The 72,089-nt window shown below is 48.3% G+C and overlaps 1 protein-coding gene across 2 annotated transcripts; it reads right to left on the bottom strand.

The window, feature by feature from the left end:
• Positions 1-29,054: 29,054 nt before the first annotated feature.
• On the bottom strand, positions 29,055-69,823 carry LOC146190071 (suppressor of cytokine signaling 2-like). 2 transcript variants are annotated; one of them, XM_084604810.1, is made up of 2 exons: positions 69,262-69,823; positions 29,055-30,829 (listed from the first exon to the last, which is right to left on the bottom strand). In XM_084604810.1, exon 2 carries the CDS (start codon positions 30,827-30,829, stop codon positions 29,756-29,758), a length of 1,074 nt encoding a protein of 357 aa, XP_084460936.1. In that variant the 5' UTR covers positions 69,262-69,823; the 3' UTR covers positions 29,055-29,755. The 2 variants fall into 2 exon arrangements, with proteins under 2 accessions (XP_084460936.1, XP_084460935.1); XM_084604809.1 differs by lacking the exon at positions 69,262-69,823 and adding an exon at positions 36,635-37,206.
• Between the last annotated feature and the right edge of the window lie 2,266 nt (positions 69,824-72,089).

Below are 72,089 nucleotides of genomic sequence, written 5' to 3'. Positions count from 1 at the left end.
CCGTCCGTCCATCCATCCGTCCGTCCGTCCATCCATCCATCCATCCATCCATCCATCCATCCATCCATCCATCCATCCATCCATCCATCCATCCATCCATCCATCCATCCATCCATCCATCCATCCATCCATCCATCCCTGCACAAATTTTGTAATCTAAAATGTCTGACTGACTCTGCTGACCACACCTAGATTTGTCGTCTTCAGGAATCTATTCGGCTGCCATCGAGCAAACTGTTGGTTATTCGTTGTCCTCATAACGTGTCCTGCTCGTGTCCATGAGCTACCCAAGTTGCAAGTACTGTAATATACACTCAAGCAGACTCGGCTTAAAAGCCTCGTTCAAAGTTAGGCCATCGAAAGTCTGACCGAGCGGATTGAGCTAGAGGGGGAAGGCTGTCTATTCACAGATAGTCTTTATGCGATCGACATCTCGTGCCAAAAGAGTGCGGCTTACTGGAGGATCACGAATGGAACCACTCTACTTATTTTCTCGCTGTTAAACTTGCTTAACTGCAAGCTACTGTCCTGCGAAGCTTGCAAGGCTACCAGCTGCGTTTGCATGACGAGTGAAGGGACACCCGCACTATAATTGAAGGGCACTGCAGTACGTGGTTCGTGCGTCCTCCTATAGAGGCGCCGAGATCGCTATACCTGGTTGACATGACAGAAAAACGCTTAGCCCGGGAGAAACTTCCAGAGTCTGCAAACCACTCTATACGGGCCTCCACCCTGTGGACGCTGCCGTCCCAATATATTCAGGGGTGAAACGAAAAGGCGGGGCTTTCGCTGTTCCCATCACCTCCCGCCCTCCACGTGCTCCGCCCATACCTTCTTGTCTCCTTCGAGATCGACGCAACCGCGCCACGGGGCCCTTATCGGTGCTAACAGATTCGAGTGAAGGGTGACAGACGAGTTATCACGTCCGAGACAAAATGCTTGAAACCGAGCCCGGGCAGATTGGCGCACTTCTCTGCGCCAGTCCTATTTACACGATAGCATGCCTCGACACACAAGGCCTCCTTCGGGCGTATCCTGGAACTCGGTTGTGAAGGGGTGCTCCTGTGCCCACCGCCTTAGGGACATCTACGTCACTTTTTCATGCGCAAAAATTTGGTAGATGGCTTCGACGCCGATGTCATCGCTGCGGCGTGAATGTGCAGGACAACACAATGACCATGCTGTGTGCTTTATTTCATACAAAATAGTTTTGGCCTAAAAAAAAGAATTTGAAAAGTTATAATGGGATATACAGTGACCAATAATTATTTTGAGATATACTCCACTATGCTATCCGCCAATCCGAATAACCCAATCCCAAAGGCTAAGTTGTGTACTTTTTGTATAAAAACCTGAATAATAATAATAATAATAATAATAATAATAATAATAATAATAATAATAATAATAATAATAATAATAATAATAATAATAATAATAATAATAATAATAATAAAACTGAGCACCGTTCTTTGCTATATAATAAGAAGAGCAACTTGTTAAGGTGGCGATATTTTTTGCTCTGTAAGCGCTGCTATTATAAAATACTGATTTTGCCCGTTGAATTATAATAAAAGCTTTGGCATTCGCACCACCGGAGGTTTTGAAATTTTGGTGCCCCCGAATGGCTTCCGCAGGCCGAAGAATAGATGTTTCCGCCCTGTGTTGTAATTGAGGCCCATCGCAGTGACATAACGCTGTCGCCACCTAGCGGACAATTTACGGCACTATTCGCGTGCCCGTGATACTGGGCAACGACAGCACCTAGGCCCACATAATTACATGAGTTCTCACTGAATCTTGCTTAGAAATCACGCGAGCGCATGTCATATTGGAAAATGACTTGCGGAATTTTGTCAAAATAAGCTCGGAAATAAGAGGCGTTATCTCCTTGCACGCTGCTGTAATTCTTGGGGGCACGACCTATTCTGCGAAATGGGAAGGGGGTGGGTAGCGAGCCAATTAAGGCTTCCTTTAATGTATTAAGTACGGTAGGATAGAATAGGATAGGATAGGATAGGATAGGATAGGATAGGATAGGATAGGATAGGATAGGATAGGATAGGATAGGATAGGATAGGATAGGATAGGATAGGATAGGATAGGAAATACGTTAATTTCTCTAGGAAGGTCTTGTGCTAGTAGAAGAAGAGGTCCATCTTCCTTCTTCTCACAGAGTCGATGCCCCTATTCCAGGGCTCCGCTGAGCTTCGCTGCTCGCTGGACGTGCTGGATCAGACCTGGTTGGCAACCCAGATCGCCGCTGGAGAGCCGGCTCTCCCACTGTTCCGCACTCGGGTCTACGAAAGCTATCGTTATTTCTACATATCCACGTGATGTGGCATAACGAAAGTTGACGGACGGAGAATACTTAAGCTTGCTGCGGTCATTACATGCTGCTGTGATTCTAAGGATAAGTGGCTCCCCTGTCCCCAACCATTTGTAAAAACAGCTTTCCTCAGTGTTCATTGTGGCTTGCATAGTATGGCAATAATCCACTCTATTTCTATTCATTTCTGGACTCCGCATTTCAGGCAGTGAAAGCGGACGCACGTAGTATATAATATATCCAGGTGTCCGCTAATTAACGCTCACTGACGCCAATTAATGATCACTCCAGTGCGTGGTAATCGTCTCGAGAGGCATCGATGTAATGGGCATACCTTCAGGCTTTACTAGACGCATTTCTTGAGCAGTGATATCAATTAAAGGTTCCCCACTTGATTTGATACAAATTTCAGCACACATAATTTCAGCCCAGCAAACCTAATCACGAGGAAATAAATTTAATTCGAGTGCGAGCAGTTAATACAAGCGCCAACGTGTTTAATTTAAACGCAGACTTGAATGGCACAAATGGTAATTAGTTTATTCCGAGCACCAATGTACTATTAATACAGGCACTATGCGGTTTATTAACGTGCCAGAATACTTTTATGTCTAGACGAAAAATCCCTACAATAAGATGAAGTTGCGATAATGCTTGAGACCGCAGCGACACCGCAGCTCAATATAATATTTCGCTTCCATCAAAGTTTAGCTATTTCTTGTCGTAATTGAGAGTCGCGAGAAACTTCCATACCCAAGCATTTGACAGAACTGCCCCGTCTTTCGGCTTAAATGCAAATCCAATTAAATAAGATCCCCGGGGACACTCAAGCTGATAATGCGAAAGCATTGACGTCCCGTCATGAGGTACATTGGTGATTGGTTGGTGATGGTTTGTGCGTGGTTATCAGCAAATTGATATCAGTTATCAGTGATTAGAAATATGTTAGTGATCGGTTGGTACGTGTTTGGCGGTTCGCTGGGTATTGGGAATTGGTGGCCGGTGATGTCGAAACAGAAGGCCCCTTATTCGGCACCACTTTTTTGGGGACGCCTGGTTGCGTTCCGATGGGACATCAAATGCTTAAGTATTAATATATATGAGTGTCGAATTCCGATCGCTTAGCTGACCACTGCTCGTGGGGATAGTTAAAGGCATCAAATCTCCATGCAGATGCTAAGTAGGTCTTCATTCAGCTTGAATTTTCGTTTAAGCCTGTTTGTCAGAATGCATAATAATAAGAGGCAGCGCGAACAGACAAAGGCGAGCACAAGACAACAGGACTGGCGCTGAACTACCAATAGTTCATTGAAAGCAGGGAGCAGCATTTATACGCAGTCCACAACTCACGTGACACCTAGAAACCAGAAGTGACGTAACTTATAGTTTTCAAACAGGCCGTCATCCATCTATTGCCGACAAAACTCATTAACCTTTATCTACAAAATTTGAAAGCATCGCACGGCCAATTGTACCCGGAGCAGAAAAACAGCAGGAAGCAAAGAATTCTTCAAAGCAAAGCAAAGAAAGAAATTCTTTACTTCCTTCTGTTCTTCGGCTCCGGGCACGGTTGGCTGTGCGATGCTTTCAAATTCTTGTGGACTCAGGTTGATGAGCTTTGTCGACAATCGATGTATGACGGCCTGTTTGAAAATTATAAGTTATGTCACTTCTGGGTTCTTGATGTCACATGAGTTGTCGGCTGCGTATAAATGCTGTACCCTGTTTTCAATAAGCTATTGGTAGTTCAGCACTATTGTGTTGTGTTCTTCCTTGTCTGTTCTCTGCCTCTTTTTATTATGTCTTCATCCAGCACGCGACTATTTTAATGTAGTGGTAACCGACGTGTCATTCGATTGAAGCGTAACTGAGACTCGACACACCCAAATAGACGATCAAGACAAGAGTGCATATAATGCAATGTGACGTTGAATCAGGCGACGTGACTCGTGGAACCGGAGCAATCATTCCTCAGACCTTTCACCATTAAATCAGCGTGTAGGCAGCGCATTGCGCTCATTTGATTGATTTCAGTTATTGCACTGAGTCCACTGATTTTTAAGTGAGTATGCTAATTTTTTCCTCCCGTTTTCCTGGAATAGTTTAGGTTAGTCAGCCACTGAAGAGCTGTGCTATTTTATAATGTTAAAATTTGAGTTTTTTTTAAAAGACGAACATGCGCCAAAGACAGCTTTGAATGTCAAGAAAGGGAAACATTGCATGCGCTCGAGTCTCTCAGGCAGCACATGGTATTAGTCATCCGTGTCTATTTTCTGCATGTAGATTAAATAGGTTGACATCTGGATAAAAGCACTGTAACTAATTGCATTCGCAGCGCTGGTACTCGGATGGAACTGCTTAATACACGTGTTAGCGCTCGAATTTAATACGCTCGCGCTTGAATTAAGTATCATCATCATCATCATCATCATCATCATCATCATCAGCCTGACTATACCCACTGCAGGGCGAAGGCCTCTCCCATATTTCTCCACTTAACCCGGTTCTGTGCTAGCTGCATGAATTAAGTAATTTGCACCGAACTAAAGTTACCTAACGTGCAGAGTATAATCACTGCCACTCAGATTGTTCCTTCCGATGCATGAATTAAATTGAGTGGGAAACTGTGTTTACATCCATCCACGCCGTTTGCTTACCACGGGCTTTCTGCCATGTATACACACGCTAAGGCCCGTATTCCGAGTTTGCGTCGTGTTCAGAAGTGTCGCTATATCACGTGACCTCGTTTCATCTGATTGGTGAAAACGCCGGAACATGATGTTGCCGCCTCCTCCGGTATCGTAGTGGCAACACCCAGTTCCGGCGTTTCGACCAATCAGAACCCGAGGTCAAGTGAGATAGCGACACTTCGATAACGGCGCAAACTCGGAATACGGGCCTAAGTTCCTCAACGTTTAACAGACGCATATGACTGTCTGCTGTCCTCGTGAAAACGGACTCATATAAACCGCCCACGGCTTATTTCCATTTTCGTAGAGAATTCTAAGTCAGTGCTTGACGCTGCCTCTTCCTCTAGTTTCTGCCGGCGAGTTGCCTTCCAATTAGCGCGACATAAGACCCGGAGACGTCAGTCACGTGGCTTGTATACATTTCTCCACGTTGGTGAAACAATGCACCTGCAGCATTGCAATGATGTAGAGCGTAAACTCGACTTCTCCTACGACAAACTTCAAGGTCATCTGGCTCCAAACATTCGACCTCCAAGCGGCCCAGTGAAGATGTGTCTGTGACGTCATACCACGTGACTCGCCGCGCCTTCCTGCTGCAGGTGCAACGTGCTGAACTGGCGGCGCTCGCTCGCCTCGCGGTACTTAAATGTGCAGTAAAGTTTGAATCAAGCTAAATAACTCAGCCGAGTTGAACCACAGCTAACTTTTTTGGCTGCGATGTGGATGGGCTGTTACGACCAAGCATCCGCATTTGCGCGCTCTATTGTTCGCCTGTGGGCATGGATAAGTTTTGTGAATATGTGGTGATGGTCCAATGGCTCTAAGTGAGCCTGTTTCCAGGAATCCTGTTTTGTAAGCATGTTTTGCTTTGTGGACAACCTGCAAATGCCAAATTGACCCTGTCAAGAGAACGTCTGGAAAAACACAAAGAAACGTCCCCCTGAGGGAAATAGCAGGAAGTGCTTTTCTTCTTTTGTTCACCCTTCCAGTCGAGAAGTGCTATCCTCCAGTGATGAATGCCTCCTATCCAAAGAAGACGACAGAGTGACATGTCCGCTGACGTGCAGGACAAGAAAGGAGCATGACTCATACGGCCATTAAGTGATTTCCCGGGAATGCAGGAAAGATTTGCAATTGTCGAAAAGGGACCATGTTGGGAGCCCTATGCGGCGCCACGTGCACTCGGGTTTCTGAGAAGTAAAACCCCTTGTCAGAACCAGCCTGTGGTTTCTTTGCTGAAGAATAGAAATGTACCTCCTCTCCTCGCCGTTCCCAAGCTTTTCCCGCCAACAAGTGATCACGCCCAACGAATGAATGCCGGACCAGTCAGTGCTTCAGACCATCAGTGCAGTGATGTGTTCGATTGGATGCCGATACCTGAGGGGCGTGCCCTGGATTTGGTTGGTCAGCATCTTCAGAGAGGGGCTGGACATAGGGGGTTTTTAAGGACGCTGCAGAGCACGAAATGTCGCTCTGGGCCCTGGGTAAACGGCTCATCCAGTCGCTTCTCGCTATGAACTCTTAACGCTTGTCATTTTGCTGATGTACCCTTCTTCTTCATGTAAATATTCTTGTAAATACGTTTTCTCAAAGTGCCAGTAAACCTGCTTGTACATATTTCACCAACTTCGAAGATTCAATCCTACTTCAACCCCGAGTCTCTGCACGCTACCAAGTGAAGGCCGGGTCGACGTAGCCCCAGCGTCACGACAACTGGTGGCAGCGGCGGGATAAAGCCCCAACACTGGTGCCCAGCGTTGGGATCTGAATCTACAAGCCACAACATCTGGTGATTGGAGGTGGGGTCTGAATCTACAAGCCCCAACACTGGTGACCAGCGTTGGGATCTGAATCTACAAGCCACAACATCTGATGACTGGAGGTGGGATCTGGATCTACAAGCTACAACATCTGGTGATTCGAGGTGGATCAGAATCTACAAGCCACATCTTGTGATCGGAGGTGGCATCTCAAGCAACAAGCAGGCGCAACAATCGGCCAACAAGAGAGCAGCTCGGAACATCGATCGCATGTGTGGGTGAGTGCTTGGCTTTTCTTCTGATGTGGACCAGGTTCTAGAACAGGGTTAGATTTTAGAACTGGTAAAAAGTGTTGAAACGCCTTTAGGTTTGGTAGTTTGCACTGTTGTTTTGGAAGTAGCCGACACTCGGAGCGATCATGGACCTACAAAAGCTGCAGAAACCGGAACTGTTGCAATTGTGTGAGGAATTGGGAATTGATACAAGAGGTTTGGCACGAAAACCTTTGATTATAAAGGCAATCACAGATTTGGGAGCCGATGATGAGGAGCTCAGTGAAGCATGGAACCTCATCGCCCAAAAAAAGGAGGAGCAGCTCAGACAGCAGGAAGAGCGGGAAAAAGAGGAAAAGAGGCGTGAGCGTGAACTTGAGAGGGAAAAAGAGGAAAGGGAGCGCGAACGTCAGAGGGAAAAAGAGGAAAGGGAGCGTGAACTTGAGAGGGAAAAAGAGGAAAGGGAGCACGAACGTGAGAAGCTTGAAAGAGAAGCAAAAAAGCTGGACCAAGAAATTGAGCTCCGGAAATTAGAACTAGAGTTGAGCAAGAGGTCGGGCGATTGTCCCCAGCTAGCGGTACCTCGTCTCAACAAGGAGGCAGATTTCAAGATGTCAAAGTACATGCAGCCATATGTGATATCAGGGGATATCGGTCTGTATCTGGCTAACTTTGAGCGAACCTGCGAAAAACTGTCCTTCCAGCGAGACACTTGGTCTCAGAGATTATTGACGGTTCTGCCCAGCGAGGCAGCGGAGGTTGTCGCGCGGCTAAGCAAGGAGGACGCGGACAACTACGAGAAGGTCAAAGCTTGCCTTCTGAGAAAGTATAGGCTTAGCGCCGAGGCGTTCAGACAACGTTTTCGGAACGCTACTAAGTCCAGGGACGAGAGTTACCCTGAATTCCTGTACAATTTAAGAGTAAATTTGGGCGAGTGGCTAAAGAGCACAGATTCCTACAGTGATAGGGACGCTGTAGTCGAGCGAATTCTTTTGGAGCAGTTTTATAACTGCCTCCCAGAAAAAGAAAGAAATTGGTTACAGGACAGAGGCGAAATTAAGTCGGCAACTGAAGCTGCCGAACTTATTGAGGAGTATGCTTCGCGCCGACAATTCAGCAACCCAGCAGTGGATAGGCCCCGCAATCCCAAGTTCAGTGTGAAAAACCGTCAGGAAAGGCACTTTGCTAGAGTTGGAAACGAAGAAATGAAGGTTTCTTCAGGCAAATTCCCTAGAAAGGACGGCAGTGAGAAAAGTGGGGAAGTGACCAACGTGCAGAACACAAAGAATAAGCTTGAGGCTAGGAAGCCGCTCACATGCTTTAGGTGTAATGAGCAGGGTCACATTGCCGTCAACTGCCGGAAAGAAAAGATTGCTTTCTCGTATGTCAGGGACTGCGATGAAAATATGCAGCTTTTAGAACCCTACCTGCATGACCTAGTAGTCAACGGGAAGCCTTGCAAGGTACTGCGCGATTCGGCCGCAACGATGGATGTTGTCCATCCGGCGTATGTATCGCCCTCCGACTATACAGGACAGTGTGCATGGATCCGACAGGTAGTTGAGGAACAGAGTGTGTGCTTGCCGATCGCGAACGTGGTCATCGAGGGCCCTTTCGGCGAATTAACAACCGAGGCTGCCGTTTCAGGAAAGCTTCCTAAGTGCTATCCGTATTTGTTCTCCAACAAATCGGACATGCTACTGCGAAAGAGGGGCATCCTGTTCGGAGACAGAGTTGTGCAAGCCTTAACACGTTCAAGGGCGCGAGAACTAGCTACACTGCTCATACCAGAAAATTCCACAGCGGAAGAAACGGCAGTTAAAACAGTGGTCGATGTGGAAAATAGCGGGCCAGAAAACTTTGAGAGCGAGGCATCTCAGATAAGTCAACATGAAAGTGAGCTTGATAAGACGCGGAATGAGGACGTTCTTGAGAGTAACCTCTTGCCGCCAGTGTCTAGTAATCTCACGAGACTTTTAAGTGGAACCCGAGAGGACTTAGCTATAGAGCAAGCCAATGATCCCAAGATACAGGAGATAAGGGAGCGCCACCGCGCCACTAAGACAGCAAACAATATTTCTTTCGAGATGAGAAAGGGAGTGCTGTATCGCTTATTCAAGGATAAGCGCGGAGTAGAGCGGGACCAATTAGTTGTTCCCCAAAAGTACCGCGGAGACTTACTGCGACTTTCCCATGGCAGCTCGTGGTCATGTCACCTTGGAATAAAGAAAACAAAGCAGAGGCTGTTGCAAGAATACTATTGGCCTGGATGTTTTAAGGACACGGAAAATTTTGTACGATCATGCGACACGTGCCAGCGGGTTGGAAAGGCGCAAGATAAGTGGAAAGCTCCGATGGTGTTAGTACCAATCATTACCGAGCCGTTTCACCGGTTAGTAATAGATGTAGTTGGGCCACTTCCTGTGACAGAGTCAGGGTACCGTTATATCCTCACTATGTTATGCCCAGCCACAAAGTTTCCAGAGGCTGTTCCGCTGCGCGAGGTGACGTCCGAGAGTGTAGTGGATTCGCTGCTGTCAGTGTTTGCACGAGTTGGATTCCCTTCCGAGGTCCAAAGTGATCAGGGTAGCGTTTTCACGAGTGTCCTCACCACCTCATTTCTCGAGCGATGCGGCATTAAGGTAGTGCATAGCTCGATCCATCATCCGCAGAGCAACAGCGTAGAAAGATGGCACTCTGTTCTCAAACGAGTCCTGAGGGGACTGTGCTATGAAAACAAGCGCGAATGGGATACCTGCCTGCCTGCAGCGCTTTTCGCTTTGCGGTCAGTGCCGCACGAATCCACTGGATTTAGCCCAGCCGAGTTGGTGTACGGAAGGTCACTGCGCTCACCTTTGCGAATGGTGCGCGAAGCCTGGGAGGGGCGCGGAGAAGACCCAACAGTAGTAGAATTCATTCTGAACCTCTTGAATCGCTTACATAACACTAAGGAACTCGTTGAGGCCAGCATGAAGTCAGCCCAGGCTCGTTCCAAGGTGTACTATGATAAGACAGCCCGTCAAAGGACGTTTTGTATCGGGGACCAGGTGATGTTGCTGAGAAGTTCAAGGCAGAATAAGCTCGAAGTACAGTGGGAAGGACCGGCTGAAGTCGTTGCAAAGCTTTCTAACACTAACTACGCAGTGAAAATTCCCGGTAGGCGTAAAGAAGTGCGCATTTATCATTGCAATCTTATGAAGCCTTATGTGCAGAGGGAAGCCGTGGTAAATCTAACGTTAAACCTTCCCGAGGAGATGGGGGACAACTTGATTTGCCTCAGCGGAAAGGGAAGCACCGCTCAGGAGCTTCTCAAAAAGACGGAGCAGAGAGGAGAACTAAAGAAATCCCAGCTGTCCGATCTGGGCGAGATAATAACAGAGTTTGAGGCCTGCTTCGTGGACAGGCCAGGCAGAACTGATTTGACTGAGCACGATATTGAGCTGACTTCAGACGTGCCAGTGCGATCAAGGTGCTACCGATTTTCTCCAAGGCAAAGAGAAATTCTGGATAGGGAAGTAACTCGCATGCTGGAATTAGGAGTAATAAAACCCTCGGAAAGCGATTATGCTTCGCCTATGATCTTAGTAGAAGCTCCAGGTAAAGACCCTAGGCCTGTGGTAGACTACCGAAAGCTAAATTCTCTCACCAGGGATCAAGTGTATCCTATTCCGAATATTGAGGAGAGAGTAGAACAGGTCAGTAGAGCGGCATATGTGACTACGCTGGACCTTACTCGAGGATACTGGCAAGTACCGCTCACTGAACGCGCCAGCAGATACGCGGCTTTCGTCACTCCGACGGGCAGCTACCAGCCAACAATGATGAGTTTCGGGCTCAAAAATGCTCCATTTTGTTTTTCCCGACTCATGGATAGGGTTTTAAATGGGTGTGAAACATTCGCGGTGCCTTATTTAGATGACATTGCGGTTTTTTCCGACTCATGGGCGGACCATATGGTACATCTAAGAGCTGTACTGAGCCTTTTGCGTCAAGCTGGACTAACCGTAAAGGCCGAGAAATGTTGCCTGGCAAGGGCGACCGTGGACTACTTGGGTCACAATGTAGGTCAAGGTTTCAGGAAACCCAGCGAGATTAAGATTTCTGCGGTAGCAGACTACCCGCGGCCGAGCACGAAGACGGAAATTCGAGCATTCCTAGGTCTGACTGGATACTACAATCACTACATCCCTAACTATTCAGCTTTGGCCAGCCCTCTGACCGACGCTCTCCGCAAGACAGAACCGACAAATGTAGTCTGGGACGAACAAAAGGAAGCCTCCTTCGTAAACCTGAAGGCTGTGCTGATTAGCCGTCCGGTATTGCGAGCTCCAGACTATGACCGAGAATTCACGGTCCAGTGTGATGCCAGTGATCGAGGGTTAGGTGCTGTTCTCTGCCAGAGAGATGACGACGGTAATGAGCACCCCGTGCTCTACCTGAGCAGAAAACTGAGTTCTAGAGAGAGAGCTTATTGCGCGTCAGAGAAAGAGTGCGCTTGCATTGTATGGGCCATTCAAAAATTGCAGTGCTATCTTGGAGGGGCCAAATTCACCGTAGAGACGGACCATTGTCCCCTGGCTTGGCTGCAAACTGCGACATCGAAGAACAGTCGCCTTCTTAGGTGGAGCTTGATTTTACAGCAGTACAATTTTGAAATAAGATACAAAAAGGGGAAGTTAAATGGGAATGCGGACGCGCTTAGCCGCTCTTTCTAAGCGGTCCGAGATGTTCCTCACCATGTATCCAAATTGATAATCAGGTTTTTTTTTTTTTTCCGTGCGCTTGTATATGTGTGACTATGTAAAGCAGCACGTTTGGTTTTCTAGGCATACGTGGGTCCTGAACGTCTTGAGAGTGGGCTTTTCTCGAACAACAATGGCAGTTTTCTTTTGACCTGGTCTCTTCGGACGGGAGCCGAGTGCTTGTTTAGACATGTGGTTGAGTTTCAGACAGCTCGAGCAATTTGGCCTACAACAATCAAGACAACGCGACAAGCAACAGCGAGCTTCAAGCGTTCACGTGCAGGCCATTAAGTCGTCTCTTCATGCAGCAGCGGCGACTGCTGCCCTCCGTGACTCTTCTGGCGGGGGAGGAGGCTGTTACGACCAAGCATCCGCATTTGCGCGCTCTATTGTTCGCCTGTGGGCATGGATAAGTTTTGTGAATATGTGGTGATGGTCCAATGGCTCTAAGTGAGCCTGTTTCCAGGAATCCTGTTTTGTAAGCATGTTTTGCTTTGTGGACAACCTGCAAATGCCAAATTGACCCTGTCAAGAGAACGTCTGGAAAAACACAAAGAAACGTCCCCCTGAGGGAAATAGCAGGAAGTGCTTTTCTTCTTTTGTTCACCCTTCCAGTCGAGAAGTGCTATCCTCCAGTGATGAATGCCTCCTATCCAAAGGAGACGACAGAGTGACATGTCCGCTGACGTGCAGGACAAGAAAGGAGCATGACTCATACGGCCATTAAGTGATTTCCCGGGAATGCAGGAAAGATTTGCAATTGTCGAAAAGGGACCATGTTGGGAGCCCTATGCGGCGCCACGTGCACTCGGGTTTCTGAGAAGTAAAACCCCTTGTCAGAACCAGCCTGTGGTTTCTTTGCTGAAGAATAGAAATATACCTCCTCTCCTCGCCGTTCCCAAGCTTTTCCCGCCAACAAGTGATCACGCCCAACGAATGAATGCCGGACCAGTCAGTGCTTCAGACCATCAGTGCAGTGATGTGTTCGATTGGATGCCGATACCTGAGGGGCGTGCCCTGGATTTGGTTGGTCAGCATCTTCAGAGAGGGGCTGGACATAGGGGGTTTTTAAGGACGCTGCAGAGCACGAAATGTCGCTCTGGGCCCTGGGTAAACGGCTCATCCAGTCGCTTCTCGCTATGAACTCTTAACGCTTGTCATTTTGCTGATGTACCCTTCTTCTTCATGTAAATATTCTTGTAAATACGTTTTCTCAAAGTGCCAGTAAACCTGCTTGTACATATTTCACCAACTTCGAAGATTCAATCCTACTTCAACCCCGAGTCTCTGCACGCTACCAAGTGAAGGCCGGGTCGACGTAGCCCCAGCGTCACGACAGGGCTTAGAACCCACGGACAGCCTTGTGTAGCTCTGCAGAGAAGACTACGAAGAGGCCTTTGTTTCTGTGCCATGAGGAGCCTCTAGGGTGTGCGTTGTTCGGTTTGAGGGGCGAAAGAGGAAGTTGTAAGGGGGGTGCAGGCTCGCTAGTGCTATAGGTTAAATTATGCTGAGGTAGGCTGCTCCTTACGGAACAAGCGCAGACGCCCATCTCCCTCCCTTTCCTGCGTAGCCTTGGCAATTGCCTAATCGACAAGAGGATAGATGGCGGACGGACGAGGAGGGGAGGAATTTCCAAAAGCACCATGCATTAAAGGACTCCCCTGCGATTCTTCAGTAGATGATTCCTTATTAAGGAGAAGGCAGAAGGGGGGGGGGGGGGGGGGGGGGAGCAGGTGGTCACTACTTCGACCGCACCTTGAATGTACACCCTTTGTCAAAAGCTTAGAGCCCAAGGGGTATGTTCCTAATCCGTCTAGTGGCGCCTCTTTAGCATTCGTGGAAGTCGTTCACATTGGAGAGAGTATAGGACAAAAATTTTCCTTACCTTCATTAAAGTTGGAACTCTGAGAATGCATTACGAACCGCACGGTATGGCTAAGAAGCCCACTGTGCTCTACACTTTTGACAAATACTGTACGTCAGTGTGGCCCATTACAGAAATACTTATATATCTTCACATGTGTATTTGTCAGGTGATACGCGTCTTTAGGTAACGCTGTATGTTCCCTGAATGTACACAACGCGTGAATGAATAGCTCAATTTGGTCCGTTTGTCCACCTGATCTTGAATCGCCACTACTTGATATGCATTTCCGCAATCGCCAGTTGATACTGTGTAACCGCACGGCCCACAGAGGTGCCGTGTGTTGTCTCCTCGGAGTGATAGCGGAGCTTCGCTGTTGCCGACGCTATCAGCTGCCAAGAGGTCTTTCTGAAAAAACGAAAGAACGAGATATAAGTTTGTGGAAACGAATGGAGTAGAAGACAATCGTAAAATAAAACAAAAAAGTTAAGTCGTAAGATGATAAACCGTTCCCGGGCCAGCATCGCCTACGGAGAAAAAAAAAAAAAAAAAAAAAGAACATTTGTAAGATATCTTTCGAGTGCTCTGGCACTCAATCCGAAGGTCGCGTACGTCGGCACCGTGGTACCAGTATCTGCCGATAAACATGCGAGTGTGCACCCATGAAGAGCTCGCTGTGACTCAGCTGCCGACCTATTCATTTTCCTCGGCGGCAGCTTTTCGGTGGAGGCGAAAAGCAAGGCGTCCGTGTGCTGTGCGATGTCAGTGCACGTTAAAGAACCCCAGGTGGTCGAAATTTCCGGAGTCCTCCACTACGGCGTCTCTCATAGCCTGAGTTGCTTTGGGACGTTAAACCCCACAAACCAACCAACCAACCTTTTGTTTTTGTTTTTTTATATTTTTGTCGCACTCTTTTTCGTAGAAGCTTACCATATCTTCTGGAACGTCTATCACGCTACTGCTTAGCTTAAACATGTTTACTAACCTCATGATAGTAATAATAATCTTAACTACATGCAAGCAGGACAAAGGCACCTCCCCGTCAAGCTGTTCAAGGTCAGCTGGTGCAGCACTGCAGCACCAGATCGACGTCTTGTGCTGAGGCAAGCTTATTTGTCCTCTATGTGTATAGCCGTACATCCAACCCAGGGCTGCCTCTCCGTAATAATAATTGGTCAATAATTGGTTGACAGGAAAAGTAAGGCGCAGTATCTGTCACACTTGTTCAGTGGACACCTGAACCACCAACACACTCGTTCAATGGACACCTGAACCGCTAAGTAAGGGAAGGGAGGAAAGCGGGAATGAAAGCGGAAAGAGAGAAAAGGGGGCGGGGGTGCGGGGAGTACTGGAGGGCTCCGGAGTAATTTCAACCTCCTGGGATCTTTAACGTGCCCTGACATGCTAAAGTCCCTTGATAACGCCACCGCCTAAGCGGTGGACGACGGCTGTTGCGGCGCGCGTCTTTCTCTCCCTCTTCTTTTTCTTTCCTTCTCTACTTTCTCTCTTCTGTCCGCAGGAACCCCGCCGGGGGTGGTGTAGTGGTAAGACGCCCGACTACTGTGCCGGAGTAGCCGGGTTCGAACCCGACCTCGGCGCCTGCGTTTCGATGGAGGCGAAACGAAGAGACGTCCGTGTACTGTGCGATGTCAGCGCACGTTAAAAAACCCCCAGGTGGTCGAAATTACTCCGTAGCCCTCCACTACGGCTCCTCTTTCTCTCCTTTCACTTTCACTCCCACCTTCCTCCCTTCCCTTACGGCGCGGTTGAGGTGTCCACAGAAAACAAGTGAGACATTACCGCCCCTTTCCCTTCCTATAAATCAATCAATCGACTATAGGCAGCGGAGGTGGCTCAGCTACAGAGCCAGTAGCAGGCCCGTGCATTTCCTTTTCTTCTTTTTGTAGCCACAACAACAGCAATGACATCGCACAGCACACGGACTCCACTTCTTTTCGCCTCCATCGTAACTCAGCCGCCGGCGGTTTCCATGGGGGCGAAACGAAGTGGCGTTCGTGTGCTGGGCGATGTCAGTTAGGTTTTGGGGAAAGGAAGGCGCAGTAAACATTTGGGTGCCACGAAATCGTGGACACCTACACTTAATTAGGTCAAGGTCACTTGAAGGGCAAGGTCACACGAAGACCTAGCTTTCGCTGCCATTGTAAATTTGTTTATATGCTAAATAAATTGTTATATATATATATATATATATATATATATATATATATATATATATATATATATATATATATATATATATATATATATATATATATACGCAAACTACATCAAAATATGGTGCTGTCTCTGTGAGTGAGCGCCCACAACGAACCGCAGGGTAGCATGTGCAGTAACCGAGAATTCACACACACAGAGAAAAGCATCATATTTTGATGTAGTTTGAGTATATACAGCTAGTTTATTTTTTGATGGTATGGATCTCATGTTTGCAGTGAGCACCATGTGTAGTCACGTCTTCTACTTGAGCTCATGGTTCAGAGGAATGGAAAGGCACAGTATCTGTCACACTTGTTTTTGTGGACACCTGAATCGCGGTGTAAGGGAAGGAAGGAAGGTGGGAGCGAAAGTGGAGCTGGTTACGAGGAACAGCGGCGACGACGACACGAAACCCAGGAACGGGCGCCAAAGAGCTGCGCTCTAAAAATAAGCATTGTAATCGAGTCGAGGCCACTTAATACGCATGCGCACTCGGTTCATCATCTTGATAGCTAAGGTGGCCTGAGCAAACGCAGGTACAGAAACAACGGCCCGAATGCGGACAGTGATGAGAAGAAACGTACAGGAACTCTAGGATAACCATGGGTCTTCGTACAGGGCAGCCTGTAAATGTGCAGGTGTCGAAAACTCGCGGCAAACTTCTGTTTCCTTTTTTCGTGTCTGAGTAGCTTTTATTGGTCTCTTTATTACACAGCAGGAGGCCCAAAAGTCCAAACTGCAGATAGAGTCTCCTATCTTATCGTCATCATCTTCATCATGTTTCTTTCTGGTTGGTTGAAACCAACGCGCATGCTTATTACTGCTCTGTTCTATCCCTATTGCAGAGTTTACCTAACACACTTTGGCGCGACGCGACGGTTTCCTTCGCAAAGAACCTTGATCAAGCATGCGAAGTTCTGTGGTGCTCAAGAATGTGCAAGATAGTGCCGATGGTTCGTCTGGAAAGCTAGGTGCCAAATTAAACTGTCGATAGGTTCCGAGCACTCGATGCTGGCTGATCTGATGCCTTGAAATGCTAAGTTCGCGTGAGACTATTTTTATTATTTTTGCCGCATTGAAGTTCTCCTCTATATTCTTTGACTGCCTGTTTGTATGCCGTCACTGGCACGCGGCAAAGTCAGATAACTGATTTCTTTCGCTTAAGACTCTAGCAGTTGAATCCGCTTAGTAAATTCGTAATCAAGCGCAGAAACTTGCTTGAAGCACTTAACCGCGCATGGGGCATTAAGATGTTGCAGTATGCTACATTTGCTCATTATTTTATTTGTTCGTCTTTCTGGCGGAAACCATATGAGCACCCTCTTAACACCGCCACCCCAACCCTCGCCTCTTACCAGTCAAGGGCACCAATGTCCATTTAATTGTTGTGTGTTAAGTGGTGTTAGTGAGCTAGTTGCTCGCTTACTTGCGAAGTTTAGGATCTAGGTTCGTATAACTCACTAATCAGGGCCCGACCCCTTCCAATGAACGTTGAGATCATTAGTAGCCAATGTTTTTAGGTTGTGCGAATCACAAACTCGTCATACCGCGCCGTTTTTCGAAGTACTGCGTTTTCTACGACCGGCACGAGGCTGAATTACTGCCCACATAAAAACTATAATTATCAGACGTGCTACTTTACACCCTCAGAAAGACGCGTGGCGGAGCTGGAAGAGAAAAAAAAAAAAGGATTTTGACAAGCTAAGAACACAAGCTCGCCAGGCCACTCCAGCTTCTCTTAAATGCTTCTTGTGTAATGACCGGCGCTTTTTACTATGTTACTTTGTTTTTCTCTATTCCGGGCCAAGCTGCAGGCGAACGAATTTTCTTCTTGCTCTACGGTCGAGACCGGTTTATTCCCAAGTGCCGTGCCTGGCCATGCGCGCACAGCCTGATCCCGTCTTAAGTGGAAGACCGCAAGATTTCCGCGAACTACTCCGGGAACGGGCGCGCAGGTATTTCTACCAGCGGCCGCCCGCTTTCCGCACGCGATAAGTGACGTCAGCTCTTTCTGTTCGGCAAGGTTGCGCATGCGCAGTCGTCTCCGCAATCCTTTCTGTTGAGGTTATTCTTCGCTCTGCATTTGTCCCGTGATGGGCCGGTCGCCAGGCCGAAGTGTGCCTAAATCTTACCTTATAAGCCTGACTCGCATGCTGAGGTTGGTGTGGTCGCGAGCTGAGGAAGATTACCGAACGTGCAAACGCAGGCGTTCATTCTGACGCTCCCTTTGTCGCCTGCTCGGTCCTTGACATGCACTGTTGTGCCCTCTATCCTCCATTTTTGCTTGTTGGCGTCTCGTGCAGTAGGCGGTGCAGAGGCATGTGATGACACCATTTCGCGGGAAGCGAGCGTAGACCTCCAGCAGCGCTCGACGCCACAGTCGCGTAAACGAAGCCATTATTTCCCGCCTGCGAGCCGCTGTCGTCTGCCATACACAGCCTTGTTCATCGTCGTCTGCTAGTCACGCACGTCGCTTACGCAGCGTTCGCGTTGCGGAATTCTGTCCGACACCCGCAACCCACCCGAGTTTGTTATTTACAAGTCGCTGCCATGTATATACTAACCATTTTCGCTTTTGTTAGCTGTTCGGCTGTTGCCCTCCTGCGTATCCGAATTCGGAGCGGTGTCCGCTTTGTAGCGAGTTTTACGTTGTTTGCTCGAAGCTCTGCTTCGTGTGAGCTTGTGAAACTTGGCAGTGCAACACCAACCAGCGTTCTCATGCATCGTTGCAAAACTCCGTTACGGCAAGCAGCAAAGGTGTTGCTAAATTTCGGCCTTGTCAGGGCGTCTAATTCGAAACAAGTTTGTGAAATTTGATACAGTTGAATGTTTGTTGTTCGCCCTTGCGTGACAATGACGATGCACATAATACGTGGTTAGCTTTCTGATAAAATGCGCGTGATGGAATTGTAGTCTGCGATGACGAAAAAAGAAAGCTAAAATACAGCGTGCGTCATCTTCCATCTGCATTGCTGTGGCAGCGTATCAAAGGCTCCAGGAAATGGGAGTGCCGAAAAATTACAGTACTTATTTTTTTTTTTTTCTAATTCTAACCAGCTTTGTTCACATAAATGATCCCAAGGTAAACTGTGTCTGCCGTACCAAAGTAGCTTGGCGAATACTTTTGCCGCTCTCAATGCCAGCGGTTAAAACTCTGTACTAGAAGTCATATCTTGCGGAATGAAGGCGAGTTGGCCAGTGATGAATCTGAGGTCTGTCATTCCCTCAACAGGTGACGTGCACTAAGGGAAAGGAGATCCCAGGTTAGGGATTCGCGGTTTTGTTCGCTCCGTTACCCCTGATAACGGAACAAGAAATAAATATGGCCATATACACTTAACACCAGACATGGCAGTAATTGGATTACAGTAATGAAATTACAGTAATTTAATTACTTTTCTCGGTAATTTGTAATGTGATGAATTACTTTTTCGGTTTGGTAATTTAGTAATGTAATGAATTACTTTTTGGTAGTAATTTCGCAGCAAAGTAATTAATTCCTCTCGAAATTACTTTTACTGAAGTGCGCCATCACTCCTTCAATAGACAACAAAGTAGAGTGCGCGAAAGCAGGAACGATGTGCTGCAATCCGAAGCCAGCGTAACGGATTGGCAAAAGGAGACAGAATTGAGCAGAACTATAGTCAACTAAAATACTCTGAAGAACAAGTTGTTGTTTTGTTTAATAGCTTCACTTGGTTTTTGCATCTATGGAAAATAGAAAGTAATTTCAAAGTAATTGAATCACTCAGTAGAAGTAATTGTAATGTAATTTCAGTACTTTTGGGGAGCAGCAATGAGTAATGTAATTTAATTACTTTTCTGCGATCTTCAGCAAAGTAATTAGTAATGTAATTTAATTCCTTTTCAAAAGTAATTTTGCCATGTATGCTTAACACTGCGTACGTGTGAGAATGGGACAGCATTCCTATGTCACTTAGCGAAGCGCTGCGTCATTCACAATTGCATAATGACTATAATTCATGACTGTGCGCACTATTTGTATTTACTTGTAAAATTTGTCAGCTCCTAAAGTACTGAGGCCGCCCTGTCAGTGCCCGTACTTATCACCTGCCAGCTACCACCTGTTGGCCACTACCTGTCAGAGGAATGCGCGTGAGGAGAAGCGTTATGTATGCTGTCTATGAGCTAGCAGAAGCGACATTGATGATAAAGCCCCGCTTTAACTAAGCCCTACGAACGTGCTGGCATGGCCTTGGGGAAACGTGTCTGATTCGGGAGCCAATTGGGTTGGGTTCGATTCTCGTCTCCCATGTTGGCAGCGTCTTCAAATTCGGCCGTGTCATGTGATCTCCTGACGTCACACATAATGCATTCACATTTTAAATATTGGCCGACGTGAGCCCTGCGCCTTTTCGGTCCATCCGTTATTGCCTGAACAGAGAGTTCGCACGATTATGAGGCATAAATGCATCGAAAAATATTTTATCCCCTGAAAAACTGCCTATAATTCGAATCCTCAGCAAGGCTAAGTGTACACTATACATAAGCAATAAGCATTCAACGGAAGATTTTCAGTGCTACAGTAGGAACCGTTGCGTAGGTCGCTGGTGTATGGAAAGAAGCCACTGACAAGGAAAAAAAAAAAAAAATCAGTAAAGCAAGGGACTCACTACAGCCTCTTGTTAAGTGTCGCTTTCTTCGCTTCTTTTCTTTCTTTTTTTTTTTTTTTTGTCCTTGTTTTTGGCTGCCACGTTCTTTCCACCGTAGCATTTTTAGAATCGCTCACTAAAAATACGCACGTTTATCTATTGATACAAAATGATTACTGAATCGCTCACTAAAAATACGCACGTATATCTATTGATACAAAATGATTAGTGGAAAAGGCGGAGCAATTTAATGCTCAATATTCAATGTCCGTCGGAAATTACCCTCTGAAAGTAATTAAGCGGTAGCGACGCAAGCCAGTGCAGGCGCGTGACATTGACCGGCTCCGTGGTGAGGTCGCGTGTGCTGCCGGCGAAGTGCTCGAGGGTGGGAGGCCTCTGTCTCGGTCGGCCCGATACCCCGCGTCGCGATCGTCGAATTCTTCTCGCGTACGCGACAGGCACTCTGCCGGAGGCCGCGCCGAGGTCGTGTCCAACGGCGCCACCGCGGCCGCAGCGCCATTTTACAGCAATGCGTGTTCTGCGAAGGGCAGTTTTCGAGGAAGCGAAGCAGTAAAAAAAAAAAAATAAATGCTCCTCGGAGCACCGAACGGCCGATTCTGTATGCTGCATGCGCGGATACCTGAGACGTGGAAGCTGCGGCAGGAATACCGTTTCGAGCTTACTTTATTTTTCCACTTCGTGGAATCCACTGTAACTGCTTTCCCCTTTCCTGTGCCCTCTCTCCCCTGTCGCCACATATTTTTGTTCGTCCCTGGATCTGGAAAGAGTAACCGCATATTGGAGCGCGAAGGTAGCCATCGGTCATCCAAGGAGATGGAAGCATATCCGTGGGATGCGGGGCAGACATCCCTTAAGAAAACCATGGCGAAAGTAATAATAATAATATTAATAATAATAATAATAATAATTGGTTCACAGAAAGAGAAATCGCGCTGTATCTGTCAAACATGTTTCTGTGGACACCTGAACCGCGCCGCAAGGTAAGGGAGGAAGGTGAGATTGAAAGCGGAAAGAGAGAAAGGACTGCCGTAGTGAAGACGTCAAGGACGTGACGTCACGCAACCGGAAGTAGAACCAAAAAACGGCTTAGGAAGGGATTGGCGCGCAATTTGAAAGTAGCAAAGACTAAAATGGGTAAACAAGAAGTGAATATGACGTAGAGGATGTGACGTCACGAAACCGGAATTAGAGCCGAAAAGGCATAGAAAGGGATTGGCGCGCAATTTGAAAGTACCAAAGAATAAAATTGGTAAACATGAAGTGGATTAAGCAACTAGAAGCAACCAACAGCAGCATCCGTGCTTTCGCATTACTCCAGTGCAGATTCTGCAGTGCTCAAATTTTTTTCTCTCCATCTTTCTCTTTTTCTTTATATGTTTTCTATTTCTCCTGTCCGCACGAGACAGCGGGCGTGGCTCAGCTACAGAGCCATTAGCAGGCCCGCCCTGTCCTAAACTTTATATGTCAGATAAGAACGTCGGCATTTTAAAAGCCGGGCTAGAAGCATGGTAGGGGAAGGAAAGTTAGAACACGGACGGCATTGAACGAACAATGTGTCTATCGCCAAAGCATATGTGTCTACAGTCGCAACAACAACCTCTTTAACATACGCGTACATCGCAAAGTACACGGATGCCTCTCCGTTTCGCCTCTATGGAAACGTAGCCACCGGCGGTCGGGTTCGAGCCCTATACCCCGGTACACTAGTCGGGCATCTTAACCACTGCACCACAGCGGCAGAGCTCATAATAATTCTTTCCACTCTCTTTTCAGCTCCACGTTTGGAAGGTCGAGTCAGCCTGAGGTCAAAGGGTGGTGCGACAACGAGGTGGTTTACAAGGTTACACTTCAACCGGTCGGACTTTATATATATATATATATATATATATATATATATATATATATATATATATATATATATATATATATATATATAGCCACTCTGTCCTGTGACTCTGTGAAGGGCAATGGCTAGCTCATGCTGACATTGTGTCATGCTCGGGCGAGGAAGCGGCGGCAGCCGCGGTGAACAATAACCTTCACTCTCTTGTAACTCCCCATCCCTAGCTCGGTCACCACCTCGGAAGCCAAGACGGCACCCATTGTCCTTGCAACTGCCCACACGGAAGCGCGATATATACTCATCAAAAAATCGTGGAGCCTAACGTTCCGAGCTCAAGACATATAACATTACACATGCGGAAGAAGTTGCCATCGCGTTAGCCGCCGCAGACCAGGAATCGCGAGTCGTCGTCAACGACTCGAGAGGTGCCCGCAGAAATATTAAACAGGGGTACATTCCTCTCTTTGCGCACCGCATCCTTCAAAACAGTGACTACATTGGGGCCCCCGCGTCTCGAACGATTACATTATTTGCCTATTCAAGCAGAAAATTATTCTGCCTTAAAACATTCAAAGGAGTAAAATTGAGACAGTTACAGCGCCTTTCCCTTCCTATAAATCAATCACAGAACGATTGTATGGGATCCAGCTCACACGGGCCTCGAAGGCAATGAAACGGCAGACGCCGCCGCCCGCGCCCACTCTCCGGGCAACGCCTTCAGACCCTTTTGATACGGGGCTCCTGTAATGAGGAGCCCACCTAGAGATTGCGAGAGGTTGCTCCCTCCGACTGCCTCAAGCTTCCTCCCTCTCTCACGCACACACGCACACACACACACACACACACACACACACACACACACACACACACACACACACACACACACACACACACACACACACACACACACACACACACACACACACACACACACGCACGCACACACAGGTCGGGTTCGACCCGGGTACTCCAACACAGTAGTTGTCAAAATTACTCCGTAGCCCTCCACTACGGCTCCTCTTTCTCTCTTTCCACTTTCACTCCCACCTTCCTTTCCTTACGGCGCGGGTGAGGTATCCACAGATAACAAGTGAGGCAGTTACCGCGCCTTTCCCTTCCTATAAATCAATCAATCATTCTATTCCAATGGCCAGCGTGTCCTCCCAGCACCACACCACCTGGAAGGACTGGGAGACCATGCTACTATACTGACCCGGTCCGGCAGAAGACCGCCACTGACCGCGCTGCCGAAGTCATGAACCGCATGTTGGTTTGAGTGTATTGGGGCCGTACCGGGGCCCAGAGGTCTGAGGGTCCCAAACCCCTGTTTCAATAAGTGTTTTCACAACTACTACTACATTAATAATAATAATAAATTGGTTCACAGGAAGGGAAAGGCGCAGTAACTGTCACACTTGCTCTGTGGACACCCGAACCGCGCCGTAAGGGAAGGGAGGAAGGTGGGAATGAAAGTGGAAAGAGAGAAAGAGGAGCCGTAGTGGAGGGCTACGGAGTAATTTCGACCACCTGGGGATCTTTAACGTGCACTGACATCGCACAGCACACGACGCCTCTTCGTTTCGCCTCCATCGAAACGCAGCCGCCGTGGTCGGGTTCGAACCCGGGAACTCCGGCACAGTAGTCGGGCGTCTTACCACTGCACCACCCCGGCGGGGCTACTACTACATTGTGTGTTGGTTTATAGGAAAGGAAAGGCACATTATCTGTCATTTTTCTGTGGACACTTGAACCGCATATCATTATGCACCTTGTCTTCCTGCTCATTGAAGGAGGAGGGGTGACTGCTCCTGGCCCCACGAGGCTGGGAATGGTAGATCCTTGCTGTTTGCGGCGGGGGGCCGGGCTAGCCTGTCACCGGTGGTTGTATCTGTTGTAGGCCGTCATTGAACCCATCACCACTTCGGTGGCGGACGACGGCTGTTGCGACATCCGTCTTTCTCTCTCGTTCTTCTTTCTCTTCCTTTATTCTCTATTCGGGGTGGTGCAATGGTAAGACGCCCGACTACTGTGCCGGAGTACCCGGGTTCGAACCCGACCTCGGCGGCTGCGTTTCAATGGAGGCGAAACGAAGAGGCGTCGGTGTGCTGTGCCACGCTGTAAAAGTCTCCCCTGGTGTGGCTGGGGCAGGAAAGTCACCGCCGCCTGCGGCGGGGGCTAGCCTGCCACCGAATTTTTATCTGTTGTAGGCCGTCATTGCACCCGCCACCGCTTCGGTGGCGGACGACGGCTGTTGCGGCGCGCGTCTTTCTTTCCCTCTTCCTTTTCTTTCTTCTCTACTTTCTCTTCTGTCTGCACGAGGCAGCGGAGGTGGTTCAGCTACAGAGCCAGTAGCAGGCCCGTGCATTTTCTTTTCCTTCTTCCTACAGCCACAACAACAACAACAACATGTCAGAGCACGTTAAAGATCCCCAGGTGGTCGAAATTACTCCGTAGCCCTCCACTATGGCTCTTCTTTCTCTCTTTCCACTTTCTCTCCCACCTTCCTCCCTTTCCTTAAGGCGCGGTTGAGGTGTCCACAGAAAACGAGTGAGACAGTTACCACGCCTTTCCCTTCCTATAAATCAATCAGTTTATTTCATCTTCTGTCCGTACGATGCAGCGGAGGTGGCTCAGCTGCAGAGCCAGTAGCCGGCCTGTGCATTTTCTTTTCCTTCTTCCTACAGTCATACCAACAACCTGCTCCTTGAGGGTAAAATTGAAGCCCACGCGAAGGCCGGTTGTACTTAACCTAGTAAAGCTTTCGCTTTAAAAACAACTTCGTCGCTGAGTTTGTGTCAGAGGCTACTAACACGGAGAGAGAGAGAGAATAAACATTTATTTCATCTATAGAGTTTGTGTTGGTTAGATGTCTACCATCTTCCGTAGCGGTGGTCGTCCGCCCTTATTCCAGGGCCCCGCAGATAAGGCGCGCTCGAGATCAGCACAGAGCGATGACGAACGTGCTGCGTCACTATTTAAGATTTCTGACACACTCGATTTCAACCGTTTTCGCTTTCGTCCCTGATAGTCACCACTGTCGAGTTTGCTGAGACAGATTGGTGCCGTGGTGAAAGACAGTCTCTTCAGGCTACGAGACACAAGAGGAGGTATACTGGCATATGAAGTTATAGTTAGCTCTGAGGAAGTATTTTGTCCGTATCACTTTCCGAAGACTGGCGACTTGCAGTGAAAGATAGAAAGAGGCCTTAGCTTTGAGGCTTCCCAAGAATACCAATGCGTTCTTCGGTGCGTGAGCTGGAAAACGCGCATTTGGTATATAATAAACGAAAGGAATCTATTCACCTTTCGCTGCCTCCGCCTTGTCGTGGAGGTTATCCCTTCAGGTGTTGCCGCGGTGTAAGTCGTTGCTGTTGGCAAATTAAAGACGAGGTGTATCCACTGTGGGGATTTCTTAATACACTCTTAGATGGCTTCAAAAACTTTAAACACGTAAAAGTTGAAGGTTGTCCGCTGTGAGCGACTAACTCGTACGTCTCCTTTCCACTCTCTATGCATCACAGTGCCATTAAATGTCCCCACTCCAGCTTTGCTGGAAGCTAGGAGTTAGTTGCTAGCACTGCGTAACACTAAACTCACCTCGCTTGGCGTGAAAACCAGATTGACTGTCACATTCCGGCAGCGAGTTTTCAAGCTGTGCAGCTGGTACAGCGGTGGTGGCTAGCGCCGCACGCTTTTCCTGCGGCTCCACTAGTTGAAGCAAACCACAAACTCCTTCCTGTTGCCACTGGCAGGCACACCCGGCGCACCGCGGAGTCGGATCGCTTCTACATCTCTGACGTGCGTTTTTCAACCAATTCTCGCCCACTTCGCAGATGGCATCGCATGATCTGAAATTGGTAAGCCGAAGAAGAAACGAGGACGACACGTGATTTGTAGGAAATACCAGAGACAATTTATTGTAGCTTGTCTGTCATATTTGCGTATTCTTCTCTTTATATATTTATATATATTACGGTGACTATGTTACACTATGTAAAGAGAAAACAGCTGCGCCATTTCTCGTCGGAGATTGACAAATACACGGACATACACACACTTACACATCCATATGGTACATACTGACACGCATACACACGCACACATAATTTCGGGGCCTTGCACTTTCGTCACTCCCTTGCCTTCGCTTTGGTAAGGTAGAGAGCTTTCCACACAGAGATTGAGGCGTACAGTCAATGGGGTGGAAATCTTTTGCTGTGCACAGATAAAGGTCGAAAAAAGCTTGCCTAGGAGATGAAGCAACGCGCTCAGAACATGCGAATATTTCTCGTGCTCCGATTGGTGGCGAAACGCCTCTTGTCGGCATGAAATTTCGGCTAAAAGATGGCAGTCATTGCTCACACTTCTAAGTACTAGGGAGTTCATTAGTTCTGCGAGTTTAATATTTAGGACATTTTCAGCGCTGCTAATAATAAGGATGCATCAATACAAACGCGACCGCGATGCGCCTTTTTCTATCGTTTATGACTGATAATAAGAACGTTCCTGTTGAAACAGGGTGGCAACATTTGCCATACTACTCGTTTTTGTTTTTCATCTGTATTTAGAGCACGCCTAGGAGCCACCTACGTCAGCCTGGCATATGAGAATAATAATAAAGAAATGAAACGACAAACATGAGAGTGCGGGCATCGAAGTATGATTCAAGGCATCGGTAGACAGCTGCTATAAGCGCCCTAACTATGTAAAGGTTTCCACCCCAGGACAGGTACGCCACAACACTTCTTCACGTTCACAAAAAGCACCGCGTGCGTTTTTGATACACGTTTCTACGTCGTTCCGCACGCCCCACGATTTACAACTGGCAGCAAGAAGATAGGGGCCGCTTATAAAAATACGACGCAGCCGTGAAGGAGTCGGCACATTAGAGGCAAAAAATTTCAAAAGCGTCACAACACCGCACAGTCACGAAAACCGCGACAACTTTTCTTTCCTTCGTCTGCGTTCGTTTTCATCTTGAACACTTGGGACGCCGGGAGAAGTGCACAATTGACCCGACAGATGGCGCGAGCGCCAACACACAGCCGCCATCTTGGTCCCAGAAGGCACCTGAACAGTAATAACAAAGTTCTTTTTTTCTTTTCATTTGCTTGTAGAGTCACTGGATGAGGCGTTCACACAAATAAACAGCAGATGCAGGTTACATGATCACGTTTCCCGCCGTTTCCAGCCGGAGGATGTGCGTGCACGCACACACGCACGCTAAGTTGACGCAAGCGTTTCAGATACAACGAGAATGGGGAACTCATTTATGACGTCATCACGACGTGCTCTAGGCAGTGCTATTATGAGGATGTCTTGCTCTTGGGTGACATCCTCGGAGCCGGTTACTGTACATTTGGCGTAACACAACGCCACCGAACTTTATGACGCTTTATGCTTCATAATTCAGGTAGTGTGAAAACTGCAAAAAGTGACGTGACATCCGCAATTAGGCGACTGAGTGTGAGCGCTTTTGTTACACCCATTCAATTCCTGTATTGCAACGAAAATTGCAAGCCTTGTCACGGGTCTCATAGAAAGCAGATGAGTTGCATGGTTCCCACTTAAATTCATTCCAAGTATTCATACTATCGTCTTCCATTAATACAAACTAGCTACAGCTGCCTTGGAACATGCGTGAGATACTTAAATTGCTAATATTTGAAATGTAGCTCGTAACACAGATTTCCGATGGAGCCTGCTACTCCGGCTGGAATCCTGGAACTGAACCCTGGAACCGGCTTCTTGATACACTTGTGTACAGGCAGACAGCCATTAAACATGAACAAAGATCCAGCTTGGGATGGTAATGCAGGGCCCTTCATGTTTCAAAAGGGTTTTCCACAAATCCACACCTGTACCAACAATTAGAACACAGAGTTCAAAACAAGTTACATAAATACTGAGAGAGTCAACCTGTGACACCTTCACAATAAAATGCAATAGATACTGGAAAGGAATAAAATCTAGGGGGTAAATTACTAGTGCCCAGAACTTTTTGTGATACTTTTCTGTGAGCATAATAGCATATGTCCATAGAAATTTTTAGAAAGGCACATAAGCGTTCAAGTCACAGGAACTAATTACACCCCAGGCATGGGTGGAACCAGTGAATATTTTGCAGGCATGCAAGGATGCCTCAAGTATATAGCACCACAAAATGGTTTCTATTCCTGAAGTAAGGCGACCTAAGAGGCAAAATTTGAGCTCATCTTCATAAAAGAGATAGAACTGTCATTTGAGAATGCTGTTTGGGGTTAGGAATCACTAATTAGCTAAATTGAGGTTAGCTTTAAAAGTGGCTGATAATCTTTGTATACATTTTTGTTTTTAATGTTTAGCACCTTTTAGTAGGGAAGAGGTCATAGTACACTTGGTGACACAACAAGGCTTTTCAAAGGCTTTCATATCTTCATCAGGAAAATCAATTACTAAAGTATGTCTAACAATTGGTTATAAAGCTAAAGTGCATAATGTATATATCTTTCAGGTGCACAAACTTCACTATACCAATAAGACCTCCACTGTTAAGAGCAGACTCCATGCTGAGACTATACATGCATGCGCTCTTCACTCTCAGTTTAGATGATAAAAGTGGCAACCTCTAAAGACAGTTTGAAGCATACTGGTTAATCCTTGAAGACTTCATAAGCTTCAGATGACAAAGGTGCTTGAAAAAAAAAAAAAAAAAAAAAAAAAAAAAAAAAAAAAAAAAAAAAACTTGCAAATGCTGTTATGAATTTTCCTTTCTGACTCAAATGATGTGTGAAATGGCTCTCCCCGAAAATGTTAACTTTCACCGTTAACCTATTCAAATGCTGTTACATCAAGGAAGTCAAATATTAAGAAAAATAGAAAAAAAATATTAAGGATGGCATGTTTTACTCCCTTGGTGACATGTCGCTCGTGCCTCTTAAAACATCTCAAAATAGTTCACAGCCAGTATTCTGTACAGAACCATTTGAACGCTCACCTAAAACGACAGCAAGTTCAAATATGAATATTTTAGGCCACCGTCACCAGTTATTGCATCACTTTTCTTGTTATCATTCCCTGAGCGTGGCAAACCTTTGGCAACACGAGTTATAAAGGAAGTTACAGTCCGACAGCTGAAGCTCTTTCTCACACGGGCCTACAGGAACCAGGCATATATGCATTGTTCCTCGTTTTTTCCCAAGAAAAAAAATGTTTCAGAAAAGAAACAGCGGTTTAAGCGGCACCACATCGTGATGACCATCATCCAGTGACTCTATGAGCGGGCTACAATTATGACACATAGGAACTGCGAGTCCCTTGAGGCCCACGCGCGCGAGGCATCACTAGTCCTCCTTCCTCCTTGGCTCCGCACTGGGCACACAACGCGGGGAAGAGCTGCACGGCACGCGGGGGCCGTCAATGCTTTGGTCAGTGTAGGTGGGGGTAGTCCCTGAGGTAGTCCTTTAGCGCCGACGGCAACGGCTCCACAGTCCGGTAGGTGGGCACCTGCAGAGGCTTGGCGCCGCGGTTCAACGCGATGCGGCACAGGTGTTGCAGCGAGGCCGGCTCGCGATAGAGCGGCCTCGTCAGCACAATGGGCAGGTCCCTGCGGCCGTTGCTGTCCATCCACACGCAATTCTGTCCTTTTGCCGTACGGCTGAGCTGCACGTAGTGCTCCACCAGCGACACCACACACGGAAACCACGGCATGCACTGCAACAGCGCGTCCTCGCAGTCCAGACGGAACTGTCCGCGCCGGTAGTGGATGCGCGCGCTGGTCGGGCCGCGCTCTGTCTGCACGCTGAGCGCGAACAGGAAACGGTTGTCCGAGCTGTCACGCACCAGGAACGTGCCCACGGGACAGCCTCGCAAAAGACGGCCAGCCTCCTCCCAGGAGAGGCCCTCGTAGTAGTAGCCGCTGGTGCGTAGCGTCCGCTGGGCATCTCGGACACGGCTCAGGTCCGCCTCCAGGTCGCCTCCGCTTGCAAGAGGCTGCTGGTGGCCGCGCGTCGTCGCCACGGGCGGGGACGGAGGAGCTTCCATGCGCTGATGGTTGTGGTGGTGGTGCAGGCTTTCTTCTCGGCGCAGCCCGGGGGATGAGGCCCGTTCCTCTTGATCCCGCGTAGGTAAGGCGTTCGCGGTAGGAGGTGGGTCTTGCCGCAGTGGCGTCGAATGGTGCCAGCTGGGGGGAGACGGAGGCTTGGCGCTCCAGCCACAGTTGCAGCAGCGGCAGCACGAGGACGATGCCGGTGGGGGGGATGGCTGGTGGTGGGCCGCAGCGGCGCAGATGGGGAAGGCCACGAGGAAGAGCGCCTGCTTGTCGGACCCACAGCCGGGGGGCGAGGGCGACCGCAGTTGGGTCGACCACATGCCGCCGCCTCCGGCCAGCGTCGCGGCGTACACGTCAGCAGCACCAGCACAGGGACAGCAGCAGAGAGGGCCGCCGCAGGAAGCGCGGGCGCACGACGTGGGCTCGGCTGTCGTCCGGCCGCCGATGACCATCTGAAAGGACAACGACAGTGTTAGGATTACAAAGATTTCCATTAGTCTACTAATGCTTCTACGCAATGTCAGTTACAGATGTGTGTTTTACTCCTGTTACATCCGCAGGGACAAATTTCATCGCATAATAAGGCATGCCCCGTGCAGTGCCTGAGAAGACATTACAGTCTTGTACATGACCCTGCTGATAACAGTGGGGACACGCAATACCCCGAACAGCTGCATCTGTCCTTCACTAAGTACTCATTTGCACAGCACATAGCGCCGCTGGGTGTCACTAGGCAAATGTTTAAAAGGGACGTGAGAGGACGCAGGGAATGAAAGGGGCAATGCATATGAACACTTTTTCACGCTTATGACGTGCCGTGACGCGTTATGAGCACAATCACTTCCACGGAGGCGGTGGAACAAACTGCCTTCACCATCACCAAAACACTTCACCATCGGTCATAAAAATCGCCGCTATTGACTGATGGGATAAGTCGACCCAGTTAAGTTTCATCGTTGCAGTTAAACATGAAGCTGAAAAAAAAACACACACACACACACAACGTATTGCCTTGTCACGTTATCTCATCCTCATTACATTACAACGGATTCTGCAACCGGTATATTTTTTTTGTCCGTCTACCTTATTCCCTCACGAATTCTGGGCTAGTGGCGGTGAACGAACTCTCGTGGCCTTGGGCGACCCCGTCCACGGAGAACTGACGTTCGCCACCTTATGTAGCTAAAAGCATCTGCCGACAGCTCTCGCTCATAGAAAGTCGACGAAAATGAGGGGAGCGCCCCGAACTTTCCACCAACACAGGTATAGATAGAAGACAAAACACAATAAATGAGAGTACCCCTTTCATATAGAGAGAGACTAAAGAGTAACTCGACACAGCTGGTCCGTAATTTCGGGAAAGCAATTCCGGTTCGCGACGCGTCGTGTAGTACCAGGAAGCCGCACAGCCAGCTTAGCGTCGCCGGGTTTCCCACCACCTGGTGCGCGCGTGTCGCTGCACACGGATCTATAAAAAGCAGACACGCACGCACGGTACGAGGATATATCGCCACCTGGCGCGACAGTGCGCGAGACGCTCCGCCGGTGCGATCAGTATGCATGCAGCCATGGTGAAAAAGTCTTCATGCCAAATAGCTATTAAGGCGCCCTCACTCTTTAGGTTGCCTTACTGAAGGGCTTCACTGTCAGGCTAAACTTTATGTAGAACTCAGTCCTCTTTAGGCGTCGCCTAACAAACCTATCGCAGGCGCACTATGGTAGAGGTCGCTGGGGCAATTCCCAATAAACATATATGATTTATTCCTTGCAGTTGACGATGACGTCACTGTGCTCTGAACATGACAGCGTGCTCCGCTGTCGTAGCCAGTACGTGCGTGCGTAAGCAGATGGGTCAATGAAGGGAGGATGAGTGAACGACGGTATACTGTTCTGGAGTATTTACGTTTCACTGCTCTTAAGTTGAAGAAGCACGACGTAGACTGTTCCGAATTATAGTTTCGGACACCTAAGTGCGCGTCAAAGACACCGTGTCGAACAGGAAGGCTTTTGTGGGTAGTTTCACTACGATATCGAAAGTTGTACACAGCAAACCATGCGAGACACCAACATGTCTAGCCTGAGAAGAAGGACTCGGCGATAGCTCATCCCGAGAACGACGTCAGAGTATGTGTATCTAGGCTTTGACAAGAAAGCCGAAAACTAAGAGAGACCGCTGACACACTAGAGAGATTTAGTTTACCGTGACCCTCTACCGCTGATTGGTCCCGACGCGGCAGGTCTATGTGCCGACATGCAGTATGTGGCGCCATCTGTCGGCGTCAATGGGATCTGAGCATGCGCAGTGGAACGCGCTGTGGCGGATCACGGTAAACTAAAACTCTCTACTGACAGCGCTGCGACCGCTTCCAGTAGCCGCATAAAGCGGAATGAACGCTTGTGGTATAGTCGACGTTCCAACCAGTTCGAAAAAGCAGATTACGTAACGGACGTAACTAAAGCGGTTCGGCTAACGAGGTCCATTGACTGCGTGAACCCGCGCAGGGGGCACAGAAAAGGCGAGCGAGCGTGCAAGTGCAGATCGGGAACTTCAATGCACGCCTAACGCAACAAGCGTGCAGAAGGAGAGAAAACGATACAGGCTGTTACGAGAAATCGAGTAAAATACACGAAAACGTTGCGGTTCAAAAATCAAAGCCCGGAAGAAAGAAACCAGTTACGAAAAAAAAAAAAAAAAAAGAGCACTCTGACTTGAAAGTGATCGTAGGTATATGTAGGTCGACACAACATTGGATTGGTATGCATCAGTGAAAAGCGTTTTTTTTTTTTTACTACTTGTAATTAAGACCCTAAAACATTCCGTTCCTTCTTTTCTTTTTTAGTATTTTTAATGTCTGACATATACAACCCTTGTCAAATGTCTTCAGGAAAACGTGCAATGAAGCATTCACGGCAACCATCGGGAGTGCTATGCCAGTCCCCACACTAGGCGACAGGAAAGCGATCCATGTGGCCTGAAAACTTTTTCAACTAAGGATTTACAAATATTCGCCTTTATGCTACTCGCACCTGCACGAGGAATACATACTGGTAGTGCAGAGCACAAGCAATGAGAAAAGGCTGTCAAACCTTCCACTGCCAACGTTTTTATTCCCTGCCATTCAGACGATGCAGAATAAGTATGTTTGGATTCGAGCCGATAGAAGTACAGACTTCCGCTCGAGTTTGACGGGGACGTGATGCTCGGCACAGCTGCTATGTGGACACGCGCCAAAACCGACCCAGCCTTCAAAAGGGACACTCGCTGGGGAGGACTGAAGGACGACCTTCGAGCCATCATAGGAGGGGCTCATTCGAATACACAATGGCGCGTCGTGCAAAAACAGATAAACAAGACAGAGGGCGCTGCGGTCACCACTACCAAGGACCTCGCGTTCACGACACTACCATTGATAGGCACTGACACGGCTCCTTACATGTGAAATGCGGAAAGATCGATTAGACGAAAAGGAAAAAAAAAAAAAGGGGGGGGGGGGGGCACGTGATGCACGATACGCGAGCGCAATGACACGCGTCACGAATGCGGCAGCGCTAACGAGCCCCCCATTGACTGCGATACCACGTGCATAGGAGAAAAATGAGAGAGAGAGAGAGAGAGAGAGAGAGAGAGAGAGAGAGAGAGAGAGAGAGAGAGAGAGAGAGAGAGAGAGAGAGAGAGAGAGAGAGAGAGAGAGGTGGGGTGTGGAGGAGACCGAGCGCGGGGCTTCGGACAATGCGCGGCGCTTTGAGTTCAGCGCCTGCGTACTACATAACTGACGCTCAACACAATTTACACTGCAGGAGATGCGCGACTGAGACAGGGGAGAAGGACGCCTGCACGACATTGCCCTTTCTTGCGCTTCTCTTTGTTGTAGTTGTTGTTCGTTATAAAAGAGGGAACAAACAGGTTGTCACCGTTTGCGAAGGTATCCAGTCAGATAGCGCTTAAGAAATGAGGGCAAACAACAAATGAAGAAGATAGTTCTGGTGGCCAAAACATCGAGACAAAAACGTGACCAGGCTCCTCAAAGATATTTCGTGAATGGAAGTAAATAAATCAGCCTTCTATTTGCTACGGTACTCGGCGGTCTTGGTGCGACACCGCACAAGAAAACCATTGCCGGTTTTCTATACCTAACCCGTGCCGATCCCCCGCTTCATTGAAACGTTCACAAGAGCAATACTTGGCGTAAAGGCAAAACTATAGTATGCATACGTAGGTACTGCATTGGAAAAAGGGCGACACTGCGTTTTCGGAGTCCAATAATTCGACTCATTAAGGTCCAGTGGACTACGCCAGCGCAAGATTCCCTCGAATGTGAAATTTGTGCTTTTTTTTTTTATTCACTATTCTGCTAAAACTTGCTTCCAGCACCTGTTAAGGCTGCAAAAATTACCCTTCATCAAGCCATCATCCGCGTCATCATCAGCCGGACTATACGAAGACCTCTCCCATATCCCTCCAATTAACCCGGACATGTGCTAGCTGCATCCACTTGACTCCTGCGAACATCTTAAACCTCATCCGCTCATCTGACTTTTTGGCACCCCCCCCCCCCCCCCCCCCCCCCCCGCTATGATTTACTTCTCTTGAAATCCAATTAGTTACCCTTTTCGACCATCAATCATCCTCTCTTCGCACTACATGCCGTGCCCATTCCCATTTCTTCTTAATTTCCACTAGAATGTCATTAACTCGAGTTATTTCTCTGACCAACTCTGCACGCTTCCTACTTCTTAACGGTACATCTACCATTTTGCGTTTTTAGCTCTGCGCTATCCTCAACTTAAGTAAAGACCTTTTCATTAGCCTCCACGTTTCAGCCCCATTAAAGAGTAGCTTGATAGTAAACCAGCGTCAGCAAAATTCCTTGAATCCCCCCCCCCCCCCCCCCCCCTTTCGCGGAAGACAAACATTAACTTTTGCAGACAGCTACAACCAAGGCTCGCCGTGTCTTTGTGTTTAATTCCACTGTCATCAATCATCACCTAAGTTTATTATGCTACAATGGACGACCTAGAGGGCAGATGGCTATACCGGCAATTTTCGACTCCTGTTTTGCTCCAGTCGCTGCCGCACATTACAGGAATTTGAGAAAACTTTATTTGGCTCCAGAAGCTATTCCAGGAAATAACGGAAACCTTAGAAGCGAGAACTGCGCGTCATCTCAGCCTATGAGCTGCCCGCACCTGCGAAGATGGAGAAGTCAGTTGGTTGGGAACTGACAAATCACCTATTGTTTGCGCCGAAATATATTAGGTCGCATGTATCGTCTACCCAGAACGACTGGATGCGTATGCGTAGTCGGTTAAGCGGTATCTCCTGTAGCGGACGATGCACCACATGACAGCGTCACAGGCTCCGCCTCCTCCTTCGACGACGCACGATTCTGGCGGCGGCCGCCTTGTGCGCTTCTAGAAGTACAACTACGTATTTCATACTAGCGCCTTCACCCTCCCCCCTTCAAGAAAAAAAAAAAGGAAAAAATTGTCATTATGAACTTTTACCAACTCGAAAAACTCAACGTTTTTACTAAAAAAGCAACTCTTCTATGAAGGAATATTTGTATTTTCGTTTTCTTTTTCCTAGTAGAGCCTATGTGTCGTGCAGTAACTGTGCATGACTCCCAGAGAGACGCAATAATAATTTTAAAAAAAGGTTCCATTCGCTCAGTCGTCTGTTCCCGCTGTCTGCCCTGCGCATAAAAGCTGCTGCGAGACGGCATACCATCCGTAGTCTAGTCCACTGTGGGAACTCCAGTAACAAAAAGCAAGTCGTTTAAAAATTCTTCCACCGGGCAGCTACACATGGGCAGCGCAGTAGCAGCAGACGCCAAGTATATTTTTCTAGGTAGTACACATCAGCCATGGCCGTAGCAAGCGATAAGTATGCCCGAATAGTACGCATATGCGACGCCTGTACGAGACAGCAACGTGTGTGCCGGGTAGCCACAAATCAGAGGCACCAGTAGCAGGCGACGAAGTCGTTTTTATAAGCAGTACACATCCGTAGCGCCTGCACCAAACAATAACTCGAGCGCTCGGCGGCACGTATTTGTGGCGACGGGAGCAGGCATGCGCTCTTAGTGACAATGCACTATACTCGCTTTTTTTTTTTTTTTTTTTTTCAGACATCAAGTCATTTCATTATAGGGGTAAATGCGAGCAACCCCATTAGATCGCGGCTGTAATACAGCACACAGAGGAAGATGTTTCACAAATCCGGAAACCGCGCAACGCACGAAAGTGAGCACACTCACCGGCAATCCGGCGCCCTTCGCGTTCGCGGCAAAGCCGCGGTGGTCGTCACATTTCCGTTTCGCCGAGTCGGCCGAGGGCCGGCAGAGCCCGCCAACACCCCCGCCGTAGTAGTCCACAAAGCAGCGCTCGAAGGCGACGCCCGCACAAGGCATCCCAATGCACACTTGGAAATCGCGTCACGAATTAAACAGAAGCGAAAAAAAAAAAGGGGGGGGGGGGGGGGGGGGGGACTGGACGAAATAAATTAATTATGCCGCAGCCGCGTGAAGACGCCCAGTAACTCCATCCTCAATACGAAGAACGCACACAAAAATATAGACGGCTTCGTCAGTTCGTGCCTGGCTCGTCTTCTGTCTCTGGCCGTCCTTTGGTCCGCGAAGCGAGCACACGCATGCTCCGAGCAACAGCTTCGGAAACGCACCAATCTGAGCAGAAACGACGCAGCCGATCCCACCACGCGAGCGCGATGAGAGAACTCGTCGCGTCGACTGAGCGACACACTCCGATAATCTGCGCTTCCAACGAAACGCGTTGCGCTCGCTGTCTCTACGCCGTGCGCAGCCGCTCGACGGAAGCGCTGTTCGAGCGCGGGTGAGAGACAGACCTTTGTTTCGACAGCGGGGCTCTCTCTCTCTCCCCGCACCTCCCTTTCTCTCTCGACAGAGCGATCCGGGATCTCCCTCTCTCACTCGCTGATCTTTCGTTTCCAGAGAAGCACATTTGCGCCTCAATTCTCCGTAATCCAGAGCAAAACGGTGCCATTGTTCGCGCCGACAAGGGTGATGGATCGCGGACGCATATCTCCGTTTCTCTCCCTCGGCAGCACGGCGGCACAAATAATTGCCAACGAGATGACGACAGGAGCAGAAAGAAACGCAACGCCATTCTAGCTTCGGGCGAAATCGCGCGTTTACACTTGCGCATTGGACGTCGAATGAAAAATAGCCCGAATGCTGAGCATTCTGCTAATCGCCAAAAGTCGACGCCACTAAACAAATTCCGACAGCCACAACTGTTGTCTGCGTGTAACTAGCAATTAACCTTTTTCCGGTAACACAGCTCTCATGCGGCCGCCAGGCGAAGTACGATTGACGGGACGAGTTACGCAGAATTTGTGCGGAAAGTCATTCCTATACTTCGTCTCACAAGATATCTGCAGCACTGCGAAAGCAGAGGAGCAATTGTGCTCCTAAGTGCCTCTCGACCTTGCGCACTATAATAGAAAATTGTGCTCGTACCGTCGCCCCCCCCCCCCCTCCTCCTATATTTTGGGGGACGAGCTAGAGGAGCGTAGGAGCACAATTCCCTATTGTAGTGCGCGTGATCCTAATTGGATCGGGGTGCCTCTGCCTTTCGCAGTGCTGCAAACATCTTGTGAAATGAAGTATAGTAGTGGGCTGGGCTCGTTTTACAAGTAATAGTTGAGTGCAGGGTTGGTCTCGTCTAACCTGTGCAGAGACGCGTGAGGCATCTGCGAACATACCGTGACACACTACCCCACCCTCCACCCCTTGTTAAACCTTGAATATGACAACAGGAAGCTGGCAACCTGGCCGTGTCTTCTCTGTTGAGGTGAGCTGGGGGAGGCAGGGACGATACAATGGGTCCATTCCGAAGACCTAGAAGATGCTGGCACTGCGCGCAATTATTGTGCACCAGTTCGTCGCGACTGTGAAGCGAGGGATGTCGTTTCGCAGAAAAGCACGTGCAGCCAAGTATTCTCTCTATTTTCGCGTGGAATCCCGGTGAAGATGGCGGCCCAGGAAGATTCGTGCAGTGGCGCTACTTGAAAGAGGTCCATTTCAACGCAGCAGACACGTATGACGAAAGCATATTTTTGAAGACTGGGCACTGACGAATGTCGACGGAGTGTAAAAATTATTAAAACGTAGCATACGAAACTGCAGTACACGTACCAGACGACATTATTACACAAAAGTCCCGGCATCAGAGTGTCGTCTGCCTGATGCAAAATTACCCCCTGGATATGGCAGCAGACGACCTCGGCTGCGGCAGCCCCCACACCGAGCTATTTTGATAAAACTAAACGGATCGGTTGAAAATTGTACGCATGCATGATTCTCGCCTTACCAGTCGGACCATATGCGAAACGCTAAGCTACATAAGCCCGGCCGGTGACCCACGCAAATATTATTGTTGCTGTGCAGCTGTAAAAAGGTTGTCAAATACGGCAAAACTTGATTCATCACTAACTTTGAGTGCATATTACACAGCCAGCAGGTTGCAAGAATAAATTCATTCGCCAAAGTTGCCAGAAGACAGCGAGTTTATATAGGTGCTGCCAGACTCAAAGATGGCTGATTTTGTATCCGCCAAATGATAGCGATAAATATTTTGCTTAGGACAATCTTTTGATTTCCAAAAGTAAAGCCGACTTTACAAAAGGTAGGGGTACCAAGGGACAACCATTATTCTAAAAATGGCTGTAGCATAGCAACTTGACGAAGTTCAGGGACCGCTCAGGTAGACGCGCGAATCCTAGTTCGACCGCACAAGGTGAGCAGGCGGAACACAGCGTTCTGTCTACGGGGGAGACGCTTGCGTATTTTTCCGGCCTCATATTACGTGTGCTCGGTGCCGGAAACACGTCACGGAAGACAGCCGGATTTACGACAGCTGCACCGTGGACACGGAAAGAGACATGAAGGCCGCAAAACTCGGTACGCGCTATCGGCTTTGCCAAGATACCGGGCCAATTCGTTACGAGGTCTTTGGAGCGTCGGCTATTAATGGTCGGCTCCTCTCCACACACACACACACAAATCGCAACGCTAAAATTTGCAAACAGAGCTTTTCAATCATATATCGGTTCAGTTACGAAACTCTTGATTGATAGATATCAGATCCGAGTGACACACGCGAGATCAAAAAAGAGCCAACACCAGTGGAATTCATGTGGCCGATTAGCCAGGCGAAATTAATTCTATTTGCCAGCAAATGGCGCAACAATTAGCAGACTCTAAATTTGGCTTTTTTTTTTTCTTCTCATATAAAGTATAGCAAAGCAACGAGCATGACTGAAGGTGAGTTCTGCCAAAGAAAAGGGTTAGGTCCCGTTGTCAAGTAGGTGTGCGTTACAACCATCACGTAAGAGCGCGTTCAGATTACATTCGGCGCAAAGAGATAGCGAAACGAATAACATGCCCGACGAGTGCCGCACGCAGTACACGACTCGCGTAAGGTCACAGAAAGAAAAAAAAAAAAAAGAACTATTGGGTAAGGTCAAAAGAAAGCTTACGGGCCGAACGCCGCTTGTCGACTTCTATCTATCGCAGACGACATGGGTTGCTTCGAGACCCCTTGAATAAGGAACAACTAAGGACGAAATAATGATCCTAACGAGGAAAAAATGAAATCACAAGATCAAAATATATTGCTCAACAATGACCGCTGCAAGGATGCAAATGAAGCAAAGTTGCTCAGCGAGTGGCAAATGTGCCCGCAGACAAAGCTGCTCAATGCAGAAGATGGTCGAGATGAGCGGCGTTAAATGCAGCAGACGATTTTTTTTTCTCTCGAGCAGACGAATTGCAAGAAAAGGCCAGGCAGATGGAGGCGAAACGAAGAGGCGTCCGTGTGCTGTGCGATGTCAGTGAGATGGGATCCTTGCCCCTGGGACAGGTAGGTCACCGCCGCTAGCGGCGGGGGCTAGCCTGCCACTGATTTTTATCTGTTATATGCCGTCATTGCACCCGCCACCGCTTCGGTGGTGGTGGACGACGGCTGTTGTTGCAGCGCGTGTCTTTCTGTCCCTCTTCTTTTTTCTTTCCTCTCTATTTTCTCTTCTGTCCACACGAGGCAGCGGAGGTGGCTCAGCTACAGAGCCAGTAGCAGGCCCGTGCATTTTATTTTCTTTCTTCCTACAGCCACAACAACATGACAATGCACGGTCGAAATTACTCCGTAGCCTTCTACTACAACTCTTCTTTCTCTCCCGCCTTCCTCACTCCCCTACGGAAGTGTCAGATTAACATACTATGCCATACACTGACCTACCTGCTTTAATTTTCCTGAAATTTTTATTTCTCCCTTCCACGTCCGTTGAAGATGCCCTTGGCTGACATAAAGCTTACGGCGTACAGAGCCAAAGGCGTGGAGACGTTTCGTTCTTCGTCAGAAGGTTTCGTAAAAAAGATATTCAGTGCTACACAAAAAGCACGGATAGTGTAAGAAAACGCAGGACGGGCGCTGTGTCCACCGTCCAGTGTCCGCGTCTTTTGTGTAGCGGTGAATATATTTTTACGCAACCATGATTCACCAACTAGCCCAGCAACGTGTTTTGATAAGGACAGAAACGTGGTGGGCTAGGTGGTGTTGGGTGGGCATGGTCAAGCCTCACAAGTGGTTCCTTTAGGGCACATAGGACAAAGGGGCTTGTGGACAAGGAGCTATTCGCGCTTGCTAGGTGAACAGCATCTACCGTTGTAATGGCGGGCGTGCGGAAGGGAGATCCACCCGCTGGGAGGGGGTCGTCGTTTCAGCAACAATAACAAGGGTGAAGCCCTCTGACGGTCACTTATCGGATATGGCGAAAGGACAACGCCAAATTAGTGTTCTCAACCGTGGGGTTGGACTGACCACGTGCACAGTGCCAACGCGCAGGCGACACGGGGTTACGAAGAGAGGGACCTGCATACAAGTTAAGGTTGTAGGGCAGTGATCTGGATTCGGATTCGGCAGGCTAATATGCTTGCTTGAAATACTGCCATTTGTATGCTTTGACTTTTGTTGCTCTTTGCTTTCATATGCGTCTCCGGAGAGAGTTGTTAGTTCTAGAAACATCTAGAGGGGTGCGGTAAGCAGCAAGCAATCAATCGTTGTGATGCTTGCTGTGATAGGCTATTATTCAAACGTGGGCTGGGACCCGAGGCATTAAAACGGAGCTGCAGGGCCCAGTCTAGTGTTCTGTGTTATGGCTTAACTCATCTTCAGCTAGTCTGAGCTAGCCAGATTCATGTATCACCCAAGCTTGCTGTATACATTGTATTGTATAAACTTCAGTTAATCTTTTTTGCTATCTCCAAGTGTCGTTATCCATATTTCATTACTCATCGTCATTCCACCTCACCGTCCCGGAAGAACAAGACTTGGAATTTACTGGTAGCAACTGTGTGAGCCTGTTTGATTGCACCCTGTTTGATTGCCTGTTTGATTTGGAGAGGGGGGGGGGGGGGGGGCACCTTCTCCCGCCTACTTTGACCATAATCGTTTGTGCTTTACGACATACCGTATATTAAAAACAGAAATAAGAGCAAAGACAACAAGAAAAAAAAAACAACTAACAACACTGTTTTATATATATACGGTGCAGAAAAGACACACCGGCGGTAAGCTATATAGGGCGGACTTAATGCACCGTTGCGCGTTGCGTCTATCAAGTTGTAGCTGTCCGTAAGACGAGAGAGAACAAGGCAATTTGCACCGCGCGAAAAGCCACACGCATGCACACAAATTACACGCCCGTGTTGCTAAAGCGCTACTTTTTTTTTTTTTCTACTTCTAGGAAGGCATACTCCTAGAACCCACGCAGGCCACCCGGAGTCAAGTGCCATCACATGTCGGTCTTATGTGTCCTCTTCCCTTTACGAGCTCGAGACGCGTCGTCAAGACTACGTCAACTACTGGGAAACGGAGGTGGCATGAAATGAGCTGTCACCATCCTCTCGGAATCGACAAATGTACGACTCTCGGCCGGCTTTCGTTGTTCACCTGGCATTCCGCCATAACTGTTCTTTTTGATTCCCGTCCTTTTTCTCTCTCTCTCTCCCTATTTCTACCGGGTTGCAACGAACTATACCGCTACATGCTGAAGCGGCCAGGTGCAACTATAGGTGTGGTTCCTCTAGGTGAAAGATATTTTGCCAATTTTGAGATATCAGCCTAAAGTTGTTATTTTCCCGTTTGTCCCCCCCCCCCCCCTTATCACTTGTCCAACAACACACGTTGAATTTGTTAATCACGTGAAACTCCAACGATTAAGGTGTTGGTCATTTTGTTTCTGGAACCTGAGAACACATATTAGGTGCTGAAAAGCTGTGATCATTGCTCTGGCTAGGCCTTCTTTTTCTTATTTTAAAATTTGCCACTTCTTACAACAAAAAATGTAAGTGACTGCGAGTTCGGCGTGGGCACAGCGAGAGACGGCAGCTATTTTACACGAACCCGAAAAACAACTGCTTCCAACTAAACAGAGATGCAGGAAACGCAGAAACAAATAACTGGAGAAAACAACAAGGCTAGCATCGTTAAGTTTCGCGCACGTGGCGAGATTCTTGCAACGAATAAGAAGCAGCAATCGAAGTCCCCTCTCTGGGAGGAAGAAGTGAGACGTCTCGTAACAAAGTAGAGCGAAGCGAAGCAAAGAAAAAAAAAACACGTACAATTACGAGGGGCACTGCGAGTGGGAGGGTGCGGCTTGAAAGTCACCTCAGAGCCTGGAACACAAGGTGCGCGCCAGGAGCACATTCCCAGGAACTCTAACGAGGCGACACCGGTGGACTCGGCATTGCAACTCTCCGGCAATCGCACATTCATTTCACTCAGACGACGCGGCAGAGGCCTCTGAGTTAAAACCGATGTGGGATTAACAATGAACCGATTGCGAAAAGCGCCTTTTTGCACGTCTGCACTAATTGAATTGAGATCAGTAGTCTTGCGTAAATAAACGGACACCTCGAAACAAGGCGCCCCAGGTGTTTAGAGAGAAAGAAAAAAAATATTGAACAAACGACGGCGCTCGTGAGAGGAAGGACGTTTTAGCGATATTACAGAGCGAATCGAGGTTTACCAGAGAGGCGACAACTAGGAGTAGGTTTCCTTGTCAATAAGTATATAGCGGGTAATATAGATGAATTCTATAGTATTAATGAGAGGGTTGCAGGCATCGTAATTAGGCTTAATAAGCGGTATAAACTGAAGGTTGTACAGGCCTATGCACCTACATGTAGTTATGATGACCAGGCAGTTGAAAGCTTCTATGAAGATGTAGAATCGGCAATGCGAAAAGTAAAGACGCAGTATACTGTACTAATGGGCGACTTCAATGCCAAGGTAGGGAAAAAACAGGCAGGAGGCAAGGCAGTAGGTGACTATGGCATTGGATCTAGGAATAGCAGGGGGGAGTTACTAGTTGAGTTTGCAGAGCGCAATAACTTACGAATCATGAATACCTTCTTCAGCAAACGGAAGAACCGAAAATGGACATGGAAAAGTCCTAACGGAGAGACTAAAAATGAAATCGACTTCATAATGTGTTCAACCCCCGCCATTGTGCAGGATGTAGAGGTAATCGGGAAAGTTCGATGTAGTGACCACAGGATGGTGAGGTCCCGAATTAGCCTAAATCTGAAGAAGGAACGCAATAGATTAGTAAGAAAGAAACCCATCAACGAATTAGCGGTGAGGGGGAGGGCAGAAGAGTTCAGGATCTCGCTACAGAATAGGTATTCAGCTCTAACTGAGGATGGCGACATTACCCTAGAGGCAAGGAACAATAATTTCAGAGATATCATTACTGAGTGCGCGGTAGAAGTAGGCGGTAGGATAGTTAGAGAGGATACCGGTAAGCTGTCTAAGGAGACGAAAGATTTGATTAAGAAACGACGGAGTATGAAAGCTTCCAATCCAACAGACCAGATCGAATTGGCCGAGATATCAAAGCTAATCAATAAGCGCAAGGTGGCCGATATAAGGAAGTATAACATGGAGAAAATTGAGCATGCTGTAAAGAACGGGGGAAGCCTTAAAGCGGTAAAGAAGAAATTGGGCATAGGCAAAAACCAGATGTATGCGATAAGGGACAAGGCGGGCAACGTCATCACTAATATGGACAAGATAGTCAAAGTAGCCGAGGAGTTCTATACAGATCTCTACAGTAGCCAATGTAGTCAGGACCGTAATGAGATTGGCGTCAGGGAAAAACAGTCAGACGTTCCACCAGTGACGAAGGACGAGGTCAAGAAAGCATTAGAAACTATGAAAAGGGGGAAATCAGCTGGAGAGGATCAGATAACCACAGATTTGCTGAAGGACGGGGGGGATATCGTGCTGGAAAAACTGGCCACCCTGTATACGCAGTGCCTGGTGTCATCGACGGTACCGGAAGCATGGAAGAATGCAAACATTATCCTCATTCACAAGAAAGGGGACTCTAAGGACCTTAAAAATTACAGACCAATCAGCTTACTGTCTGTTACGTATAAGGTATTTACTAAGGTAATCGCTAATAGAATCAGGACAACCTTAGACTGCAATCAAGCAAAGGATCAAGCAGGGTTTCGGAAACGGTACTCTACTATCGATCATATCCATACCATCAATCAGGTGATAGAAAAATGCGCGGAATATAACCAGCCCTTATACATAGCATTCATTGATTACGAAAAAGCATTTGACTCAGTTGAAACCTCGGCGGTGATGCAGGCATTGCGAAATCAGGGGGTAGACGAGCCGTACGTGAAAGTGCTGGAAGATATATATAGTGGCTGCACAGCAACCATAGTTCTGCATAAAGAAAGTAACAAAATTCCCATAAAGAAAGGTGTTAGGCAAGGAGACACAATCTCCCCAGTACTATTCACAGCTTGTTTAGAGGAAGTATTCAGAGACTTGGAATGGGAGCAGTTAGGGATAAGGGTAGATGGAGAATACCTCAGTAATCTGCGATTTGCTGATGACATTGCCTTGCTAAGCAACTCGGGAGATGAACTGCAAATAATGATTGATGACCTAGACAGGAAAAGTAGAAAGGTAGGCTTGAAAATCAATATGCAGAAGACTAAGGTAATGTTCAACAGCCTCGGGAAGGAACAGGAGTTTACATTAGGTAGCGAAATACTGGAAGTAGTAGGCGAATATATCTACTTAGGACAGGTAGTAACCGCAGATCCGGACAATGAAAAGGAAATAACAAGAAGAATAAGATTGGGATGGAGCGCATTTGGCAAGCACTCGCAGATTATGACTAGCAGCTTACCGGTATCGCTCAAGAGGAAAGTATACAACAGTTGCATCTTGCCTGTACTCACCTATGGGGCTGAAACGTGGAGGCTAACCAAGAGAGTTCTACTTAAGTTGAGGACAACCCAGAGGGCTATGGAACGAAAAATGGTAGGGGTAACATTAAGAGATAGAAAGCGTGTAGAGTGGGTCAGAGAAATAACTCAAGTTAACGACATTCTAGTGGAAATTAAGAAGAAGAAATGGACATGGGCAGGACATGTAGTGCGAAGAGAGGATAACCGATGGTCGCTGAGGGTAACAAACTGGATTCCAAGGGAAGGAAAGCGTAGCAGGGGGCGGCAGAAAGTTAGGTGGGCGGATGAGATTAAGAAGTTCGCAGGGGTCAAGTGGATGCAGCTAGCACAGAACCGGGTTAAGTGGAGAGATATGGGAGAGGCCTTCGCCCTGCAGTGGGTATAATCAGGCTGATGATGATGATGATGATGACAGAGCGAATACATTTTTAGGCTCTATACACCACTGTTTTTCATCCCTTCATGAAACATCACAACTACACCGCCTTCAGTTTGGCGCTATTTGGCCTGAGTCGCCCTTGCGCCATTAAAATCCATCATCATCATCATCAGGAAGGACGTTGCGGAACGGACTTCCGGGAAATAGGAAGGAAAATCTGCTCATACTGGCGTTGTTCTTCGACGCTGTGGGTTGAGCACTGCCTTCTTCCAACTGCTTGGAAAGCTGGAGTCACAACTATTGCTCCTTTACTTTTGCTTCGAGGAGACAAGAAGGGAGAAAGCAATTTAAGGCGGCGAAGAAGGCGAAATGAAGTAAAAAAAAACAGCGAAACAAGGGCACAGAAAAGGAGGAATAAGCGCAATACGAAAAGAAATAAATTATGAATAAAAAAAAAATAAGGGAAAGAATACAGGGTTGATCTTGCAGAGAGAAAGAATAAGCGCAAACAAAGCGATCGCCGCCTCTAAACCCTCCTCTGGAGCTCGGCTAACTGTTACGCAGTCCCCCTTTCACGTGAAATGCGAACGGGGACAACGCAAAGCGCGACATTACGTGGAAACAACCGCTGATAAGAAAGACGGCCTGGAGCTCTTTGGGAGGAGAGCGCATTACGCGTTACAGACACTTGCGCTGCTTTCCGGGGAAGCGACGCGAGATCTCCAGCGAGAAAGCTCAGGATGGAGAAACAAAAGTGTATAGTGCCTGCAGACGACGTCCGGGATGGCAAACATGGCTCCGGCGGTTACGCAAAAGCAGCCGAATGTTCCTGGAAAAGCGAAAAAGTCACAGCGCTATCACCTTAACAGTCTGGGAACACGCGCGTTTCAGTACAATAACGGAGAAGGTAGTTGACACACTAAACAGAGACCTCACCGAACACAGTTGTCTAATTCCACCCGTTATGAAATTCGAACTCCAGCCATGCCCCTCGAACCAGCTTTCGCGGACTTGAAACGAAAGTAAGCTATAATACACTCAAGAGACATCTGCAAAAATCTGGCACCCGAACAACTTTCCATCGAACTGTCTTGAGCCATGGCCTCCGAGATCACCCCCCCCCCCCCCCCCGGGCGCGATTCTCTCGAGAAACGCGCGCGCGGGGGTGATCTCGGAGGCCATGCTTGAGCTGTTCCCTACCTTTTGCAGCCACAAGGGATGCGACAGCCGCAGACGTCCCAAATGTAGACCACGGGGAAATTCTGACTTGGAAACCCTGAACCTGTACCGAGGGTGTGCGATACGCATGATTGCAAAGTTATTACTAAGAAACTCGACTGGAAAGACTAAGGAGCTTATGCTCGCATTTATACAATAGATGACACCGGCGCCCTCCCAAAGCCTGCAAGAGTTCGGCCCCGGTACACTTGCATTTACGAGGGGGAAAAGAAACACGCAGACTGAAAAGTTTCAGAGGGAAAACGGTTATGCCGACGCTAAATGTCACCACAAAAACAAGTGAATGTGTAACTTTAGACATACGACCCATTACACACGCTTCCCGAAGTCAGTAGATAGCAGAAGCAATAATTTCGATTCTGTAAATGGATGGTCGCGGCCTTCGCTGGAAAATAACACTGAAGATGTATATTCATTGAACACATTTAGCCACAAGTGAAGCGTTAAGTATTCAAACGACAGGCCACTTGACAGAAAAAATAGTAACAAGAAAGGGTCATCCGCTCAGGCAGGCTCCAATATAAAGGAAACAAAATCTGTGCAATGGTTTGCCCGACGACCTGCTGCTGCGGTGTCGCCTTGAAGAGGACGCGCGCTACGAACAAAACGAGAGCTACGAAAATTTCCAGTGAATCCCCGGAAACGGAGCTTAGAACTACAGCATGGTGAGAAGATGCTTCGCCAAAGGATACGAAGAAAGAAACGTAGCAGTAATGCTTGGCCTCAGTCAAGTTGAAAAATCGTATACGAGGAAAGGAGAAGGCGCTGCTTCTTGGTGAACAGCCCAACTTAGAAGGACGATCGAGGAGGCACCGGAGCTGAGGCAAGTCTGGTGGGAATTTAAAGACAAAGGAGGGGCGCCGCACCGACTGAATGGTTTTAAGAACCACCGTGAAAAGGCAAATTTCACCGTTCCGAAAGCACGAAAATACGACAACAGCAACCCACCGAGCACAGCAAAAGGGAAGGCACGCCACGACGAAGGCAAGTTCAGGAGGCGGCCACCCCATGAGGCAGAAGCCTGGAATCCTGCGAAGTGAAAGCCATGGAGTCATCCATGGTGAAAGCCAAACAACCACAGCAAAACGACGCGGACAGCCGCTACAATCGTCAGTTTGCCGCGGGAAGGAGTGTTCATGGCGGAGGTAGAAGTGAGGAGGAGAGGGGGGGAGGGGGGGGGGACAGAAAGACGGGATCAAAGAATGAAAAAAAGAATTCAGACACGCTAAACAAAGCTTGCTCGAAGCGATGCCGGTGTGTGGGCTGATAGGAAAAGGGGAGGGGGGGGGATGCAACAGTGCAGTGACGAGGACTCGTCGAGGACGGAAGAGACGACGGTGCGTGGACGTTGAGATCCGGAGCACCGCGAGAGGGACAGGAGGGGGTTAGAGCAGAGGAGGAGCGGCTGCAGGCAGCGAGCAGCAGCAGCCGCCAGGCGACTTCCTTCTCGGCTAGCCGCCGCCGTAGCCGTTGCCTCCTCGGTACGCCAATCTCGTTTTCCTGGAAGAGCGATTAGCAGCGGAGGAGCGCGCCCGCGCGCTCTGGGGCTCTTGGAGACTACTACCGCGAAGCGGCCGCGACGACCACGGTCGTTCTTTCTTTTCCTCTCCCAAGCTCGCCGCGGTTCTCTGAAAGCCCAGCGGGCGAGTCGCTTCGGGGGTGAGGTGGATGAAGCGGGAGGCCACTCGGAAACGGACTAACAGATAAAGAAAGCAAAGGGACTCGTTATGTAGCACGTACTGACAGTACCCGCCGCGATTCACCGCCGCCGCCTCAGAGAAACGCAAGACAAGATCAGCGCGCGTTTCTTCTAACTCCTCCCCAACTATCTCCGCACATTTCCCTCGCCGGTCGCTCAAGACCTCTCGCGAATCTCCGCCGGCATGCCGACTCGACTGCAGAAACAGTGGAGAGAGGCAGGAGAGGCACACAGGAAGGCTGTCCCAGGAGTCGCGCGGCGCCGTGCTTTCTCGTCGGGTCTACTGCCGAGAGTGATGTTTCAGGCGAGAGCAGAGTCATTTGGAACGGCCTTTATTTTTATTATTTTCGGAACATCGCTCGTTCTTGAGGAGCGCGGATGTGGTGAGAAGCAACTGAGAACGTTCCCATCCACTCTGCCCCTACTACCACGACCGGTCAATTTATCGTCTTGCTGGGTCTTCCTAGAGTGTTTCTCCGAAACAAGAAAAAAGAAAAAAAAAATCACCGTGGAGAGGGCGATTGCGGCATTCCTCGAAACTGACTGAGCGACCCGTTGCTGCCTGTCTTCACGAAGGCCTTTCGCGACCCACTGCTTGGTTGGCACAAGAACCGCTTGGTTGGCCCGAAACTTTAGTGCAATCCCCGCCCATGGCTGCGCTTGCCTGTTTGATGCTACTACATCGCAAATGTGAAAGCACAGCGCAAATGGAAGCAAGCAGAGGGAAACAAGTAACAACCTTCAGGACAAGCGCTAAACTCGAAATGGGAATTTGTTACACAGAGAGTCGAAGAGCGCACAGTTTAGCTCAACAGCTTTTTTTCCTTGCCTCTGCCCTGTTCCTTTCTTCCTTCCATCTTTATTTCGCTCACTCAAGCGGAAGTGTAGGGCATCGTTTACTACACTGGTCAGAACTCGTCTACTACTGTACGTTTTTTTTTTTTTTTTTCTTACGGTTGCTGGCGAAAATGTCGTCACGGCGCGTAGGTCACGTGTTCGCGTGTGTCCCCGACTCGACGCCGAGGACAACGCAGGATAATTTCAGTCCTTAGCTAAAATCCACCACCCTCCTGTCCGCGCCAAAGCTGATGTCTGCTGAGCAGAAAAATACGCGTTTACTGTCGATAGAGATTGGATTTTAGACAACTTCCTTTATTGCGTCATTCGACTCAGACGCGCCAAATGTCGGAAGGGAATTTCTGAGCAGCACTTTGCACAGAACGAAGACGTCGCCTTCCCTGAGTGACACAAAAGAAAATAAAGGCTGTCGCAGTTTACCTGCCGGGAGCCAAGATACGCGTGTTTCATTTTTGTCTTTTCTGGCTTACAAAAGCCCCGATTACAGCGCAAACAGTCTTTTTCGTTCAAATGCGGCGCGCCATTGCCAACTTCATTTTGTCTCCTGCCCCCCCCCCCCCCCCCCCCTCCCCCCCTCCTTATTGTCCCTACCGTACGTCATCACATCGAAGCTGGAAGAATACATACAACGGGCGAATATTTCGACACCTTGGAATTTGAGATAATAAAGAGATAGGTATGACTGGCGATCCACTTCCTCGTCCCTCGCTCCAAAAACAGCGCGGACTGCAGCGTCACCTTTCCCAAAGTACACACCAACGATGGGGCAATGTGAGGTGCCGAGAAAAACAGCGAGAATCGCACGAGCGCCGGTGGCAAACACGTTTCGCAAGAGTGGGCAGAGGGAGGAGCAACCCAGGGATAGAAGGAGCAGGAATCTGCGCAGCCAGGAGGAACGAGTGCTCTCACGATCCAGTAAAGGTTTTGTAAAGCCCATTTTCTTTAATCCAATCGCGACCCTTCTTGCAAAAGGACATTTCAACACGAAATAAACACTTCAGAGAGAATATTCGATTCTGCGTCTCTTGTTAGTCGGCGCTGAATCTGGTTGCGCTGCTGGAGCTTTCAGTGGTAATCGATAGCAGGCATAGTCGATGACGGTCCTACATCGTCTCGAAACAATAACACCATGAAGCGCCTTTCAAACAAGGTTGCTTGCCAGCAGATGAAATCATTCACGCCATATTCGAACTGATTTAACTGGTATAACCCCAGCCGCGATGGAGTCGACAAGCAATGCGCCCGTGTGCTGTGCGATGTCAGTGCACGTTAAAGAACCTCCAGGTGGTCGAAATTTCCGGAGTCCTCCACTGTGGTCATAGCCTGAGTCGCTTTGGGACGTTAAACCCTATAAACCAAACAACGCCGTTCGCAAAAACGAGATATTGCAGTGTACTTAAAAGGACAACGTGAGCCTCCAATCCTGCACCCGTTTATATAAGCACGAAATATGGCATCGCAATAGGTGGTATCAGCCGTCACTGATAACCCGAACTTGATGTAGACTTTTGGTAACTTCCAGAGCGTCTCTGAATATCGTTCAATAGACGTTATGTTATAGCTAAGATGACCCTTCTAGGCGGTGGTGGTGGAAACGTTTATTGGTTAATTGGAGTTTGGGAGCCACATTATAAAGGGCAACGACGCGTTGAATTTCGCATCCTTATAGTTATTACTCAGCGTGCGGTTGTGCTGTGCGCTCGGCAGTGTCGGCCATAATCGAATGTCTGGTCAAAAAACTTGAAGGTCGAATGGCGTGTTGCTAGGCTGTTTATAGCGGAAAGGGCTCAGTGTCTGGGAAAATTTAAGCGACAGCTCTTCTGGTTCTCCAAATATTTATGACAAACGGCTCGGGAGAAAAAAAAAATACTTTCACCTATGCAGATCCGGCTTTTCGCATTTTTTTTTATTTGCTACAGATAGCAAAATTATCTTAATGTTATCAAAAACGCATAAAAGCGACAGTGTAAACAAGCAACGGAATCGTGAACGACGCACATTCCCGCACAAAGCTGCGGCAAGTGCGGCGTCAGCAGTTTTGACTGACGTCGCCGAAGCAGCCAAAGGAAGCAAAAATAGCTAAAACTTACGAACTTCCCACCGCACAGCCAGCGCCATCTGTCGAGTAGCTTTTAACTCACTCCGCGCCGACCCTACGTGCTTCTCCGGGGGATGAGCGAGAGACGTTTGTAAACACGGCGCTATCGTTCGTGCATACAAAGCGCATAGCCAGCGGCCGACGACAGCGCATTCGCCAAGAGCAGCAAAGAACCGAAAGCAAAACAAAAAACGACTGAGGACACAACCCGAAGAGCTCGACCGGACCGTGCGGTACCACCGGCCTAATCGTGCATCCAAGGAGTGGCTAGCAAGCCCACGAGAAAGCGCACAAAATCAAGACAGAATAAAAGAACGCGCTCAAAAATAAAATGGGCCTGTTCTTATTGTTTATTCTTTTTTCCTTTTTGCCTCCTTCGTCTGTAACGCTTTTGGGGCGCGTTTCTCGGAAACGCAGCTGGCGTTTGAAGCTTTTTCTCTCCGCCTGCGAGTTGCACGCTGGCGAACACACGCGCAGAGATCGCTCATGAAACACGCCGAAGAAAAATAAGAGTAAGGAAAACGTCAATAATATGGGCAATGAAAAGAAAGGTACAGAAAGCACCGAACGAAGATGCCTTTAATTGATGCAAACCAGCACCTCCAGTCAGCCGAAAACAAGAAAAGAAAGAGAAACTCGCGAGACGCATAGTTCGGGGCATAAGACAAAACGAGAGAAACAGAAGACGCTCGACGAACAGCAACGCAGTTATCTGAATAAAAAGAGTGATTCACGAGGTCATACTGCGCGAAACAGGACGAAGCGATCTAAAAAAATAAAGTAGCAAAAGTGAAAATGAAAACCACAGAACTACGTCGCTCGAGAAAACTGCATTAGCGCGCTGCTAAAAGGTAGCGCTTTGTTTTAACAGTTGGTCTTTTTCTTCCTACTAAATACAAAATGAAGCGATGCGGAGGTCAGACCTTATGAAACGAACCGTGCGCAGAGACAAGTAAAAAATAAAATATCCACACCCCTTTTTAAAGACCGCAGTAAGATCTGACATACTCTCTGCGCACCTGAAGCATTCTGAAGCCTGCACACAAGCACAGCCACCCTTCTGCGCTCACGCCCGACGCGAGGCAACACGTAGCGCATCCGGAAGATTGGGCGCAATCCGGATCTGCAGGTTTCTTCATTTGCATGCACTGGGAGTAGAAGAGAAAGAAAAAAAGACGTCGAAACCTGTCTCCTCCGTGATCTCCTCGAAGAAGAAGGATCTCCACCATCCCGGAACCGTAGTCTTTGCGCGTTCTGACGAGGTGCAGCATATAAACGCTGTGCTCGTCGGGACACACACAAAAAAAGACCCATCACGGTGGCTCAGCGTTCGAATTCTGAATTCCTCCCCATTAACACAGTGTTCGTGTTAATGTGGAGTTCGAGCCTTCGACGCTGCAGAGGATAAGACAAGAACCAGATTTCCGAACAAAAGTGAAACTCATTTTTGCAAGTCCTGCAGGCGTTAAACTCGCTTTAAACAGCGCGTCCGCTATAGTGACGTGTTGCTACCACTATGGAGGCTAATGGGAACGAATTTGTTTGCTCTCATGTACTGTGCCATGCATTACTCAGTCGTTCTGAAAAAGATGACTGCGCATTTGCATTGGCTGCACGTTTTCCTTGCAACAAGCGGCGAACCAATGAACGTGAATGTTTGTAAGCCATAATAATTTCATTAGTATGTAACGAGCATAACATGTTTGGATTCCTTCGCGCTGTAGGGCTTCAGAACAGTACTTTTACCAGATTTCAAAAAAAAAATAAAAAATCGATATGACCCAGTCTTGTGCACAGCTTCTGAACGTCTCACTGTCACTGTCCATTCAGCTGTGAAAATTAAAAGTAGTTTGTGAGTTTTAATTATAAACAGAGTAATTATGAGCTTCCCTAGTAAATTACGTTTGCAAGGCTGAAGGTTTTGTTCCTAAAGATATTGTTTCTCCATTTCAAGCTTCATATTTTTAGGAATTCTTGAAAGTGTTCGTTAAAGCATCCGGCATAACTATACCCTCAACATGGCGCCGTCACTTTCATTGTAAGGGAAATTATATATTACTAGTTAATTATACCTGTAAACAAAATATGCCCATTCTCGCAGTAATCATTATTAGATCTAGTTATCACTAGAAGAACAGTTACCCTGAAGCGGGTCACTGCGCAAAATAGTCATTATGTCTCCTTTTATTTATGTTCATATTTAGCAACTGCGTTCCACCGACTTTTGAAAGGTCGAACCTTGTGTTGTGCTCCCAGCAAAGAACGCAAAAACATAACACAAAGAATGAAGACGAAAAAGGAAAGCGATGAGGAAAGGGAGTCCTTGTGACAGCGCATGAAAGGAATAACACATAGGCAAGCACATAACAAAATAAGACATTTGGAATTCTGCGAGAGTATATTATTATGCATCAATACAAGCAAACGTGCGGTTCAACAACTCCAGAATGTTCGCACAAACGCACACCGACATCGAAACGAACAAAAACGCACTAAAGGTCGACGGCTTGTAATTAAACTTTTGACGCCAATGCGGCAATAGCTGTGACTGAATACGACGACGAAGACAAGAATGATGACGGCAAAGCGACAAGAAAAAAAGAATAAAACTACAGAAACAATTAAAAAAAAAAAACGTCCGATATGTACGCACTTCAGCAAGTGTATGTGAAGCTCGGTGAACTTCATGAAGCGAAATTCGGTCTACCGCACAAAGTGCACGACGACACCCGACGCACGGCGGAGGCGTGGTCGCTGCCGCCGCGAGCAGAGCGCTCGTTCCGTCCTCGTCTCAGCCTGCCTTGCTTTCCTGCCATAGATGTCATTCCAGCGCGCAGCTTGTACAGTGCTCACAGTGTTTGAATGCCTGCAGTCGTCATTTCTGAGGCCAGTGCATAGCTTATTGTGAGGAAGCAGGTGTATGGCGGCTGATCGGTACGCGATACGGCGCCAATGGGGTGTGTGAGCTTTGGGTGTTCAGAAGAGGAGCCTGGTTAATCGAGAGGTGTCACTGAGCGCCTAACTCCTCAATGACAGCTTATATATATATATTGTCACGTAGTTCTAAAATAAAGCCACACAGTCCTCGGAGTGGGACGGTCCAATACCTGGATCCAGGCAAGCACAGTCAGCAAACGCGGCCGCAGAACGCTAGCACGAGTCCGACGTCATCTTCTTCGGACAGCCGTGCGCACGCTAGGTGGCAACGCTAGGGGGAGATATATAAGCAATCTTAGCGATTGTTCCCGCGGCATACGTTTGTCCTGTATGCACCTGTGCGGAAAAGAAAACGTAGGGGATAGCAGAGGTTCGGAATGCAGTGACTGTAGTGCTGTTTGTATGTTTGCTTGGTACCTCTCCTCTCCCAAGTATTTGATTAGCCGATATCTTCTCCCCAGTCTTTGATTAGCTGGCGGAAGCCTTATTTTCCTTTCCCTAACCATTGAATGGAGAGAGGTGTCGTCTGATTACTTATTGGTTGCCGCACCCGCCAAGGGTGGAGACGGAGGGTTTAAATAAATGTAAGAGCTTTGGGTTAAACGGGGGCTGATGTCGTCTAATCAACGATTCAATCATGCCGTAAATAGTTTTCTCCTTGCTTGTTTCTTCTTGTTTGGTTATGTTTGAAATAAATAGTAAACTTTTCTCTCCTGCCATCAAGTAATGTGAATGTTTGTGAGTCCGAATACACCAATCCATCAAGAAACCTCGATCTCATCAACAAGCGTTTCCTCAAATCGCCACCTGAAGGGGGAAACTCATCTGCGATGGAACAGAATGTAGGCAACACACTATATCTAAGTTTGTCGCTACTTCGCTGTCAATTCTTCACAGCCTAAGAAGGGATGAAAAATGGGGAATGGCGGCAGCAAGAAAGCACTGTTCCATTTTCGTAGTAACTTCATACTTTGGGGTGAGGGGCAGTGACCACAAATGCGCGCTCGAACTCCAGGCTACTCTGTGAATGCGCCTGTTATGTGGCTAGGTGGCGAAAATAGACGCCTAGCGGCTCAGGGACTCTATTTTGGCAGAGGCGAAACACAAGAAATAAAAAAGCCCGTGAGCGCGAACCGGGAGGAACCAGTTGAAGAAATGACAAACCGGGTCCTATCCACAGCGAGTCCGGTGCCTTCCATTGGTCAAAAGCTTACAGCAATTTCTCAAAGTTTACGGCACGCTTTGTGCCGCGGGTGAGGCTATCGTAGATGAGCAGAAATCATCTGATTCCCATTGATATTAGTAAAAGGGCGAGTTGGAACATAGACATATAATAGCTCAACAACGGAGACAAGAGAGCTGGTCCCGCGCTGTTTTTTGTCTAACCATTAATAATAATAACCATCGGTGAATTTTGCAAGGACAAACTTCCCTCTCAATGACTTCGAATTGATCTCGGCGTAGACAATAAACTTCCGGATTGACAGCACAGCGGTCCAATAAAATGCTGCGCTGCCTTAGTGAGCACCGCTTCCCGTCCGGTTGGGACTGCTGTCCTGTGTCGGTAAGAGAGAGAGATATGTTACGACCAAGCATCCGCATTTGCGCGCTCTATTGTTCGCCTGTGGGCATGGAAAAGTTTTGTGAATATGTGGTGATGGTCCATTGGCTCTAAGTGAGCCTGTTTCCAGGAATCCTGTTTTGTAAGCATGTTTTGCTTTGTGGACAACCTGCAAATGCCAAATTGGCCCTGTCAAGAGAACGTCTGGAAAAACACAAAGAAACGTCCCCCTGCGGGAAATAGCAGGAAGTGCTTTCTTTTGTTCACCCTTCCAGTCGAGAAGTGCTATCCTCCAGTGATGAATGCCTCCTATCCAAAGGAGACGACAGAGTGACATGTCCGCTGACGTGCAGGACAAGAGAAGAGCATGACTCATACGGCCATTAAGTGATTTCCCGGGAATGCAGGAAAGATTTGCAATTGTCGAAAAGGGACCATGTTGGGAGCCCTATGCGGCGCCACGTGCACTCGGGTTTCTGAGAAGTAAAACCCCCAGAACCAGCCTGTGGTTTCTTTGCTGAAGAATAGAAATGTACCTCCTCTCCTCGCCGTTCCCAAGCTTTTCCCGCCAACAAGTGATCACGCCCAACGAATGAATGCCGGACCAGTCAGTGCTTCAGACCATCAGTGCAGTGATGTGTTCGATTGGATGCCGATACCTGAGGGGCGTGCCCTGGATTTGGTTGGTCAGCATCTTCAGAGAGGGGCTGGACATAGGGGGTTTTTAAGGACGCTGCAGAGCACGAAATGTCGCTCTGAGCCCTGGGTAAACGGCTCATCCAGTCGCTTCTCGCTATGAACTCTTAACGCTTGCCATTTTGCTGATGTACCCTTCTTTTTCGTGTAAATATTGTAAATAAGTTTTCTCAAAGTGCCATTAAACCTGCTTGTACATATTTCACCAACTTCGAAGATTCAATCCTACTTCAACCCCGAGTCTCTGCACGCTACCAAGTGAAGGCCGGGTCGACGTAGCCCCAGCGTCACGACAACTGGTGGCAGCGGTGGGATCTGAATCTATAAGCACAACGACTGGTGATCAGCGGTGGGATCTGAATCTACAAGCCACAACATCGGGTGATTGGAGGTGGATCTGAAGCTACAAGCCACAACACCTTGTGATCGGAGGTGGCATCTCAAGCAACAAGCAGGAGCAACAATCGGCCAACAAGAGGGCAGCTCGGAACATCGATCGCATGTGTGGGTGAGTGCTTGGCTTTTCTTCTGATGTGGACCAGGTTCTAGAACAGGGTTAGATTTTAGAACTGGTAAAGAGAGTGTGGAAACGCCTTTAGGTTTGGTAGTTTGCACTGTTGTTTTGGAAGTAGCCGACACTCGGAGCGATCATGGACCTACAAAAGCTGCAGAAACCGGAACTGTTGCAATTGTGTGAGGAATTGGGAATTGATACAAGTGGTTTGGCACGAAAACCTTTGATTATAAAGGCAATCACAGATTTGGGAGCCGATGATGAGGAGCTCAGTGAAGCATGGAACCTCATCGGTCAAAAAAAGGAACAGCTCAGACAGCAGAAAGAGCGGGAAAAAGAGGAAAAGGAGCGGGAAAAAGAGCAGAAAGAGCGGGAAAAAGAGGAAAAGAGGCGTGAGCGTGAACTTGAGAGGGAAAAAGAGGAAAGGGAGCGCGAACGTGAGTGGGAAAAAGAGGAAAAGAAGCGTGAAAGAGAAGCAAAAAAGCTGGACCAAGAAATTGAGCTCCGGAAATTAGAACTAGAGTTGAGCAAGAGGTCGGGCAATTGTCCCCAGCTAGCGGTACCTCTTCTCAACAAGGAGGCAGATTTCAAGATGTCAAAGTACATGCCGCCATATGTGATATCAGGGGATATCGGTCTGTATCTGGCTAACTTTGAGCGAACCTGCGAAAAACTGTCCTTCCAGCGAGACACTTGGTCTCAGAGATTATTGACGGTTCTGCCCTGCGAGGCAGCGGAGGTTGTCGCGCGGCTAAGCAAGGAGGACGCGGACAACTACGAGAAGGTCAAAGCTTGCCTTCTGAGAAAGTATAGGCTTAGCGCCGAGGCGTTCAGACAACGTTTTCGGAAAGCTACTAAGTCCAGGGACGAGAGTTACCCTGAATTCCTGTACAATTTAAGAGTTAATTTGGGCGAGTGGCTAAAGAGCACAGATTCCTACAGTGATAGGGACGCTGTAGTCGAGCAAATTCTTTTGGAGCAGTTTTATAACTGCCTCCCAGAAAAAGAAAGAAATTGGTTACAGGACCGAGGCGAAATTAAGTCGGCAACTGAAGCTGCCGAACTTATTGAGGAGTATGCTTCGCGCCGACAATTCAGCAACCCAGCAGTGGATAGGCCCCGCAATCCCAAGTTCAGTGTGAAAAACCGTCAGGAAAGGCACTTTGCTAGAGTTGGAAACGAAGAAATGAAGGTTTCTTCAGGCAAATTCCCTAGAAAGGACGGCAGTGAGAAAAGTGGGGAAGTGACCAACGTGCAGAACACAAAGAATAAGCTTGAGGCTAGGAAGCCGCTCACATGCTTTAGGTGTAATGAGCAGGGTCACATTGCCGTCAACTGCCGGAAAGAAAAGATTGCTTTCTCGTATGTCAGGGACTGCGATGAAAATATGCAGCTTTTAGAACCCTACCTGCATGACCTAGTAGTCAACGGGAAGCCTTGCAAGGTACTGCGCGATTCGGCCGCAACGATGGATGTTGTCCATCCGGCGTATGTATCGCCTTCCGACTATACAGGACAGTGTGCATGGATCCGACAGGTAGTTGAGGAACAGAGTGTGTGCTTGCCGATCGCGAACGTGGTCATCGAGGGCCCTTTCGGCGAATTAACAACCGAGGCTGCCGTTTCAGGAAAGCTTCCTAAGTGCTATCCGTATTTGTTCTCCAACAAATCGGACATGCTGCTGCGAAAGAGGGGCATCCTTTTCGGAGACAGAGTTGTGCAAGCCTTAACACGTTCAAAGGCGCGAGAACTAGCTACACTGCTCATTCCAGAAAAATCCACAGCGGAGGAAACGGCAGTTAAAACAATGGTAAATGCGGAAGATAGCAGGTCAGAAAACTTTGAGAGCGAGGCATCTCAGATAAGTCAACTTGAAAGTGAGCTTGATGAGACGCGGAATGAGGACGTTCTTGAGAGTAACCTCTTGCCGCCAGTGTCTAGTAATCTCACGAGACTTTTAAGTGGAACCCGAGAGGACTTAGCTATAGAGCAAGCCAATGATCCCAATATACAGGAGATAAGGGAGCGCCACCGCGCCACTAAGACAGCAAACAATATTTCTTTCGAGATGAGAAAGGGAGTGCTGTATCGCTTATTCAAGGATAAGCGCGGAGTAGAGCGGGACCAATTAGTCGTTCCCCAAAAGTACCGCGGAGACTTACTGCGACTTTCCCATGGCAGCTCGTGGTCATGTCACCTTGGAATAAAGAAAACAAAGCAGAGGCTGTTGCAAGAATACTATTGGCCTGGATGTTTTAAGGACACGGAAAATTTTGTACGGTCATGCGACACGTGCCAGCGGGTTGGAAAGGCGCAAGATAAGTGGAAAGCTCCGATGGTGTTAGTACCAATCATTACCGAGCCGTTTCACCGGTTAGTAATAGATATAGTTGGGCCACTTCCTGTGACCGAGTCAGGGTACCGTTATATCCTCACTATGTTATGCCCAGCCACAAAGTTTCCAGAGGCTGTTCCGCTGCGCGAGGTGACGTCCGAGAGTGTAGTGGATTCGCTGCTGTCAGTGTTTGCACGAGTTGGATTCCCTTCCGAGGTACAAAGTGATCAGGGTAGCGTTTTCACGAGTGTCCTCACCACCTCATTTCTCGAGCGATGCGGCATTAAGGTAGTGCATAGCTCGATCCATCATCCGCAGAGCAACAGCGTAGAAAGATGGCACTCTGTTCTCAAACGAGTCCTGAGGGGACTGTGCTATGAAAACAAGCGCGAATGGGATACCTGCCTGCCTGCAGCGCTTTTCGCTTTGCGGTCAGTGCCGCACGAATCCACTGGATTTAGCCCAGCCGAGTTGGTGTACGGAAGGTCACTGCGCTCACCTTTGCGAATGGTGCGCGAAGCCTGGGAGGGGCGCGGAGAAGACCCAACAGTAGTAGAATTCATTCTGAACCTCTTGAATCGCTTACATAACACTAAGGAACTCGTTGAGGCCAGCATGAAGTCAGCCCAGGCTCGTTCCAAGGTGTACTATGATAAGTCAGCCCGTCAAAGGACGTTTTGTATCGGGGACCAGGTGATGTTGCTGAGAAGTTCAAGGCAGAATAAGCTCGAAGTACAGTGGGAAGGACCGGCTGAAGTCGTTGCAAAGCTTTCTAACACTAACTACGCAGTGAAAATTCCCGGTAGGCGTAAAGAAGTGCGCATTTATCATTGCAATCTTATGAAGCCTTATGTGCAGAGGGAAGCCGTGGTAAATCTAACGTTAAACCTTCCCGAGGAGATGGGGGACAACTTGATTTGCCTCAGCGGAAAAGGAAGCAACGCTCAGGAGCTTCTCAAAAAGACGGAGCAGAGAGGAGAACTAAAGAAATCCCAGCTGTCCGATCTGGGCGAGATAATAACAGAGTTTGAGGCCTGCTTCGTGGACAGGCCAGGCAGAACTGATTTGACTGAGCACGATATTGAGCTGACTTCAGACGTGCCAGTGCGATCAAGGTGCTACCGATTTTCTCCAAGGCAAAGAGAAATTCTGGATAGGGAAGTAACTCGCATGCTGGAATTGGGAGTAATAAAACCCTCGGAAAGCGATTATGCTTCGCCTATGATCTTAGTAGAATCTCCAGGTAAAGACCCTAGGCCTGTGGTAGACTACCGAAAGCTAAATTCTCTCACCAGGGATCAAGTGTATCCTATTCCGAATATTGAGGAGAGAGTAGAACAGGTCAGTAGAGCGGCATATGTGACTACGCTGGACCTTACTCGAGGATACTGGCAAGTACCGCTCACTGAACGCGCCAGCAGATACGCGGCTTTCGTCACTCCGACGGGCAGCTACCAGCCAACAATGATGAGTTTCGGGCTCAAAAATGCTCCATTTTGTTTTTCCCGACTCATGGATAGGGTTTTAAAGGGGTGTGAAACATTCGCGGTGCCTTATTTAGACGACATTGCGGTTTTTTCCGACTCATGGGCGGACCATATGGTACATCTAAGAGCTGTACTGAGCCTTTTGCGTCAAGCTGGACTAACCGTAAAGGCCGAGAAATGTTGCCTGGCAAGGGCGACCGTGGACTACTTGGGTCACAATGTAGGTCAAGGTTTCAGGAAACCCAGCGAGATTAAGATTTCTGCGGTAGCAGACTACCCGCGGCCGAGCACGAAGACGGAAATTCGAGCATTCCTGGGTCTGACTGGGTACTACAATCACTACATCCCTAACTATTCAGCTTTGGCTAGCCCTCTGACCGACGCTCTCCGCAAGACAGAACCGACAAATGTAGTCTGGGACGAACAAAAGGAAGCCTCCTTCGTAAACCTGAAGGCTGTGCTGATTAGCCGTCCGGTATTGCGAGCTCCAGACTATGACCGAGAATTCACGGTCCAGTGTGATGCCAGTGATCGAGGGTTAGGTGCTGTTCTCTGCCAGAGAGATGACGACGGTAATGAGCACCCCGTGCTCTACTTGAGCAGAAAGCTGAGTTCTAGAGAGAGGGCTTATTGCGCGTCAGAGAAAGAGTGCGCTTGCATTGTATGGGCCATTCAAAAATTGCAGTGCTATCTTGGAGGGGCCAAATTCACCGTAGAGACGGACCATTGTCCCCTGGCTTGGCTGCAAACTGCGACATCGAAGAACAGTCGCCTTCTTAGGTGGAGCTTGATTTTACAGCAGTACAATTTTGAAATAAGATACAAAAAGGGGAAGTTAAATGGGAATGCGGACGCGCTTAGCCGCTCTTTCTAAGCGGTCCGAGATGTTCCTCACCATGTATCCAAATTGATAATCAGGTTTTTTTTTTTTTTTCGTGCGCTTGAATATAGATGACTATGTAAAGCAGCACGTTTGGTTTTCGAGGCATACGTGGGTCCTGAACGTCTTGAGAGTGGGCTTTTCTCGAACAACAATGGCAGTTTTCTTTTGACCTGGTCTCTTCAGACGGGAGCCGAGTGCTTGCTTCGACATGTGGTTGAGTTTCAGATAGCTCAAGCAATTTGGCCTACAACAATCAAGACAACGCGACATGCAACAGCGAGCTTCAAGCGTTCACGTGCAGGCCATTAAGTCGTCTCTTCATGCAGCAGCTGCGGCTGCTGCCCTCCGAGTCTCTTCTGGCGGGGGAGGAGGCTGTTACGACCAAGCATCCGCATTTGCGCGCTCTATTGTTCGCCTGTGGGCATGGAAAAGTTTTGTGAATATGTGGTGATGGTCCATTGGCTCTAAGTGAGCCTGTTTCCAGGAATCCTGTTTTGTAAGCATGTTTTGCTTTGTGGACAACCTGCAAATGCCAAATTGGCCCTGTCAAGAGAACGTCTGGAAAAACACAAAGAAACGTCCCCCTGCGGGAAATAGCAGGAAGTGCTTTCTTTTGTTCACCCTTCCAGTCGAGAAGTGCTATCCTCCAGTGATGAATGCCTCCTATCCAAAGGAGACGACAGAGTGACATGTCCGCTGACGTGCAGGACAAGAGAAGAGCATGACTCATACGGCCATTAAGTGATTTCCCGGGAATGCAGGAAAGATTTGCAATTGTCGAAAAGGGACCATGTTGGGAGCCCTATGCGGCGCCACGTGCACTCGGGTTTCTGAGAAGTAAAACCCCCAGAACCAGCCTGTGGTTTCTTTGCTGAAGAATAGAAATGTACCTCCTCTCCTCGCCGTTCCCAAGCTTTTCCCGCCAACAAGTGATCACGCCCAACGAATGAATGCCGGACCAGTCAGTGCTTCAGACCATCAGTGCAGTGATGTGTTCGATTGGATGCCGATACCTGAGGGGCGTGCCCTGGATTTGGTTGGTCAGCATCTTCAGAGAGGGGCTGGACATAGGGGGTTTTTAAGGACGCTGCAGAGCACGAAATGTCGCTCTGAGCCCTGGGTAAACGGCTCATCCAGTCGCTTCTCGCTATGAACTCTTAACGCTTGCCATTTTGCTGATGTACCCTTCTTTTTCGTGTAAATATTGTAAATAAGTTTTCTCAAAGTGCCATTAAACCTGCTTGTACATATTTCACCAACTTCGAAGATTCAATCCTACTTCAACCCCGAGTCTCTGCACGCTACCAAGTGAAGGCCGGGTCGACGTAGCCCCAGCGTCACGACAGATATTTTAATGGCAGTTTTATCGGCAAGGTTGTCCTGTTAAGCATGACAAGCTAAAGTGCACTAGAAACCCAAGGTGAACACATGTCGAAGTCGTCTGATCAGGACCGATAGCGCCCGAGACGGCGAGCGCATGGTGCCGTCGTTTGATAAGGAACGCTATTAAACATGCTGCTGCTCCCGCCGCGAACACCTGTTGAAGTCGCCTGTCAAAGCGGACGGCAATTAGAGTTGTTCGATTTTGGTTTGCGTTTTCCTTCTTCACCTTCTAAACTTCCCGGCGGAGTTCGCGCGCTGACTGTTAATTCATCTTCATCCTCCCTCTCTTGCCCCGAGTCATCTGTCGGAATGAAGGAAAAACAAAACGATCCGCTAATTACCGAAGGCAGGGCGAGCAGAACGATGGAGACATTCCTCCGTTCTCAGAACTTGTCCTCAAATAGCTGGCGCCAGCAATGAACGAGCGAGGCGCGCGCGCGTACAGATTGAAAAACGGGGGAAAACAACACAATACAGAAGCTGAATCCGGGAAATAAATGCGCGCGACGATAATGAGTGACGATGGGGTAAGGCAGTCGTTTTTTCCTGTATTTCTCGAGAAATTTAAGAAAACGAAAAAATATTTCTTGAGAAGTGATGTGCTCATTGTACGTTCACGATTGATGCATTTCAGACATCTTATAGTTGCCCCAACAAAGACAGGACGAGCGCTGCCTTGTGTGTGCCCTTGTTCGCGCAACTATAAGATGTCTGAAGTACTGCACCAACTAGGCCGACAACACTGAAACAATTGATGCATTCATTTCTACAGGTGACGATTTTGCGCGCACAGAGCATCGATTACGTTTTCTATTTATATTCTATTATTATTATTATTATTATTCCACTTTCTGGAAGCTGTTCCTGACATCTTTCCCTGCAGCGGCGCCGCCCATAATAACAATGGAAATAAATATTGATATTGCAGTTTCTGTTTTCTTAAACATTTCCAAGAAATTCTGTAAAACAACAATATAACATGGTTCGGCAGCATGTGTTCAGCTACGTTGCCTCTCCTTGTAGCTAGAGTCGACAGACATCCGAAGTAATTTGTTTCGAGCCCGGGTGACCTTGACAACGCAAAGAAAGCTACGGTCGAGCGCGCCTAGGAGCCAAGGAGGAAAAAGTACGCAAACAAAAACAGCAGTGGAAAGCGGGACAGAGCAAGGCCGACAGCCGACCTTCTGTTCCCCTCTGCGCAGCTTAAAGAACTTCCCTTCCCCTTTTGAACTTTCTTGAGCTCTGGCCTTTCGTGCAACAAATTCATAGCGCACAGCTAAGCGCTTATATTGCCCCTTTTTTTCTCTCGCCACTCTAACTGCCAGTTATTATTATTAATATTATTATTATTACTTTGGGGTGCCCCATTCAAGACGAATACATTCACAACCATTTCGGATGTTGCACATGTTCATATAGGCCGTCATATGAAACAGTGTGCCTACACTCTGGAATTTCTTGAATCACTCCCGAGGCGAAACCAAACAAAACATGTTTTTTTTTTTTTTCTGTTTGTTTTTTTAATATTAAATTTAAGACAGTTGTAAAACACTTGGAATTAGCGCGAAAAAGCGTAACTATTCAAATGCGGACGGCTTAATGTAACTAGAAGCCGGTTAATTGGGTCGATTCGAGCTTCGGAACATTTCGAACTCGCATTCGTTGTATCAGCATCAAGTTTGTTCGAACTTCAGGGAAACCCCATCGGGCTCCATTCAATCCTGTCCCCTAGATCTGACCCCTACTTGGTGCATTATCAGCCTCTCGGATGAACCGATTATTAAAAAACTGCATAGTCCAAATGATAAAATAGTCGTTTGAAAACTGCGCCAGTTTAACAGATTAATGACGACGATCGACTGCAGGCAAACCTCTAAGCAGCTGTAAGGCGTTGCTTGCATGGTGGACTCCGAGCGTCACCGCGTCGGAAAAGTGAGACAGGACAGACACGTGTGCCAACCGTGCCCTCGGCAGCAAAAATAAAATAAAATTCGCGTCTCTCTCAGCAACAAGGTAGGGGCAACTGATACACGGAGAGGCTCTTATCGTCGCCAGGTTTAGTACGAACCTTCGCGAGTGAGAGGCGTACAGGCCTAGTTTCTTGTTCGGCCGCAGTGGTGATCTGAGACACTCCACCACAGATATGAGAAAGGTGTATTTAAAGAAGGCATAACAATAAAATAAGAGCACACCATTGAGGAAGAAACACTGCAGATACAGAGATCAAAACGAAGCAACGTGCTGAGAAGAGGAATTCAAACAACGGAATATATGGCCTGAATGTGACGCGAATGTCTGCCTAGTTATAAAACCTGGGATGTGTGTAACTTTGGACGGCGGGTAACGGATCACCCTCGTGCCAAACAACCAGGCGTTATGAGCTAGTTTTACAAGAAGTGCCAGAGTGACGGAGGGAGTTATCCACAGCTTGCGGGTGCCTTGCATTCGTCTCTGTTGAAAGAATTACCCGGAGGAAAAAAAAAAAAAGAAAAGTTGAGCAAGCTTGAGGGATCTCGCAGATTATGTACAAACATTCGAGCTTCTTATTCACATTCTCGTCGTTTTCTCCCTGCGCGGGTGAATGCGCGCTTCGGAATTTCGCAAAACGCTGTGCAACTCGTGCTCTTTAATAGAAAAAGAGAAAAAACGTGGAGCGTGGAAGAAAACAACCGCGCGCGGTTCTCCGCTAATTCCATTTCGGCCGACGTCTATATCGCCTGACAAGGGTGATTTTGTTTGCTAGAAAGGCGAAATACAGTTTCTTCAAGGTCTTTTTGCCTGCAATCCAGGCTCGTAAATGTTGGACAATTTCAGGGAAACAGTTTGAGAAGGTAATTTCCATTTTCACACATTGTTCAATATCACGATAAGAACCGATGCGTCCCCAGATCATCCCTTATCAGGCTTCTAGCTTGTTGCTATTAATTTTCAAAAACATATAACGAAAGCACGCACCGGAAGCTTAGATCATTCCCGTGAACTTGCGCAACAGTGTATTATAATATTCCACACTTGCCTGACGATTAGAAGCTGTCCTACAGTCCTAGACCTGAATGGCACAGAGCGATACAACAATTTTGTCTCGCAGGTACAGCTGGCTCCCTCCGCAAGCGCATGACGTTATGTTAAAACTCCAGTAATTGATCCATTGGCAAACATTCGCAAGAAGCAGGTCGGGAAAATAAATATGGCGACATTTCAGCATGACTTGGTCTCTGACTGATGACCCGCATACATTCCAACTCTTCATCAGGCATAGAAGTTTCTGCATACTAGCATCCACAATGTGTCGCGTGCTCACATGAATGTGACGTTTTGACGAGAGAAACGCGAAAAACGCGAAAAACGATGGTCGGTGCATGTTAGAAATCTTTAGGTGAATGAAATTATCCCGGTGTCCTCCAATCCGGTCTCTGTATCATGCTTTCTCATTTCACTCCCTACTGTACATCTTTCCTCGCGTCTTGGTTAGTGTGTCCGCAGTGGCATAATTACTGCGACCCCTCCTTTCCTCAAAGGAAAACAAATTGACGAGGAAACAGTGCCGCTGCCTATCGTTCACAAGCTCACCTCACTGAGAGATAAGTTGATAGCCAGCCAAGCGAGTCTGCATATATAGATGTTTTCACCCTTCATTGCGGTGTTGTGTAGCTTATTTCCGAGAAAGAACAATATTGTATGCATAATTAAGTACGTTCCGAGAACCTGTGCCCCGAACGAGCCAATTACTGCTGCTCGAAAACGCACATGCTGCAGCGGTGACCAAGTGACAGCGCCAAGTGTGTGCACACAGGAAGCCGTGGAGTTTGAACGGGGACACACACACACAGCTTGTACGATGACCAGATAGGATCAAAATCAAAAGCCAGTCAGCGTTGCCGTCAACGTCTCAAACGAGAATGAAAACTTAATTGCTTATTGCAGCGGCGGCAAAACCGCAGCAAAGTGCCTCAGCCGAAACGTCACGCAATGTTGGACAAGTGAAAGAGTAATGAAGACAGGCTGTTGTTAGTGTATGGCCAGTCGGCGAAGGAGAAAATCTTTCTGACCGCTAATTATCTGCGCACCCACACATCCAGACGGGAACGACGACCGTGTGCAGGGAGCAATAGAGAACGCCAAACTAAAGCGAGAGAAGAAAAAAAGAAACTATGAAACATCAACATCACCGGCGTATGGCTCCGGGTTTGGCCCGCCGGACAGAATCAAAAAGCGAAGAGGGCAGCGGATCGCGCGACCCAAACGCTAAAAAAAGAACGTTTTCGCGCGGCCCCAACTATATCTCTGGGGCTGACGTAGACGTGGGCGTTGCCCGTTCGGGAGCGTGAAAAATAGTAAAGAAAAATTGACGCGAGCGTCAGGTAATGAAAGCGCACACCGCCGCCGCTGCGTCGGTCTCGCGGGATAGGTTGACGGCCCGACGTGACCTCGTTCCCAAAACCTGAAACATAAGAGGGCCGCTGCTCGGCTACATCTACTACAGCCTTCACAAAACAAAGGGACTCGCACGCCGAGCGAGGAAGCAAGTGGGCTTCGACCTCTTTTCGAACTCAACGAAAGTACCATTTGTTCTTTTTTTTTATTATTTTCAGCGGCTCGCTAGCAAGGCTTGAGCTTTTCCGCCTCATCACGGGAAATTAAACGAAGTACACGAATCGCCAAGTAGTATCTTCGCATTGCGAAAGTCTTCACCACACATTCCATGATCGCACTACGACATGAAAGCGCGAATATAGTTAATCGGGACCAGCCACTCGTCTTACCAGCGCCCGGCATCTTCCAAGCCAGTCCCCGCAAGGGAGGTCTCTGACCTCACTGCTCGGGAGGCCAGTTTCGGTGCGCCGCCGGCAGTAGCACCGTCAAAACAGTGTGTCGCGAAGCGCACGATAACGTAGCGCTACTCTTGCGGACAAGTAGAAGAGGAAACGCGGTGAGAGAAAATACTCCTACACTACAAGCTCGGCCACGATCGTCATTCCTCTACGTAATGAATAGAACACACGGGTTTTCCCTTCAAAAGAGCTAGCAAAACTTCGCCTGGCGAGGGAATTTCCCGAGTAAATACACCAGCAGGTGTTTTTCTGGCTACCCACAAAGCGCGAGCAGGTATTCGTGACCGAGCGTGACGCTGACCACGGTGAATACACACGACGGGGCCGCAAAACAAGTCGTGCTTCAAAAGGCATCCCCGGCGACGCAGCGGTTAGGCTTAACGACGAGTACGGCCCAGCCCGGCTGCCCACCGCGGCCACTCAAAACCATTCAACTCAACTCCCAGAGCACAACTGGAGCCTTTCCTAGCAGAGCATGCTTTCGGGGCCGATAAAAGCTCTCTCAGTATCGCAGAGAACGGTTTGCTTTGAAAGCTAACTTGTCAGCTGTGCCAAAGTGCAACCGGGTCGTCAAACCCTAGGTGAGCTTTAGTATGGGGGAACACCCGGCACGCGCGCTCCGCAACGTAACGGAATTTCAGAAAGAGGCAAGAAAAATCAGAAACTAACCCATGATGGTGATTGACGAAGACGCACGGCGCAACAGTCGGCGGAATCCAGCGTTACCGCGGTGCTCGAGCCGCCCCAAAGGAGAGGATAGCGGGAGCAGTGCACATGCCACCGATATCCACAGCCGGTTGATCGAAGGCCCCGTCCTCGCCGCGGCTAGGACGTATGGCGGCCTTGTGTCGCCCCAATCGATAATCCAGGGTTCGTCTTCGCTGCCACTCCACAAAAACCTTGCCAACTCTTCTTCCGAAGACAACTTCAGCACAGGATTCGGAAGAGCAAAAATCCTCCAGAGTAGAAGAGAGCGCGCGCGCACGCACACACAAATATGATGAGGACCACGGCGCCGTGGGAGCACAGCGGCTGCGAACACACTACCGAAGGCGAATTACAGCAGCAGCGACGACTACGCACGTTCAGTCGCCGAAAAATCACCGGCACAAGTGTGGAGACTGCACCCGCTCCCCTCTGTTCCGACCACCCAACTCCGCGACCGCCACAGTGCTGCTGCTGGGAACACCCTCCGCTTCGACCTCGGCGCGCTCGGCGCAGGCCGCTTCTCCGCCGGTTCTTCTACTGGGAATCCATCCAGCGAGCGCTTTCCAGGAACCACGCCAGAGGCGCGCTGCCCTTTCCCTTCGCCTCCACCGCCGACTCCTCCTCTTTCTCCATTTTGGCCCGTTTTTTTTTTCTTCTCCTTTCGCCTTATTTCTTTCTCACCGTTCACGACGGCCTTTTCTTCTGTCTATTCGCTCACTCTTTCTATCCCTGCGGCATGTCGGCTCTGTGATGCCGTTTCTATTCTTTTTTTGCCATGATGCATTACAGTTCTTGTTTTCTTTTTCCTTACCCACTACGAAGAACGAACGGGTAAGAGGTGAGAGAGGAGAGGAAGAAAGAAAGAACGGGGAGAAGGAGGTCGGGCCGCTCCGCCGCTGCGCTACTATTTTCATTCGAACTCTTCTTGCCTTGCCCCGCTGCTTCTCTCCTTTTTGCTCCGTCTGTTTACTTCCCAGAAAAACGCGTTCGACGCCGCATGCTCGCGTGCGCGCCTGCGCTATTGGAGAGTGAGGGCGGTAAATAAAAACGCGCATACCGCTGTGCAAGCTGAGAGGTTGTTTCGGGAGGGAAAGTGCCAAACAATAAGGGATTGAAGAACTATCAAGTTATTTTCGTTATATCAAACTGATAGGAAAAACGGAATCAAAGGGAGAAAGCTGGGTACGAGAAACTACAGCCAAACAAAATGGCGCCTTTTTTTTTTTTGCCTCGCGTATGTGACGTCATATGTTCGTCACGCACGGAGCGCGCTTCCATTTATCGGCTTGCCAGTGCAAGGGCCGACGTCATGAGCCGTCCGCCGCTTCGGTTGGCTGATCACAACCTGGCCGTCGTCTGCTTCCTGCGCGCGTGCTGTGGCGGGGCGCCGGGGCCACGGTGCGTACGACTTCTTACGTCCAAAGGGCCGGTAACGACGCCGCACAGACGCTTGAAAGTTTTGTTCCACGCCGCGTCCCATACTAGACATTCACTACTAACTGCTCTGCTGGAGTGCTGAAAGTGGTACCCCGCAGTCAGCCTATGCGCTTCGTGCGTTTTTACGGTGCCACTGCTAAATTGTTGTTACCTGTCAGGGGAAAAAAAGAAAAATAAGAATAAAAAAAAAATCATTTTTCACGCGCAGGAAGGGGTTTCCACGTTCGTGGCTATGTTCAAGGGGGCAACAAAACGCATGGCTCGAAGATGTTGGGAGAAAGTAAAACGAAACAACACGTTCCGAAACGTCGGTAAGGCTAGTAGATACCTTTCCTTCCCTAGTAAGTGCAAATGAACGGTTGTAAAGAGCGTGTCGGGCTGCTTTGAGTATGCTTTTCTTCGTCCTGGAAGTCCATTCAAAACGAGCTTGTGTTGAGTTGAGTCTGGGCGGCAGCGCAGAAATAAACTATCACAAAGACCTCGGAGTGCTTCCCCGACTTTTCTTTTGTGGGGCGGTCAAAGGAGGGACGCGTAGTTATTCACTAGGTAGAACCGTAGGGGCAGCGTGGAATGTCAGCTATCTTGCTTACCGACCACGTTTTTGTCCGGGTGGGAGCAAAAGAAAGGAAAATAAAAATATAAGCTGACCCTCTAGTGGCGTACCTCCTTTCAATGGGCTTCTTTTTTCGCCACTCCCTGCCGACTGTCTGCCCGCCGCGCATCCTCCTCTCCCGTCGAGGTCAACGTACCGGGAGCGGCGGACGGCTTGATCTCCGCCTCCGGGACAGCACGAGATTTTTATTGATCTTTAAATCAATCAGTCGTGCCTGTCTGCGGCTCGGATAACATGGGTTGTGGAAGGTAGACTGTCGTGAAAGAAAAAAAAAAAAAGAAATTACGGGGAAGGCTCGCGTTGGCTCGGGAGCAATGAAGAAAGGGCAATGCATGTTCGCGGAACGTGAGACAGCGACGAGTAGGAGCAAGCACTTTGTCGTCTGCTAAACTTGTCGCACCTGACGGAAGGTTTTGTGGGCCTCGTCTGCATTGGGAGAATTTGATGTCGCCCGCTAAGAGCAATGGAAAGAAAGCTCTCTTTCTGCAGCAACCGTTTTGATTAGGTTGCGATCGCTTTTTTCCACTGGTGAATGAAAATATGTAAAAGCCTTATTTGTAACATTTTTAAGCAATTTTGATCAAGTTTATGTTCGAACAAAACCGATGTCCTGCCTATGTGGAAAAGATCTTCCTAGCATTTAAACCAGCATCAGAATTTCTAAAAAAGAAATGCTAACACAACATAGAAGATAATTAGATATCCAAAATAAGAAAAGCATTTTTTTCGCGCCAGAAGC

Source organism: Amblyomma maculatum, chromosome 5 (assembly GCF_055883805.1).
Source record: "Amblyomma maculatum isolate TAMU_Amacu chromosome 5, ASM5588380v1, whole genome shotgun sequence".
In the NCBI taxonomy this organism is placed as follows: Eukaryota; Metazoa; Arthropoda; class Arachnida; order Ixodida; family Ixodidae; genus Amblyomma; species Amblyomma maculatum.
The sequence above is the reverse complement of the archived record's forward strand: the minus strand, read 5'-3'. Positions and strand labels throughout refer to the sequence as shown.

Coding starts and splice junctions, on each gene's coding strand:
- LOC146190071 (XM_084604809.1), bottom strand. CDS start 36,787: ATGCCTTGTGCGGGCGTCGCCTTCGAGCGCTGCTTTGTGGACTACTAC. Junction 30,830..36,634: donor CGAAGGGCGCCGGATTGCCG/GTGAGTGTGCTC, acceptor TTGTCCTTTCAG/ATGGTCATCGGCGGCCGGAC.